Here is a 72,089-nt window from a genome sequence, read left to right as displayed (position 1 = left end):
AGAAATAGGTAGAAGGTGAAGAAAATTGGGCAGTTTCTAATTTGGAGATAGTGGAAAAATTGTGTTAATGGAAAGCCAAATTTGGAGTGTAATTATTCGTAGAATGCAAAGACATTATTTGTATGCAGATCTCTAAATGATTTGATCCCCTACATTTTCCAAACATTAAAAACTGAGTAAGTTCAAGAAGGTGGAAAAAGGTAGTTTTTTAATGTTCTTTATGAGACTTGTCTCATTGAGCCAGAGGTTTCAATGGTCCCTCTCTTTCAATAGGATTTTTTCATGTTTTTATGTATATTTTGGTGACTTTTTAAAGCCAGCTGTCCATTATTGGGCCTATACATGCAACAGCCTGCAGGTAGCAGTTGGAGGCTGACTGATTTAAAAATACTATTTTCTGCACAGGCTGGGGAATGTCCAGGCCTGCTTTGTGGCTCTTTTGAAAGGCTTCACAACCCTTTCGGCCAAATATCTGGGACTCCTATACATAACAATATAAAGGGCATCATACATTTTACAGGCCATCCAAGTTTGGGGATATTCCCAAAAGCACCTAGTAACATTTTGTTTAGTTTTCTTGATTCTTGAACATTTAGCTATGCATGTCTTGAATTCAATTTCTTTCGGTTAGGCGCTTGGTATCATTGTAATTCATGTTTAGATTTAATTTTTGTGACTTTCCTGAAGCTTTAGTATTGAATAATTGATCTTTTCTGGCTTTTCTGACCCAGATAATCTATTTCTGCCATCATTTGGAGTCCGAGGTTGTGATATTTTAATGTTACAGTCGACCCCCGAAATGTTGCGATTCAGAGTTCGTGGCCTCAGTCGCACACAGATTTTTCCTTAGAACCTAACTAATAATTGTTCACGGAACCTGCAAATATCCTTCGCAATTTTTTATGGCTTTTTCTGTGGCAATCAGGCACAGATTAATGTACAGGCTGGCCTAGACTGCAGCCTAGGGGCCCCATGTGTGCAGAGGCCTGGGATTGGCCAAATTATTTTTAACTATTTTTTTAACTTACTAAAAGAAAACCGCCTCCCTGATGCCCATTGGCCAATAAGAAACATTTTAAATTTAAACAGCTGATTGGGTAGATGTGACCCGGTTAAAGTTAATTTTGTTTTGTGTTCAAACCACACCACTGTGTTATTCTGGGTAAATGGACAGCATATCGGCAAAATGCCCGAAAGAAAATATGAAAGAGGAGCACAAAGCGAAAAGCACAATGACTGAAAGGACAGTGTAACCAAGAACTGCTAAAGAAAATCCCTAAATTGACCGGATATTTCAAGGCTGTCGAATCTTCATCCAGTCAGCAACAAAATTCTGATTCACAGGATAAAGGCTTTGAAAGGCTTTTCAGACACTAGATGGTTGGCACACGCACTAGCAATAAAAGCATTGCATCTGAACTACACCAGTCACTGTAAAAGTGACCCAAACCAAACCCTTTCTGCTAGGGGTTAAGCCAGGGCACTCTACGCAAAGATGAAAAAAACTAGAGATTTCCTTTTTGTGTAACCGCATACTGCAACGCTTTTACAAGACTAGCACTGCTCTGCAGGCAGTTGGTTTGAATTTATGTAACACTATCAATCTCATTAGTTGATTGAGGAATTATGTAGCCAAACTAAGAGATGATTTTGACAACTTTGAGAGTGGTGCAAAGAACATGTCACCAACTGTGTTCCAGCACTACAAAGTGGACACACAGAGGCACAGAAAAAGGAAATAGCAAGCAGATGAATCCACTGAATCTGACTGTGAGCGATCAGGCCGAGACAAATTCAAAATAACAGTTTTTATTGCTGTCATAGACTAACTCGTTGCCAAACTGGATCAGAGGTATCACTCCTACAAAGACACTGAGCAGACGTTTGGATTTTTGAACAATATTCCCAACATCTCTGTAGAAGATCTTCCAACTGGAGCGGTTTATCTTCAGAAGAAATATGCTGGTGATCTGGAGGAAGATTTTGTGGATGAAATTGGACAATTCAGAGAATTTATTAAAGAAAACAAGGGCATCTCAGCAAGGCCACTGCTGCAACTTATATGTGGAAGAAATTTATGGTCCGCTTTTCCAAATGTTGATATAGCACTCTGGATATTTATGACTTTGCCTGTAACGAATGCTAGCGTGGAATGTTCATTTTCAAAACTGGGACTAGTTAAACCAGACTGAGATCCACAATGGGCCAAAACAGACTGAATCACCTGTCTCTGATGTCCTTTGAAAATTATATTTTACCAGCCTCATCAAGGACTTCTCTTTTAGGAAAACAAGGAAGAAAATCTTCTAAAGGTAGAAAAATGTATATTTACTGTGTGATTGTGATGCTGTTGTGCTATTACTTTGTGTTAATGTATTGTAGTTTTATGGGTCTTGTTTTACTTGATATGTGTGATTTTGCCTCAGTAATATAGTGTGGCCTGCATATTACTGTCATTATTGCACTTGTTGGTTTGGAAAGCTAAATTATTAAGAACAATATAATTTACTAATTTTGTAACATAAATATTAATGTAAATTCAGCTAAATTTCCATATAAAATATAATACTGTAGACATTTTTTAGTACTATAGAGAGAACACAAAGTAACCATAGAGGAAAACACGGCTTGGGATGGTGAAAGTAAGTGATGTTTGAAAGTAGCCAATCCAAGAGCGTTAGTCATTTTTCCTTGTTGCTATTGGCTGCTGCCCTGTGACGTATCTCCAGCAGATGCAGCCCAGCATTCCTGCATCATAACAGTTTACCGCATGTAGCTATCTCGAGTATTTCGCTGAGTGTTCTCGTGTTTTTCATTTTGTTCTTCTTAAAGCCCTAAGATGCCGCCCAAACGTCCTGCACCTTCTAAGGCTTCTGGCAATGAACCTAAGCATGGGATTCCCATATGGTTTGGGCTTTCAAAGTTAATAATGGCACCGATGCTACCATTCACACATACCGTATAAAACCTTCCTCACCACCATGAAGAAACAACGACAGCAACTTCCCATCACAATGGGAGCACAAAGCCAGCACAAAACCGCACCAGAAGAAGACCCACCAGAAGATGCGACTCCTCCTGAAGCGCATGAAGAAGTGGTGCCACCCGAGGAGTTGTAAATCCTCTGCTTTGCTGTGCAGAAATTATCTTCATTACATACCTTTATCGTACTGCACAGCTAATTCATCATCATCATCATCTTCAATCAATATCATTCATTATTGGTGAGTACCCATACATTTTAGTCTATTTTTATTAAATTAAATTATTACTGTATTTACCCTACTTATAGCAAAGAAAATGACAGCACATACCAAAGAAAACATGCTTGCATGAATTACATTATATATAGGGGTAACATCAGTATTTTACATTCTAGCACTGCAGGAGACATAGCAGTACAGTACTGTACAGTATGCGGGTTTACCTTTACATTCTTTTTTTTAGGGTAATGTATTAAGCTGAGTTTGAAATGAAAGTAAAGGGTTTTGGGGACATATTTAGGGTTTAAACCATAAAAATAGGCATTTTTCGACCACGTCCAAAATTTGCAGTTTTTCACAATTCACGTTTTGCTCTAGGAACGTAACCCCCACAAATTTCAGGGGTCAGCTGTATTTTTGATGCCGTATTTGTTTTTCCAATGGGTGCCGCCATTTTGACAGTTTTGTGATGCTCCTTACCATGATGACACATCCCACATTGCATTGGGATGGTGTGATGATGTCATCCTCAGTGCGACTATATAAAGGTCACCTCTTGAAGCTCTAGTTCATCCGAGACTGAATTCATTTGTGAACTACGTGTTTTCTTTTGTGAAATTTTTGGAGTAGATTTTTGCGCTGTACTTTGACATTCATTTTGGCTTAGCATTTCAGGTTTTGTTGTTTCTCTCTGTGAACTCTGGTTTTGATCATTGTTATGCTTTTCTTTGTCTTATCTCTTCTCCTGATCCTTCCTCATGAATTTTCTGTCATTCAATTTTGAAGCCAGAACAAGTATATTCGGTCTCATTTAGAAACATTTTTAGGAATAGTTATTGACCACACGTTCCTACATGGCATTGTGTCACCTTGTGTATGGTTTACAAGTTTTGCTCCATGTTTGAATTATTTTCATCTCCCCATTCTTAAATCTTGAAATCTTACCTGTCATCTTGAGTCACTACACCAAGGTACATTTTTTTCCTTTAACAGACTAGAGTTCTTCTCTGCTGCCACCTCTTGTTGTGCACATTGAGAATTTTTTTCTATAAAAGTATTAAAAGAACCAAAATGATTCAGCCAAGAGGCAGTGATTTAAGGAGTGTTACAGAAAGAGAGTCATACATTGCAATGGTCATTAGAATATAAGTCAGAAGATTGATTTGTCACAGTTCACTAAATTTAAATACATTTTATTTATTTTAACACATTCTGGTTTATCAAGCTGGAGAGTGACAACATGTTGTATGCTGGCCAGACAGGCATGCAAGTAAAACACTGACTGTACTCAGTTGTATTGAGTACAATTGTATTGACTGTATAATTGCATGTGACAATTATAATATACCATCAGTGGTCCCCACTTGGAGGTGATGTGAGCAAACAGTAAAGGCACAGGACTGTAAAACACGAGGCCATTGGCCTAATAAATTCCTGTGTGACCCTGAGTCACGATGTCGGCTATGGCTGCTATTGTAAAAGTACAAAAGCAATTAGAAAGTCTCTTTAGTTAATTAATTGGTAGTCGAAAAAGAAACTAAAGTCTCTAAGTTAGAATGCTGCCTAAAACATGCCACATTATATATCATCAAGTCATGAGTCATACCACACCTAGCAATGACATATTATCACAGCGGCCAGGCACACAAAGAAACCAGCAGCAAAAAACAGCAGCACCTACACAAGCAACAACAATAAATGGAAGCCCTTAAGGAAACCTAATGTTATAAAAGTGTGCCAATGATGACGACAGCATTATAACAGTAAAAGTGTAAGCAAGCAGTAAAACAAAAAATGAAAGATTATCAGCATGTTCCTGGCATAAGTATAGTAGACATGTGACCTGCAGGGTTATATACTGTGCCTTCAGACCTTATTCAGACCCTTTCACTTTTTCACATTTTTTTATGTTGCAGCCTTGTTTTAAAATCATTTCAATTCTTTTTTCCCCACATCAAACAACACTCAGTTCCCAGAATGACAAAATTAAACCAGGATTTGGTGAATTTTTGCCATTTCGCTAAACATAAGAAACTAAAATATCACATTGATGCAAGCATTCAGATCCGTTGTGATGACACTTCATTCCAGTGCATCCCATTGTATTGATCATCATTGAGATGTTTCTACACCTTGTTTGGCTTTGGATTGACCTAAAAACAGCTCTACACTGAGGATCTACATCCAACCTGACAGAGCTTGAGGAGATCTGCAGAGAAGAATGGCAGAAAATCCCCAAATTCGGGTGTGTGAAGCATGGCGTGTCATATTCAAGAAGACGCCAGGGTGTAATCAGTGCCATAGGGGCTTCAAAGAAGTACTGAGTAAAAGGTTTGAATACTTGGGTCAATCCGACATTTTAGTTATTTTATTTTTTATAAATTTGCACCAGTTTCTAAAATCTTGATCTTAACTATGTCATTATGGCGTAGTGTTGTTAGACGTGGGAGAAAAAAAAATGTAAATGATTTTACAATAATGGTCAGTTTATACTTGTACTTCATGCTCAAAACACGTACGCACATGCATCATAGCTGCCACTTGTTTCCAGTATTCTTTTGATGTGTCCTCTGAGCATGTCCACAGAAATTAACACAAGTGCACGAGTTGCAGTACCGACAAAAATATTGGTGGCATGTGTGTGCAAGCTGTGGTACATGACGTCAGCATCGTTGTTTACTATCCAACATGTGACGGCAGGCTTGCAGCTCTGACAGAATCAGTCTGTGTATGTTGATGCTTGATGAATGGTTTGATGTGGTGAAGCAAATCATCAAAATCAAATGCTGACATGCAAATGTCTTCATGGTGCTTTTCTTCCTCCATTTCTCACAAAGGCAATACAAGTGTGGTATATTCCCCATTGTAATGACACGGTACATTTGTTAAAATCAAATAACATTCCATACAAGCAAGTCAAGTTTAACAAAACTAGGTTTGAAACAAATCAACCTGCATCCATGAGAAAGAGAGCTAGGCCAGCAGAATAAAACTTTAATAAAAGTGAAAATATGTGAATAAATAAATGAATAAAATAAAATAAAAAAGATGGGAGAGAATCAAATGCCACGTTACATTTAAGGGTATAACAGACCGTCTTAACATTCGTTGTCGCAGTTGCTGTCTTTTTTTGCAGCTTTACAACAGCATCAGAATGCAAATCATTTTTATTTTTTACATCTTTCTTCCCACAACTGACAATACAGTGAAACTGGATGTTGTTTTCTCTCCATGATGATTTCTCTCACTGACACCTGGTGGAATCCTCCAAATTTGCTTAAAGTACGCATGCAAGTATAGACAGCAGGCCGCTTGCATAGCTGCAGTGTCCTTGAGCTCATCTGTTATGTAGTGTTAAGTATGTCCCTGGTATTAGGCTGCAGCATAACATGTGTAAGAAGTGAAGGGATCTGAATACTTTCTGAAAACATTTGTGAAAACTTTGAGCAACACTTTACAGTAAGTGTCTCTTATTATAATGTAGATAGACTCTCACTACTCTAGTGTAACACTTTACAGTAAGTGTATCTTATTATAATGTATGAGCAACACTTTACAGTAAGTGTCTCTTTTTGTAATGTAGACTCTCACTACTCTAGTGTAACTCAGCATTATTATTGTGTGCTTATTATGTAACTCACATAGCCAGTATTATAGGGAACTACACATTTATCTTACTTTTTCCATACCTCATTCTCTACTTACCTACACCAGTGGTTTGTAAACTTTTTTTCATGACCCATAATCACCACAGAACAGTGGCCAATCTTCATCCCATTCCCCTTGCAAAATAAATGGTGGTCATTGGGGGTGGGATATTATGTGTGCTCCCCTTGGAGAATTGCTGTTGATTGTTGTCCCCAGTGGCTGATTGTTATCCCTCATGGAGCTTCAATCGTCGTCCATTTCAGCATGGAAAATAGATGTTAATCATCATCTGGGAGGATTGTTTCAACTATGCAAGCAATAATCCATCGCAAGGTATTTCACAGACTGTTCAATTGTAATTCACGACTCAGTACAACTAAATTATAGACATCATGTGACAGACAATGGGTTACAACTCATAGTTGAAGAAACATTGTCCTACACCATTTAACAAATTTCACAGTAAGTACACATTTGTGATGTTTACTTAAACTGGTAATTACTCTGTAACTACAATATAATTTGAGACACTTAATTTAGGTGTTACTAAGCTTTATGTGCTATAATTTTCTTTGATCACTGTGCCTATTAGGCAATTTGACCAGCCCATGTTAAACTAACAAAGATGTGTGATTGCCAAATTAAAACCGAAATAGTGTGACTAAATGTGGTTGTGTGTTAGTGTACCTAAATACACTGGCCATCTATCCCAAGATGATTCCCAGCTTTCCATCCAGTGTTTCCAGGATAGGCACTGACTCACTGTGTCACTAAACTAGATATGCTAGTTAGAAAAGGGATGTAAGGATACACTAAGTTCAGCAGCCATCAGGATGCCATCTAACGGTTTGTTGAAAACAGGCATGAATTCTGTCCCATGCATGTTGCCATGACTATTGGTATGAACTGCTACCTGGATATTTGACGTGCTAACCTTCTTGGAACTTCCACTCTGCTTTAGAGAGTCTCAGATGAATTATCTTTTCCTAATCCTTCTTGGATTGCCTATCCAGATGTGCCATTTGGTAAATGTAGATGTTCTGATGTACTGTAGAAGATGCCCAGCTGCTTTGTTTTCAGTTCTATTGGCTTCCAGGCAGCTTGTTAAGCCAAGGTTGCTACAGCGCGCCAAGTGTCCTCAGCACCCTGACATCGCAAATCAATGCCCAAATGTGTTTAGCTGCACCCTCCTGTGAAAACTACTTAAGTTGAAGATTTAAAGTATCTAATATTAAAGGTACTTAAGTATCAAAAGTACATCTTAATGTAGGATCTCTCCCCATTTTAGACATACTATATTTAAATAAATGTTCTTACAAACCTTTGTAAGGTTTGTATTACATTCTCTAAAGTATAGTCCAAGTAACTAGCAACTTGAAGCAACGACATTCAGTATGTGTGGACATCCTAATGATTGTGTCTAAGGCTGTGCTCACGTCCGGTCAGACAGGTTGAAAATATGAATTTACAGATTAGAAATTCCACATGAACAACCTACAAACTCAGAATTATGAGTTGGAAAATTTAGAAAAAATGAAGCTACTCAAATATGTAACATTATCCTGACCTTTCACCTTGGTCAATTGTATAAAATAAAAATCAGCTAGAAATAGCCATTTTTGTGGTTACATTGCATTTACAGTGAATTGATGCATAATTTAAAAAGTTTACTTTGTTCTTTGTTTTCATGAAAAACATGAATTTTATCTTTGTTATTTTTTGTTTACAAACTAACTAGCAAATCCACAGAGACCTTGTGTTTCTCCAAATAGTTTGGCTGTAAATTCATGCAAATACAGTGAAGTGGGAAGGTGAAATTTCACAACTCAGAGCTCCAGCAGAGACGTACAGGTTTCTTTTGCTTTAAAAAGGAGCTAATCTGTTCCTGAAATTCCGTCCATCCATTATCCAACCAGCCATATCCTAACTACAGGGTCACAGCGGTCTGCTGTAGTCAATGCCAGCAAACACAGGGCACAAGGCAGGAAACAATCACCGAAGAGGGCGCCAGCCCACCGCAGGGCACACACACCAAGCACACACTAGGGACAATTTAGAATCACCAACGCACCTAACCTGTACGTCTTTGGACTGTGGGATGAAACCAGAGTACCCGGAGGAAACCTACGCAGACACAGGGAGAACCCGGGTCTCCAAATTGCAAGGCAGCAGCATTACCCACTGCGCCACTGTGCCACCCTGTTCCTGAAATTCCCTTCATAAAATGATTTTTTTTTACCTAATCTACTCTCTCTCTATATATATATATATATAAATAAATTAACTAAATCTTGCAACGTTTTTATGGGTTCACCGACAAAAGCACGATAGACATATGAGTGCCAACAAAACCGCAAAGGACAAATGAGCGCCGACAAACTCACTAACTGGTTTTTGACAAATGCGCGCCAACAAAATTGCCACGACAAAATCGCGAGAGAGGCCAAGAGAGTGGGACGCATACGTGCGCATTATGTACACATTTTGTGCTAGGTTATAACTGTTATAACTGCTGATGGCGTGAACAAATAACTCAGCCGATGGGTGGCTTAACGCATCGTATACAAAGCGGAATTACCAGCAGTCAGGCAGCCAGCAAGTCTAAATACGCTCAACTATCAAGACGCAATTCTTCCTACATATGCAGGGCGTGATCTTAAGGACTATCTGCGTGCCGTGCTGATGGCATGCTGCGTCTCATAATATTGACTTCTAAAATAAACATTATTATATATGCTTTAAACTAGTAATTCATATTTAATGAAACTTTTGCGATTTTGTCGGAGCGATTTTGTCAGTGCGATTTTGACGTCACGTTTTAATGGGTGCTATTTTGGCAGTGTCTGAATATATCAGCTTCAGAATTTGAAATAACAGATTGAGACTGTCCATCACCAACATCCAGTCCTGCCCACATCATCCAGCCCTGCCCCTTTTTGAATGCTGCAGCCAGGAAAGCCACTAAACGCAGTTGTGGGAATAATTGAGACTGGAGATTGCTTGTCAAAAATGTCTGGTCCCAACCTGCATTGTGCTGGCTCCAGAAAAGTGCCATTGCAATAACTGCAAAGGTGATTGGTTGTTAGCACTAGCAGTGCACAAGTAAAACACTCTTACTTATTTGCATAGCCTATTTGTTTTCTCTTATTGCAGTACTGAATGTGTCTAGCAAATTATATCAGAGTAAAATTATCCATTTGCATTTGAAAATATGGTGAAGTTAAACCAAAAGCAGAAAGAAAACTTTATACTTAAAGAAAAACAGAAAATATTCTTAATACATACTCAAGTACAGCGATGAAGTATTTCTACTTCATTATTATAAAAGCCTGATTTAAACTTGTCAGGTCTCATCCAATTTCTGGGACCTACAAAGCGAGGTGATCCTTGGCCACCCCCAAGGAGCCTAAGTAGAGGAGGAAAGTGGAAGGAAAGCCCAAGGGCATCAGCAAATGTGCACAATATGTCTGACAGAGCAGCTGGAAGGTACAAGAGCTCACCATGAGGAGATCAGGGCTTACACAGGTGAGGCAGCACAGGACACTGCCTTCTCTTTTACTAGAACAACAACAGAAAAGCACAGCAGTACTCTACCCAGCATAACCCTGCAGACATGTGCCCCAATCCGCCCACCAAAATGTACACATTCAGTTTATCTAAAAAGTCACAACAGTTTAGACATTTGCTTTATGTTAATGTCTTTGTTTGCTCCACTTTATTCTACACATGGGATCTGAACGTTTTATTAGATTTATTATAAGATAAGATTTATAAGATTTATTTTTCCATTTAACCAAAGAAAGCTACTAATTACTTTTATTCTTGTACAATGGCAGCCATAGCAGGTAATTTGGTTCACTCAGGTTCACACATGCCACTAATTTTTGGTGTTACATTCCAATGTCTTAACTACTGCGCCATGCCACCTGGAAATAGGCACCAGTTCTGCTGCTGGCACACACCAGCTAGTCATTGTGTAGTAAATATAGGTAGTTGCACTTATATAGCCCTTTTTTAGGTAGTCAAAGAGCTTTACGTAGTCTTGCACCAGTATGCTTGCCACACATAAGGTATTAGGTGGTCAAGGAATGAAACAGATAATTGGCTAATTAGAGCTAGGGAATGACTAGGAGGCAAGAATGACCAGGTCATGGTGGGCAACTAGCCAGGACATCAGGAAGCACCCTTCTTTTTACGACGGATGACCAGGGATCTTTTATGACCACCAAAAGTCAAAACCTCAGTTTTACATCTCAGTCAAAACACAGTGCCATTTTTTAAAGAATGGTGTCATTGTCATTGCGCCATTTAAATCTAAACACAGTTACACAGAGGGTAAGTACCCTCTTATGGGCTCACCAACACCTCTTCCAGCAGTAACCCAAGCTTTTTCTAGATGGTCACCTGTCCAAGTTCTCATCAAGCCTGAACATGCTTAGCTTCAGGTGGATTACCTGTTCTGAAGTGTAGGTGGTGTAGTAGTAGCATTGTCGTGTGTGCAGAGACAAGTGAAATTCCAATCTGAATGCCTGACCAACACCATAATAAACAACAATGTGCTGAAATACAGAACATTATTTTATTTAATATAAAATACAAATAAAAGCTGATACCTCAAAGTCCTGGGATCCAGTCACTGTCAATTTAGGGTTTATGGGTTCTTCCCATGTCTGTAGGCACTTTTCTCAGGATATTCTGGGTTTCCTTCCACAAACCAAAGAAATGATGGCGTTGGGGTGTGCGTAAGTGGGCCCTGTGATTCCTGTTTTGTGCTCCCACAATTATACCTGAATATTGTGTGTGGACAAAAAGATATTCATTTCAAGTTAGGTTTTGCAACTATGGTATTCATAACATAACATAACCTAACCTAACCTAACATCTACTTCATGGTCATGGGGAGCAGAGTGTAACCTGAAAGCACAAGGAAGAAGGTGGAAAGAAAGTGCCCTAGATAGAACATCAGACAATCGGAATCAAAATTCATGCACACGGCCGCACGGGCCAGTTTGATATTACCAATTGTTCTAACCTCCTCACAGTGCATGTATTATGAGAACAATAGTACCCAAAAGAAATCCCAAGCAGACATGGAGAGAGCATGCAAACACTCCTTTACTTAACATGAACTACAGTAAGTGTTGGAAGATCATCTTTTCGTTGCTAATTTTGTTAACTTGTCACAGTCTCAATTCTCCTCTTTCCTTTTAACATGACATGTTTTGCTTCTGTATTATGGTCAGGGGCCTCCCCCATGGTTGTCTCCTGTCTTGATAAAGGCTCTGAATTGGACCAAACAAATTCAGAATGTGGATGAATATTTCCTTAACCTTTGAAAATAAATACAAAATATGAATTAAGTCATGATGATCTCAGATAGTCTTTTGCCTATTGGAATGACCACTTCCAATACATATGAGAGACTTATCTGCCCAGAGATTGTAATCACTGCAATTTATGTAAATAACCATTAATGGCCACTGCACTGTGGTGAACTGATTAGCACTGTTGTCATGTTCTACATTCTTATTCTGTACCTAGACATTGTCTTTGAGGAGTGATCACATTCTTCCTGTGTCTGGTGGGCTTTCCTCCGACATCATAAAGATGTGTGCGTCAATGTTGTCCTCATGTTAGTGTGAGTATGCCCTGTGACAACCCCTGGTATCCTGGTGGTCTAATTTACCCCCACTAATGACTCTGAACTGGATTAAACAGGTTTACACATGTAATGTGAAGATTGATTGATTGATTGATCACATCACCCATATGAGTGTGTATGTGATGTACAGTTGCCCACTCCAGGTTTGGACACCACTGATGAGGAATGAAAAGATTCACACAAAATTAAATTTGCAAATATGCAAAACTAATTACATTTCATTTTTAGGGCAATTCATGCCATTGAAACAATGGGAAAGATGTTCACCATTGTCTGGAATCCACAAAAATGCACTGTAACAAAATAAACCACCAAAGAGCACAAGGCAAAAAGGTGCATAAGGCAATGCCTTCAAAACATGTAATCCCAAAAGCAAACACAGCCTCAAAATGAAATCCAAGAGGCAAAGTCAAAAAGAAAAGCTCAAATTCTAAAATGCAGATAATCAAAAAAGCACAAAATAAACTGCAGAGAAAGCTCACCACACCACAAGCTCATTGACAATGAACCGCAAGGGACTGTAGCATGTAGCCTTTATACGGTTGAAGGCAGTCCCATGATGGACCCACAAAACACATGCCACATAATAAAAGATGCTTAAACATGAAGAAACTAAATAATCATCAGTGTTAAAATAAACAATGAACAAAATAAACATAAAAACAGTTTTTAAATCGCTGCCTGGGAGGAACCCTGGCTGAAATGCAACAGAACCATTTTACATGATTTCATTCCGCATGCGTGTGCCTGTCATTTAGTATTAAAAAAAAATATTTAGTTAAAAAAAAATGTATGCACTCATTTCCTATCATGTTAAGACATTCTGTTGAGACACCAGACATGTTTTGATAGTACAATACCGACTTTGCCAATTATGATGACAATCTTTGTGATCGCAATCTTAACAATGCATCACAGACAGAAAAGACACTTAAAGCTTGATAGCATTTGGAGAGTGCAAACCCTCAACCTCTTCTGAAGGAATCAAGAAACAGGAAAGGGTGGTTACAAGGTAACAGCTAGTGACAGCATCCCATGAGTCAACATTTTAAGATGTTGTGTCTTTGTGTGTCTTCATGTGGAAAATATGAAGCATGTTAGGAAAGTTCATTGAACTAAAATCATGTTTTTAAAATCAGCAGCTTTAGCTCGTGCTAGTGACCTCATAAATGGGAGCCAACAGCTCAGCACGCTTGTATAGCTCACAAAACAGCAGAGCTAATTACTCTTTCTGCTTAAACTAATGATCAGATATTCAGGTAATTCTTAATTCAACGCTAAAGCATTAGTGAACAAAAATGCATGTTCAGTAGCCAAGTAAAATGATTGGTTGCTTTAACATGAAAATAAAGCATCTAAAAGCATCTTTGTAAAGGTCAACTTTTAAAACATTATAAGAAAGCCTTGTTTCCAAAAGAGTTCTGCCCATTTTTACAACAGTTTTCTTGACTGATCTTTGGAATCATCAGTGCCTTTCTGATCACATCCACCTCAAAGATAGCATAGAACTTAATTTCTGTACTCATTTTAAATGATAATAGCCAGTATAAAGTCCCTAAAGGAACTGGAGACAGCTGATATCTTCTATCATATATCTTTTCTTGTCAGCCCAAGTCATTCAGATTCTGCTTACAACACAAATGTACGATTATTTTTTCTCAAACGGCCAAATCATTGGCCTGCTAATCATGAAAAAATAAATACATAAATAAATTAGATTTTATGCTCATGACACTTTATTTGCATATTTTATTATACCTACTTAACTTTTATCGACATTTATCTATCACTATATTTATTTTTCTGTGTCAGAATGTAGTTTAAGTTCATTTGTTTTGGGTTCAATGGATGTATTTTTCATATTTTCGATTCTTGTTTTCTTTTTTTCACATCTTCGAGTCCCCTTTTTGTTACTTTGCGCCCCCTAGCGGGGTCAGCCCACAGAACACACGCTGCACTTGTCCTGTCTCTTTTGAAAAACCTGAGGTGAATTTTGAACATCATGTCCTATGACTGGTTAACACTGTGGACACAGGCGCTAGATCTCCATCATATTGACCATTACATAGTTAAGATTAGAGAATCTTTTCCAGTCTCCATTACAAGATCCATAGCACCCACAGGAATTTGGGGAATTAAGTGCAGACCCTTTAGTTGGTCAGAATCATGTGGTTAGCGCCCGGGGCCATATTCTAAAATATCTTAGATTATATGTATTTAGTTAGCATGTCAGCACTGTTCATTTTCAATATAGGTGGTATATTTCCCTGACCAGGGGCTTCTTGTCAAAAGGTTAAAATAAAACAGAGATTCGAGATACTCCTATTGGAACAGTAACATTTTGTTATAGAGTGTAGAGGTTTGTCTTGCATTCTAATTCTTAAAGCTCTATCAAACTATTGTTCATTTCAAAGCAAAATGCCAGCAATCATTTTGTTTATAACTAAATTAAATAAACCTTATAAATAGATCCCGGTGTTTGATAATACTTAACACTAACTGATATCATTAAATGATACTTCTGTGTTTTATTCAGGTTTAATATTTTTAATTTGCCTTTTTAAGTTTTATTTAAAAATGAACTCTTTAAGACACATTCAGACTATTCCAAACTGCGCATGTCAAAAAAGCTTATTATTTATTTCAAATGTTTTTTATACATCATGGCAGTTTTTCAAATTGTAATCACTCCACTTTTTCATGTGGTTATTTACTTCATAATTAACTTTATTTATTTAATTATTTTGGCACAAATGTCCTTATCATCAAGACTACCAGTCTAGTTCATATTCTAAACTCCAATATTTAATGTTCTTCCTGAAACAGGAGGAACACAAGCCTCACTTTTAATGCCAGATAAGGTTCATAACAATAACCGGCTCATGTTAATTAGCCTCATACTAGCAGATGTTAAATAATGTTTTTCCTCAACTCTTTGCAATCGCGTGGAACTGCCTACATAGATGACAGTTTAGCTGATAATATACCGCAGAACACGTAGGTTCTGTTGTAGTGTCTTGATGAGCTTGGGGTGATCCCTTGGTGATCCGGTCTTAAGATGTTTTTTAATCTCCTCTGTCACTTAGTATTTGTAAATTTTAGTTTTTACTGTCTTATCTTTGTGATAGGGGCGAGTCAATGTTTCATTTTGGAATAATAATGTCTAGCTTAAGTCTGCCCTTGGTATGATCCCTGCACAAACCCTGGTCCTCTGACTCGTATTCAAGAAGTTTGCAGACTCTTGGAATCACAATTTAAACTTACATCCCCTTCACACTGAATGCTACTAAAACCAAGGGTGCTTTTTCACAAACAGAGGGAAAAGCTGTTTTCAATGATAGCTGTCCTATGTTACCTGGACTACCTAAAAGAAAGAATAAAACCTCACAGTTTTAGTAAAATTGTAATTCTTGTGCTAACGCCTATAATAAATATGATGTAACTATTCACAAAAACATTTTCCTTCCTAATTGGCCTAACGTGTCCAAAATAAGCCTAATCAGCATCAGCCCTGCAGTGTATAGGCTCCTAGAACCTCCTATAACCGTTCTTATTTTCAGGGGCTCATAACTGCTGTAAAATGGAAGGCTATTACCAAGCATTAACAGAATTTCTAAAACTTTGTATTATACAAAGCCCCCTGAGTACCAAAGTGTTTATAACCTGTTGATGAAAATGCTGTTTTAAATTAAAGCCTGAACAAGATAACTGTTTTCTAATCATCATATAAAATGTTTAGTAAATAAAGAGAGACTAAATACAATTTATAACAAAATGGAACACCGGTGGACGGCTGAATAAACAAGGGAATCTAACTTAGCTTGAAATGCCGCAGAGTGTTTTACAAATAAAACCCTACACAGTGGTTCTCAAACTGGGGCGGACCCCGCTAGGTGGCGCGAAGTAACAAAAAGGGAACTCTAAGATGTTAAAAAAAGAAAACAAGAATCAAAAATATGAAAAATACATCCATTGAACCCAAAACAAATGAACGTAAACTACATTCTGACACAGAAAAATAAATATAGAGATAGATAAATGTCGATAAAAGTTAAGTAGGTCTAATAAAATATGCAAATAAAGCGTCATGAGCATAAAATCTGATTTATTTATGTATTTATTTTTTCATGATTAGCAGGCCAATGATTTGGCCATTTGAGAAAAAATAATCGTACATTTGTGTTGTAAGCAGAATCTGAATGACTTGGGCTGGCAAGAAAAGATATATGATAGAAGATATCTGATGTCTCCAGTTCCTTTAGGGACTTTATACTGGCTATTATCATTTAAAATGAGTACAGAAATCAAGTTCTATGCTATCTTTGAGGTGGATGTGATCAGAAAGGCACTGATGATTCCAAAGATCAGTCAAGAAAACTGTTGGAAAAATGGGCAGAACTCTTTTGGAAACAAGGCTTTTTCTTATAATGTTTTTAAAATTGGACCTTTACAAAGATGCTTTTAGATGCTTTATTTTCTAAAGATGCATTATTTTCATGTTAAACCAACCAGTCATTTTATTTGGCTACTGTATGTATTTTTGTTCACTAATGCTTTAGTGTTGAATTAAGAATTACCTGAATATTTGATCATTAGTTTAAGCAGAAAGAGTAATTAGCTCTGCTATTTTGTGAGCTATACAAGTGTGCTGAGCTGTTGGCTCCCATTTATGAGGTCACTAGCACGAGCTAAAGCTGCTGATTTTAAAAACATGATTTTAGTTCAATGAACTTCGGAGGTGCAGAAGAGCACTTCTTACATCCCTTGCCTCTAGTTAAACAAGCACACCTCTCTATAGCCTCCTATGCTTTCTTATACATCTCCGTTTAAATGCACAAGTGTATTTACAGAGTTTTCCTTTGTCAAAAGGCTCCTATGTTATAGAAATGAGTTAAGCAAAAAATTTTAATTTATCACTGACCACAGCAAATCCTAAAACACACATGGAATCTGTCTCTCTTGAGCAGTGTGGTGTTACTTTTAAAAATAACTTCATTATATTATACTTACAAAAAGAGTAACCAAACATGCACGATAATGGGGCTTTTAGAGGCAGGAGTGTTAAAAGAGACACAAAGCGTTTGTAACACGAGACTGCTCCATGTCTTGAAAGGTGATAAATCAAAGTGGGAGGATAGTATATGACCTAAGAGCGATGAACGAGGGAGTACGGTACTGCCCAGCACAGATCCCCAAACCCCAAACATTCATGAGAATACCAGTAGGCGAGCTCACAGGGCCTCACCCAGCGAGAGAGAGAAAGAGAGAGACAGAGCACACAGGCCTGCTTGCAGGGGGTCTGCTAAAAGCTGACTGGGGCTGCCACTTGGTCTTTCTTTCTGGGAAGGCGGCTTGACTTAGATGAAATAAAAACGGATTACAAGTGATAAACCAAAGGTTAGACAGATATTTTAAATAATAGATACAGGGGTTCTTACCCAAAGCAGGAGAGGCTATAAGGTAACTCGGCCCGGCTGGAATGCTGGGACCTCGGTCATAGATTCCATTTCTTGCTCAGAGTCTTTAGAAAATGCTTTGCTTTTTTATACCACATTTTCAGAAGGGAGCACACGTCCTCCGGAGAGAGGACTGGGAAGTATGGGGAGATCAGGTGCTGCCTCACCGGGGCCAAGGCAGGCCCTTCAGGCCGGCAGGATAAGATTAGGAACGTACTCGGACTTGTGCAGGGCCAAGGCAGCAATCTGCCTGGACTTGTCGGGACACACATGTGTCACATCCATCAAACGGCTCTTGACCGTTTGGTGAACCAAACAGGTGGAACGGGGAGTCTGGGTGGGGACAGGGGGCCCTTCACCAATCCGCCGCCCAGGGGGGGTGGTGCCAAAGGGGCGGGGCTAGGTCACGTGAGGGGCTGGAACTTTCCTGTGTGACATCATATGGGGCGATGGGGCGGGACTTCCGGTATTGCGTCATAGGGGCGGCGACTTAAAGGACATTAATCATTTTGATTGACAGTTTGACAGAAGGTGGCAGGCTTATACTACGAAAAATATTATACTTGGTCATTTATTTATTGAGAAAAATGACCGAATATTACATATTTGTGAGTGGCAAAAGTATGTGAACCTCTAGGAATAGCAGTTAGTTTAAAGGGTGAAATTAGAGTCAGGTGTTTTTAATCAATGGGATGACAATCAGGTGTGAGTGGGCACCCTGTGTTATTTAAAGAACAGGGATCTATCAAAGTCTGCTCTTCACAACACATGTTTGTGGAAGTGAATCATGGCACGGACAAAGGAGATTTCTGAGGACCTCAGAAAAAGAGTTGTTGATGCTCATCAGGCTGGAAAAGGTTACAAAACCCTCTATAACGAGTTTGGACTCCACCAATCCACAGTCAGACATTGCATACAAATGAAGGAAATTCAAGACCATTGTTTCCCTCCCCAGGAGCGGTCGACCAACAAAGATCACTCCAAGAACAAGGCGTGTAATAGTTGGCGAGGTCACAAAGGACCCCAGGATAATTTCTAAGCAACTGAAGGCCTCTCTCACATTGGCTAATGTTCATGTTCATGAGTCCACCATCAGGAGAACACTGAACAACAATGGTGTGCATGGCAGGGTTGCAAGGAGAAAGCCACTGCTCTCCAAAAAAAACGTTTCTGCTCGTCTGCAGTTTGCTAAAGATCACGTGGACAAACCAGAAGGCTATTGGAAGAATGTTTTGTGGACGGATGAGACCAAAATAGAACTTTTTGGTTTAGATGAAAAGCGTTCTGTTTGGAGAAAGGAAAACACTGCATTCCAGCAGAAGAACCTTATCCCATCTGTGAAACATGGTGGTGGTAGTATCATGGTTTGGACCTGTTTTGCTGCATCTGGGCCAGGACGGCTTGCCTTCATTGATGGAACAATGAATTCTGAATCATATCAGAGAATTCTAAAGGAAAATGTGAGGACATCTGTCCGTGAATTGAATCTCAAGAGAAGGTGAGTCATGCAGCAAGACAACAACCCTAAGCACACAAGTCGTTCTACCAAAGAATAGTTAAAGAAGAATAAAGTTAATGTTTTGGAATGGCCAAGTCAAAGTCCTGACTTTAATCCAAATGAAATGTAGTGGAAGGACCTGAAGCGACCAGTTAATGTGAGGAAACCCACCAACATCCCAGAGTTGAAGCTTTTCTGTATGGAGGAATGGGCTAAAATTCCTCCAAGCCGATGTTCAGGAATGATCAAAAGTTATCGGAAACGTTTAGTTGCAGTTATTGCTGCAAAAGGGGGTACACCAGATACTGAAAGCAAAGGTTCATAAACTTTTGCCACTCACAAATATGTAATATTCAATCATTTTCCTTAATAAATAAATGACAAAGTATAATATTTTTGTCTCATTTGTTTAACTGGTTTCTCTTTATCTACTTTTAGGACTCGAGTGAAAATCTGATGATGTTTTAGGTCATATTTATGCAGAAATATAGAAAATTCTAAAGGGTTCACAAACTTTCGGGCACAACTGTACATAGGCCCACCCATGACAAATTTAGGCCCATCACTGGGGACCCGAGTGGCTGGACCAGGCCAAGGGATCACTCACGTATCACCTGGCTGCGACAGATAGAGGGTCATTTCCGGAAGGTGGGACTGAACCATGTGTCTGCCTGGGGGTTGCCAACAGGGATCCCGAGCTGTTTCGTCACATGGTGGGTGCAGCAACACACTGTACCAGTGCATGCTTCCCAACTCGACTTGACTTGAGTAATATGAAATCCTGTTGCCAGTACCATTTTAAAACCTCCACAACTCTCTTTTTATTGAGTTTCATATTTTGCATTTGCAAAATCGCCTGTTAAATGTATTGTAGTGTGAATTTCACAAAACCGTATTCACTCATCACTGTGTTCCATTATACACCTGATACTGTAGAGACAGATGCTGAAATACAAGAGCAGGATTCACAATGAGAGCCTGCTTTGATACATTTGATTCCCCGATGCCAGAGTCGTCAGGGGTTTTGTTGAAAACATGGATCAATGATGAGTGCCAACAGGTCTCACCAGCCATATTCTGACCTTTGTTATTAAAGACTTAATGATGTTGCAATGGACAAATAAGACACTGGGTAAAGTGAACCGGAGCTTAGTTAGCTGTACTCCCTAATTTACTTCTCTGTGACAAGTCCAAGCATTGTTACTGTAGTCGTGATGTGTACGTCACTTTCGATATTTGGTTCTTTCCATTTTTAGATCCTAATAATTTGATAACATGAAGGAGCTGGGGTCCTCCCTGCGTGGAGATTGCATGTTCTCCCCGTGTCTGCGTGGGTTTCCTCCGGGCGCTCCGGTTTCCTCCCACAATCCAAAGACACGCAGGTTAGGTAGATTGGTGATTCTAAATTGACCCTAGTGTGTGCTTGGTGTGTGGGTGTGTTTGTGTGTGTCCTGCGGTGGGTTGGCACCCTGCCCAGGATTGGTTCCTGCCTTGTGCCCTGTGTTGGCTGGGATTGGCTCCAGCAGACCCCCGTGACCCTGTATTCGGATTCAGCGGGTTAGAAAATGGATGGATGGATGAAGGAGCTGCAGCCGGTTATACAAAACAAGACATCACTCCCTGTAAGACTGGACACAAACTGGGGAACCAAGCCAATCCATCCCAGAGCACTCATATGCAACATTGGCCAATAACCCTAACACACGTGTCCTTTGAGATGTGGACAGACATGGGGTGAACGTTTAGACTCCACACGAAGAGGGTCCAGGCTGGAGTTTGAACTCAGGTCTCTGGGTCTGTGCAGCATCACCATTAACCACTGTGCTGCACTGCTGCGTGATGCAGTCATCTAAACTGAATGGACCCAAACTGAACTTAATTTTCTTGCACATAAGGAAGGCTGACTGAATATCTTGTACTTTTTTTTTCTTGTATGTGAAAAAATGATTTACACCAAAAATTCCTTTGCATCTTGCACTGTGCGCAGGGCAGACTGTTTCAGTTTTTCCATTCCGTCAGCAAAACAGAAAACGTCATGCCACCAAGTGAGCCAGACAAAAGGAGCCTGTCCCGCCCCAGAAGTATAAAGGAGTTATTAGTTTTGGCTTCTTTGTTGTATTTTCTCAGCATGCAACACAACAGTGCACTTTATTTGATTATCGAATTGAACATTGGCCAGTGGCGGCTCTGCTTATCACTGCTGTTTGCTTAGGATTTGCTTCCTCAATTTAAGCAACAGCTGTGAAGTGGGAATCAGCGTCACAATTGCTCCTTCTTACATGGAGGCAAACAGATGACAGCGCGGAAGAAAACTCCACCCAGAGAGCCAACATCATGAAATTCCGTCTGCTGGAATGGCCTGCGTAGACCCCAAGCTTCAGAACGGATGAATGAATGAATGAACAAAGTTTGAGGGAAGCTTAAATCTGCCCAGAAGGATAATCTGTGCTTTGAAAAAAACCATGGATGACTAACTGCTGGGCCATCTTAATGCATGAGCACGACTGGGCAGTTGCCTGGGGGCCCTACGAGCATAGGGGCCCCATGCTAATCTATGTATATTGTGACTTGCTGAGTGGTTGTGTAGGTAGGGGCCAAAGTGCACTGCCTAAAATGCTGTTAAGATGACCATGACTAGCAATACTACCTGTCTAAGATAAGTTAAAAGCTAAGTAGACCACACCTTGAATGTTTGCAGTGCACCATGCAATGCATACATCTCTGTTATATGCCATTTGGTATGGGATTCATAAAAGCAGTGTTAATGTTTGTGATACACCATCTGTTGGAATGATAGAGACATAGCACAGAGGATGGACACACAGAGATATACAAGGTTATATATTATCAAGGTGGGTGATAGTATTTAACGTTTATATAGATGGCTGAGTACAGCAACCATTTATGCAAATCATTTCAATTGTATTTATTTTTGCAGAGTTCTCTTCATTGAGTGCAGGCTCAGAGTACTGTAATAAGATCACATGCAGATACAAATGCAAGCTTCACAAACTACTAATTACTTAATGCGCATGCACTTAAACATACTGATTTGTTTAAATTCACAGAAAGATGAAACACTTCCACTTCCACTGATTAACATGAATGGACCCTAACAATACCTATCCATTAATGTTATTGTTAAAACCAAAACCTCATGTCAGCAATATTTATTGTAAAATATAAACCTCTAGAGGGCTCCATGGTTGGGTGCAACAGACAAAAAGTCTGTCAGGCACAGTCACATCCCTAGAGACCTCCTGCAACTGGCTGCCCACCCACTCCTACACTACAGAATCTTCTCATCCTTGGATTCCAACGCCATTTCTGTTTCTGAAGAATTTATGACTGAATAGCATAATGGATCTGATATGTCATCCATGTGAGGCTAACACTAAACTTATGATACAAAATTGAAGTCCGGGCCTAGCTGGTTTTGTCTCCTGTTCTGGATCAGCCTGAAACTGGACAACAGGACAGTAACAATTGTCAGTCAGTCATTTTCCAACCCGCTATATTCTAGCACAGGGGTCTGCTGAAGCCGATCCCAGCCAGCACAGGGCGCAAGTCAGGAACAAACTCCAGGCAGGGCGCCAGCCCACCGCAGGGCACACACACACACCCACACACCCAGCACAAACTAGGGACAATTTAGGATCGCCAATGCATCTAAACCTGCATGTCTGTGGACTGTGGGAGGAAATCGGAGCACCCGGAGAACATGCAAACTCCATGCAGGGAGGACCCAGGAAGCGAACCCAGGTCTCCTTACTGCGAGGCAGCAGCGCAACCACTGCGCCACCATGCCACCCGCAACAATTGTCCGTTTTGGAGAAATCTGCATGTATTCATGTTTGACTGGACTGAATTTGCATTTGGAATGACTGTTATTCAGACTGGTTCCACCTCCTGTTCTACAATTTGGGAAATGAGACACTTCATTCACAAACTGGGCTGCAAGACTAAAATTGCATTCAGAGTTGACAATGGTACAAATCTGCATCTGTTCGGAACAATACAATACAGTTTATTTTTGTATAGCCCAAAATGACACAGGAAGTGCCGCAATGGGCTTTAACAGGCCCTGCCTCTTGACAGCCCCCCAGCCTTGACTCTCTGAGAAGACAAGGAAAAACTCCCAAAAACCTTGTAGGGAAAAATGGAAGAAACCTCGGGAAAGGCAGTTCAAAGAGAGACCCCTTTCCAGGTAGGTTGGGCGTGCAGTGGGTGTCAAAAGAAGGGGGTCAATACAATACAATATACAGAACAGAAAAAATCCTTAATACAGCATAATAATACAAATTTTAGAAGCACGGAACAGAATTTAACTGTAGATGATATCCCATAATAAGATTTAGATATTTTTAGAGTCCTGGAGACCTCATCCATCAAGCTGCCTCCCCATTTGGCCATTCCACGGCTGAAACGTTGCTCGGCCAGCCAATACGATGAAAAGACCAATTTTTCCCATGATTCCTGTGATCCTCCATCAGGGATGACTTTACCATAGGCAGGCAAACAACTTGGCAGGTGGGCCGTGGCACCAATTGCCACATTTGAGTACCGAGAACAGAAACAGAATAGGTGAGGGTTAGTAACAAATTATAACAATCATGTTTTAGTGCTAATGACTAACAACAGAGATGCAGTCTGCACAGTTAATCTGCAGCTCTAGTCAGAATATGCTAAACTGAAGTAGTGAGTCTTCAGCCGAGATTGAAAGGCTGAGACCGAGGGGGCATCTCTTATAGAAGCAGGAAGACCATTCCACAGTTAAGGGGCCCTGTAACTAAAAGCTCGACCTCTCACTGTTATTTTATTAATCCTTGGAATCATAAGCAGACCGGCATCTTGAGATATTAATGTACATTCTGGTTTGTAAGTCATGATAAGTTCAGACAAGTAAGCCGGACCTTGGCCATTTAATGCTTTATATGTTAAAAGGAGGATTTTGAAATTTGCCCTAAACTTAACCGAGAGCCAAGGAACAATGAGTTATTGTTCATTAAACTGGACAATGGGGCAAAAGCTTTGTACAGTTTCAAACAATGAGACTGCAATTTCATTTACAGTGGACAATTAGACCGAATTGGAGCTCAATTTTGAGTAATAAGGCTGGTTCTGTATTAAGAGTGAATGCAGAAAATAGTTCAGATCACGGATGGCAACAATGCTGCAATTTCATTTAGAGTAGACAATGGGAGAAAACCATGTCCACTTTAAGCAATGAAGCTGAAATTGAAATTAGGACAGACAATAAAAGTAAAAATGTGTCCGGCTTTGAGCAATGAGAGTAAATGTGCTTAAGTGTGGACAACAGGACAGAAGTCAAGTCCAATTCCTAGCAATGAGGCTATAATTTCATAGTGGGCAATGAGATACAATTGTGTTCAGTTCCCAGGAGATTTGTATTAAAAGCGGACAATAGGAGAGAGGGTGAGTGCTATTCCTGGCAATGGGTGTATTAAAACTGGACAATGAAGCAGAAACTGAGTCCAGTCTTGGACAGTGAGTCATTCTTCATTCAGATTTGGCAAAGAGACTGAAGTTATGTCCAGTTGTAAACAATGATACTGAAATTTAATTTAGAATGGACAATGGGAGAGAAACTCTGTCTGTTTTTGAGCAATGAAACTGAACCTGCAGTACAAGTGGACAGTGGGACAGGAGCTGAGTCCAGTCTTCTAGCAATGAGCCTGAAATTGAATTTAGAGTAGACAGTGGTACAAAACCATGTCCACTTTGGGTAATGAAGATGAAATTGCATTTAGAATGGACAAAGAAGCTGAAACTGTGTCCGGTTTTGCGCATTTACAGATAGAATTGGTGTCCAGTTCTGGGCTGAAACAACAGCTCTTAATGGGAATGGCAGCTCAATGCAACGCTGGACCCACATCCTGTTTTATGTGATGATGAAATGCAATTATTATTAACACAGGGGAAAAACTGTGCAGCACAATCAGTCACCTAGACATGCTTGGAGCTTGACACACAGAAATGAGGATGGGCTTCCACTCTGTACTTGCTCAAGTTTGGCTCTGTTTAATCAGATCTGTCTGTTTACATTCATACAAGTTTCTCGACAGCCAGGAGTGGAAAGCCAAAGGGAAATGATGACAAACTTTTGCTTTGCTGTTTGAGTGGGCAAGTCCATGTCGGGCTGATAGCTCAGTCGTGCCTGCGTGCTGGAAGGCGCTCCTTCGTTGGCCATATGGCTAACCTGCCACCCTGCCTACCTGCTGTGCACATGGGAGAGGCGTGGATGTGCTCACCTCCACTGGCCCAGCTAATACGGTGTCCTGCAATGGCCTCCTAGCTTGGCACAATCTGCACATGATTTACAGGCAGATCTTTGCAAGTGGTGGCCATTTGGCCTGTGTCTGTTGCTCACTATGAGCACATCATACTAGGATCTCTCTGAAATGGCCACACAGTACATACTGGCATGGTACCTTATAAACTTCACTTTTAAAAACGGTTGAATAAGCAGGCAGTTCCATTATTTCACTCTGCTTACTGCTGGGGCCAAAAACTCAGTAACATCCCTCACTATGCTGCAGCACGGTCACTGTCATAAGAACATTGTCAAAGCAGAGGAGGATATCAAGCCTCTGGATTATTCAGCAAGTGCCTTATGTGAGTAGTGCCATCTGAGGAAGATAGTGGAGAATTTCTTCCTCCAAATCCAGCTTTTCAACTGGAAGACAACTCTGGCAGGTGCTGTACACAGTGTTCTTCAATGACAATGTCGCAGATTCACTGAATATAACATCTGCAAGATCAGACCGTATCTGGCTTTGGTCTTGTCATTTCTGGACTACTGCAACTCTCTACTGGCAGGAATACCAGCATGTGTCACCAAGCAGATGATTCAAAATGTAGCAGCATGTCTGGTGTTCAACCAGCCAAGGTGGGCATATGTTACTCCTCTTTTCATTGGCATTGGCATGCTGTAGCAGCACATATTAAGTTCAAACCCTTGATGTTTGCATACAGAGTAGACAATGGGTCAGCCCCTACATGTATGGAGACACTTGTGAGGACCAATGCTATCATTTGACCACTCAAAACTGCTGAGGAACAGCATCTGGTGGCATCAAATCTCAATTCAGACTCTGTTCATGTATAACTTCTAGCTGGAGAAATGAACTGCCCATCCCCATTCGCAATTCTGACTCCATAAATGTGTTTAAGAAGCGATTGAAGACTCCCGTGTTTGGTGAATTTCTGCCTAACTGATGGTCTTGTAACCTAGGAATCGCTCTAACTTGTATTTTGTTCTGAGCTCATCACTTGTGGCAATCAATTATAGTTTTCTGTAACACTTGTTCCCAAACAGCAACTAATGTTCACTCAGTTATGTTGGCCTGTTTTGTAAGTCACTTTGGATTAAAGTGTCTGCTAAGCAAATACATATAAATGTAAAGTGATTTGGCATTACAATATCAGATCCTCACATGAACACAAAATAAAGACCAGCCAGACACAACCTGAGAGAAGTGTCCAGTGAGGAACTGCACATGGGGAAAGCAGAAAGGACAAGACTGATATGTGCAGAAGGGGGAACCCTTTAGTCCGTACCTTGAAGAGCACCCATCACCTTTGTGCCTTAGGGTTTGCTCATTAGATGTGCCCAAATGAAAAGATGCCGGCAGAGGAAGCCTGCCAAGATCAGAAGGCGCGTGTTTGCTCCTGTCATTTTCGTTCAGCTTGGGTGATAAATGACAACAACAAAACGAATGAAACAAAAGGCTGCAAGCAAAGGGTGGCAAGTGCCGTTTGCTTTGCTGTAGGGGCTGATGTTCCTGCTGCTTTCGCCGTTGACATCCTGAGCAGAACCCCGGGAGGGAATTTAAATGTTGCAGGGTTGAAACAGGCCACCGCTTGCCTCATGCTGTGCCGTGGTTGACTTCAGTTAGACACAGAGTGAAGCAAATAGAGATCAGAGAAAAAACAGGAGAGCCTGCAGGTGTGCCAGTGGCGGGATATCCATGACTGAATAGCAGGATCACTCAGAGCGAAGAAGAAAAAAAAAAGTTACCATGCTACTCTCTACAATTTAGTTTGTAAGCCAGCAGGACCCATGATTAAGTTCTGTGTGCACCACCAGAGCAGGAGAATTCAAATTTATAACACTGGCCATAAAACAATGCCTTATCTATAACACAATTTCATCCTCTTATTCAATAAGGCAGCATGTCAGCATGGCAAACAGACAGCCAGCACACCAAGGCGCTTTATGACTACTATAGAGCTGCAGTCCAGCTAGCTTTGCGTGAAATTGATATTTTTTAAACTTCAACTGGAAAGGGCAAACCTGTCAGTGGGCTAACCCTGCTTTATTAATATGTTGGGGTAGTCAGCTGCAGAGGATGACTCTGGGGTTGTGGGGTAATGGTGACGGTAGATGGTTTTCAGGGTGTTGGAGGCTGATCGTTTGTAACATATATTTTTTGGGGCAATGAAAATCGCTTGCAGTGCATGGTTTCTGGGATTGGAGGCTGGCATTCCCCTCAACTGGGATGAATGGGCCCTTCATTTAGTTTGGGAACAGGGCAAGCATCCATCTGCCCCGATGTTGGTTCCGTCACTGTCAAGAAGGACAAGTGACTCGTTCAGAATGTCACAGTGAACCAGCATGTTCAATCACAACAATACAGTTCTGCTTTAAAGTCCAACATAAGAGTGTACATGACCTGCATACCGTTATCAAAATTCTGTTTAGACCTACGTCAGAATCCTGTTTATATACCAGTTCGGCATTCAATACCATCATCCCTCATAACCTGTTAAGAAAGCTGAGGTGGCTGATTTTCAGTTCTTCCCTTTGTAACTGAATTTTGGATTTCCTTATAGAAAGACCACAGAGGGTCCGCATTGGCAATAACATCTCTTACATCATAACATTGAGCATTGGAGCCCCGCAGGGAAGTGTGCTCAGCCCATTTCTGTTTACCTTGCTAACTCATGACCGTACTGCAATGTACAGTTTTAACAGCATCATCAAGTTTGGTGATGACATGACAGTAGGGGGTCTCATCAGCAATGATGATGAGACAAAGCAAAGAATGAAAGCAGAGAAGCTGGTAGACTGGTGCAAGTGCAACAACCTGTCTCTCAATGTAGATGAAACTAAAGAGACTATGGAGGACTTCTGGAAGACTCACCCTGCCCACAAACTATTCTACGTCAAAACAATTTGTGGTAGAGAGAGAGAAAAGCACAAATTTCCTTGGCATGCACTTGGCAGAGGATCTAATGTGGTATCTCAATACCTCCACCTTGACCAAAAAAGCACAGCAGTAATTTCACTTTCTGCACTGGCCAAAAAGAGAAAATCTTCCACAATATATCCTCCCCACATTCTGTACAGGCACTGCGGAAGGTGTCATAACCAGCTGCATCACCATCTGGTATGGAAACTGATTGCCAGTCCATACAAACAATAGTGCTTCTCTCTTTTCCATCATTGTCAAAGTGCTGAATACATTAGAGCTCCAGAATTGTGGGGGATTCCTCCCACTACTCCCATAAACTCTCTTCCCTGCCTCCACCTGGCAGAGGGTGCTGGAGTCTACAGTCCAACACTGCTAGGCCAAACAACAGCTTCTCCCCTAAGGTGGCCAAGCTTCTGAACACAATATTCCCTCTGGCCACTGTATGTGTCATAGGCTCATGTCTAATTACCCTTTTGTTTTGCGTTCCTTGTCCATTGCACATCTCCTATCTTCACTGATAGTTGCTTGTCAATATGATGTCGATTTGACTGGATGTTGTTCCTTGTTCTACTTTCCCTTATATAAAATTAACCCATTCTGTATTGTCTTAATATTGCACTGTGGCCTGTAATTTCCTGCTACTGTGTAATGTACCAAGGTATCTGTATAGATGGTATGACAATAAATGCCCACTTGCCTTGACACAACCACTTTTTATAGTTCCTTTCTATGGTATGGGACTACAGACATTAATCTTTTTTTTCACTGTGGTATGCTGGGGAGACAACATGAAGGTAGCAGGCATTAAGCGGCTTAACAAATTGATTCAGGGGGCTGGCTCTGTGGTAGGAGAGAAGCTGAACAACTTGGAAACTGTGGCAGATCAGAGAATGTGGTCCAAACTAAATGAAGATCACCCACTTCGTAGTGTTGGGGTTGGACAGGAGAGCGTTAATTAGCAGTAGACTCACTAGCATAAAGTGCTCCACTGAATGTCACAGACTATCCTTCCTCCACAAGGCCATCAGACTCTATAACTCGTCTTCTACTCACTCATCCAGACAATAATCTGTTCCCTCCTTCCTTAATGGAGATCTCAGAAGACTTTTTCAACCACTTAACAATATATGTGCAATAACTTTAGGACTGTTTTAAACAGCTCAAACTCTGTCAGGTTAAGTAAGAAGCTGAGGGTCACACAGTGCATTGTTGCAGGAATTTAACTGGCAGTCTTCTAGCTACTAACATGCTGTATGTTGGTTGGACATACTGCTGCTACTACTCAAGTGCTACTACCACTACACCACAATAAGGAGGGGCTTCAATGAAGGAGATCTTAGGCATTTGCCTTCTTTGGTATACACCTTTCCTGACCACAGAGGACAGCCTGTCAGTGATCAAGGCTAACTGACATACTTGTGTCCAAGGTGCTAATGGTCTTAGAGGATTTATTGTAAGAAGAAAAATGGGCACAGATAGGGCCTTTCTAGTGAGGTTTAAGGGCAAGTTCCCACTTCTACATTTCCAGTCGCATAGGGCTTCATTCACACACCTGCACATGCAGGAATAACATGCGCACAGTTTCCATGTATTTTGTTGTGAATTTTTAACATGTGCCAACTCACATAGGTTTATGTGCTTTCATATGCTAAATCTGCATGTGTTTAACTGTCATTTCACCTTTCCTCCTGGACTTAACTTGTAACAAAACAAGGGCTGATTGCCCTTTCATTTTAATGAATTTTAAAGCTTTTCAGGTTTTATTTGGTGGATATTTCTTAAGACATGATGTGATGGCTCAGTGGTTAGTGATGCTGTTTTACTTGGCATGTCATCCCAGTGTCTGCAGGGTAGAAAGTATGTGACTGTTTCTCTTCCGTTACGCACTCAGTGAGTATAGCTATCTTGCAATGCTTCCCATTGTACATGTTAAGTTTATTAGTGACCCACTTGGAGTGAGTTTAGATGTAAACACAAATGTGCCCTACAATGGACCACTGCCATGTCAAGGGTTGGTTCCCACCAATGCTGCCAAGACTGACTGCAGCTCCCTAAAACTTTAAACTGGATATGCAGATCAGAAAATGGCTGGGTAGACCTATTAAAGGAGAGCAGACAGGGCCACCCACACCACCAAGGAGTTGAACCTCAAACTGATTCAAAGCCGAAGTGCCATTCAAGGCTTTAAAGTGTTCTCATGTGCTTTTATGGTGCTTTGATGTCTCTTTTACTATTGTGTCAGTGTGAATGACAGTTGGGCTGGGGACACATTTCATGATCTGACTTGTTCCCATTGCCCCCCACATGTAGTAAACTTCAGTTGATTTAGATTATTCAGGGTGAGGAAGTGGATGAACAGATGAATAGATGAAATATCAGACAAAGATAAAGGTAGAATCAGTGCATCTCTATGACAGATTAATCCCCTTCAGTGAGATCAACAGTCTGGCATTGTTTCCCCCACATCAGACTAAACTGCCATTTAAAGTCAAGACATTTTCATCACATTATTACATATGCTATTATATTTCAGACCCATGAAGTTTCCATGTTCTGTCGGTTTCCTCCAACAGTCCAAAAACATGCAGTTATGACGATATACGTGTTGTAGATGCCCTATAGAACAAGTGGACATCCTAGGACAGAGGTGAATTCCTTACCTATGGCTGTGATGCCATAACAGAAGGATGGAATAAATGGGTGCAATACTCATTTGGGACACCTTACGATTCCTGTCCCGACTGAGATCCCCAAAGATGTCAGGAATCAGCAGGGGAGCAATTCGGCCCTCTCCATTCTAGGTGGCGGTGTCCCACATGTAGGGTTCCCATTCTGGATAACCGCAGGGATGCATGGAAGTTGGAGTCCAGAACTGCATCCCTGTAGGGTTTCTGGGGGCTGTAGAGGGGGAGGATCTCCCTGGCTTGCTTGTAGCCTGGAAGTGCTTCCAACTAGCCATGTAACGTCACTGGAAGCACACCCAGGTTCACCTTAAAAGGAGCCCGCTTCCATAGCTCTTCGAGTCAGAGTCAGGAGGAAGTGGGCAAAACTCAGCTGGAGGACGGAAGGAGGAAAGATTCATGGATTTATTGCATTTGTAATTGTATTTGTGGCTTGTTACTAGAAGGAGAGTTGGTAATAGGCTTGGGAATCCTTTATTTACATCAATAAATATGTGGTGCATTACGGTGTCTGTTGTTTGGGGGCTCTCTCGGCGTCCCCTTGTGGTCACAGTATGTAGACTGGACTTCTGAGTGTGCTTTTTTAATAGACTGATATTCATTGCTGTTTTACAATACATATACTTACAATATATAGACACACATTGTCCATGTTGCAGATAAAAAAAAATCTATTTCTCTAGAAAAGCACAATATGTATAATACACACTAAGTAACCACTTTATTAGGAATGCCTGCTTGTTAACATAAGCTTCAAACAGCCAACCATTTGGCTGCAACTCAACGTATGTAAAAGTAAATGTGTTCAGGAGGTTCAGCTGTTGTTTGACCGAACATTAAAATGAGCAAGACGTATGATCTAAGAGGCATATAATTATTGCTGCCAAACAGTAATGAGTGAAATGATTTGTGTGTAATTGAATTCCCAGCAAAAAATCTGCAAATTCAACAACAAACAAACTGCATTCCCTTTCTTAGGACGTTTATGCCACTGGCTCAAGAAGAAATGTGTTTAGTCCTGCTTGGCAGCATAACTCATTAATTCTGCATGCACTCATCTGCCATTTACTATTCAAATAAAGATGTCTAGTGAAAAAAAATCACCAGACTCATTTCCTGTCACATGTAGCCAGGCATTCTCTGATAGTATAATTGCCAGTTATCCCAGATAAATGGGGAGGGTTATGTCAGGAAGGGCAACCGGTGTAAAATATTGCCAAATCAATATGCAGACAAGATGATCCGCTGTGGTGACTCCTAATGGGAGCAGAAAGAGATAAGAAGAAGAAGAAGAAGAAGAAGAAGAATGAGAATTTTGCTGATCACAATCCTAAAGATGTATCGGAGACAGAAAAGAAACTTGTAGGTCACGGAGTGTGCATAACCTCTTCTGCAGAGCATCAAGAAACAGGAAAGGGCAGTTGGTTAAGTATTTCCAATGCTTAACGTTTCCATGTAGTGAGATTTTTCCCATGAAGAATGTGCAGTGTTGTGCATGATGGTCTGCTTCAGTGTGTCTTCATATGGAAAGTATATAGCCAGTGCCGGTGCTAGGTTGTTTTGCACTCTAGGCTAAGCTCATTAGTGTGCCAACTGACTGTTTGGTACCTAACCCGTGCAGCTGGGTATTCCCTCCCCACCCACCCCTTATGATTTGCACCCAGCCCTGTATAAAGCATGTCACATTTTTAAAAAAACGCATTGCAAGGCATAAACAGAATTGATTTGATGTGGCATGTTACAGATTACACGCATTACGCAGCTGCAGAAGAAAAACACAAGTAAACGTGGAAGTGTAAAGGAGATTTTAATGAGGAGTATTCCTCAAAATAATCTTTAAACCTCAAAAAAAAACTCTTTTTAGTAAGTTTTTGCAAACTTACTTTAACGTCAGTTTCGCAAATCAAATTTCTGTTTTTCACTAATCACTAGTGCTAGCATGTGAGCTGATTTCCACACGCTACAGTCTCCAGAGTTTAAAGAGAATGATGTATTGAAACAAAGTGCCGCAGTAAGCGGCACCTCCCTGGACAAAAACACACAATGGTAGCACTCAGGAGATCATGGGTTTGCGTCCCGGGCACCAAGCATTTTGAGTAGTGAGAAAAGCGCTATATAAAATGTAAAGAATTATCATTATTAAAATGACTTTTGAATGACAAAGGTCAGAGGAGATTGGCCAGGATCTTTCAAGCTAACTGAAAGACCACAAATACTCAACAATTCTTTTACAGCAGTAATGTGCAGCAGGGCATTTCTGATCTCACAGTGTAAAAGGCCTTGAAGCAGATGGACTATGGTAGTAGAAGATTATAACTTGTCACACTTCTGTCCACAAACAACACAAAGATGAGGTTCAGAATATGGTGTGACCAGCATGAATCCATCCATCTACCCCACCTTGTATCAATGGAAGATTCAGGTGGTGGTAGTGCAACGGTGAGTGAACTGTTTGCTTTGCACACTTTAGGCCTCTTGAGATTAGTTGAGGGTCATAGATATGCTACCACATATCTACAAGCATACTGTGTGCACCCTTGATGTCACTTTTTCAAATAAGATAATGCGCCATATCACAAATAATGTTTCATCTCAAGCTGGCTTCATGAACATGACAGGGACTTTAGTTTACTCCAATGAGCTGCACAGTCTGCACATCTCAATTTTATAAAGAACCTTTGGGGTGGAATGGGATCTTCACATAATGATAATAGCTTGTAGGAACTGTGTGATTCTATTGAGTTATCACGGACCAAAATCCCTGAAGAATGTTGAATCCATGAGTCGATTAAATTAGAGTGTTCTGCAGGCAAAAGGGAATACTGCCCAGTGGAAGATAAGTGAACCTAACAAAATGGCTGCTGTATGATTTTACTGGGGTATATTGTCACTCCCCATTAAGTTTGGTGCCCACTCTGATACCAAGGCTGACTCCCAATAACACTGGTTTAGGTAAGAAATAAGCCGCTAGAAAATGCACATATAGTATGTATGCACATATGTACATTCATGGTACATAAGTGAGCTTTACACTGGCACTTTGGTTAACACTGCTGACTGACAGTTGCAGGGACCCAAGTTCAGTTCCAAAATATGCATGCAGCTTGCAACTTAACCAGTGTTCATAGGAGATTTTTACAGGTATAACCTGGTTTCCTCCTGCATTCCAGTACTGTGCCTGGCAGGGTTGTTGGTGTATAAACTGGCCCAGTAAGGCTGATTGTGTGCACCTTCATGGTTGTGCCCTCTAATGAAATGATGATTTGACCAGCACTGGGATAGGCCCAAGCTTTTAAGCCAGTACTGGGTGAAATGGGTTCAGAAAGTGGTTGGGTGGTGTGACCCGTTGGGGACAACAACAATATTTATTTATTTAGCACATTTTCATACAATGTAACTCAAAGAGAAAGTTAAAATTTTCTGAGCAACATTGAGCCCCCAAACCCTCCAACACACCAACACCAACATAATTCCCAATTCAAATAAACTTATTATAACAAATACCTTGACAGGTAATGCACAAACACAGCACAGACACAATTCCTACTATTCTTTCTTTCTTTCTTTCTTTCTTTCTTTCTTTCTTTCTCTTCTTCCGCTCCTCCAGGTGAGTGCTATCCAGCTCCTCTCCCGACTCCAACTCACCTGGTTGAAGTTGAGTGACTTCCTTTTTGCCAGACCTGAGAGTATTTCCGGTGTTAGCACACTACAGGCTGAAAGCACTTCTAGCACAGCTTCCTTAAAGCGAGGTCGATCCCTCCCTGCAGCACCCCCTGGCGGCACCCATGGAACACAGCAGAGCTGTCTAATAGAACTGCAAATCCCAGCCTGCCCTGCAGGTGTCCATGCAGGCACTGCAGATAGATGGATAGATAGATACTTTATTAATCCCAAGGGGAAATTCACATACTCCAGCAGCAGCATACTGATACAAAAAACAATAGTAAATTAATGAGAAATAAAAATGCAGGTAAAAACAGGCAATAACTTTGAATAATGTTAGCATTTACTCCCACGGGTGGAACTGAAGAGTTGCATAGTGTGGGGGAGGAACGATCTCCTCAGTCTGTCAGTGGAGCAGGACAGTGAAGGCAGTCTGTCTCTGAAGCTGCTTCTCTGTCTGGAGATGATCCTGTTCAGTGGTTGCAGTGAATTCTCCATGATTGACAGGAGCCTGCTCAGCACCCGTCACTCTGCCATGGATGTTAAACTGTCCAGCTTCATTCCTACAATAGAGCCTGCCTTCCTCACTAGTTTGTCCAGGTGTGAAGCGTCCTTCTTCTTTATGCTGCCTCCCCAGCCCACCACTGCGTAGAAGAGGGCACTAGCCACAACCATCTGGTAGAACATCTGCAGCATCTTATTGCAGATGTTCAAGGATGCCATCCTTCTAAGGAAGTACAGTCGGCTCTGTCCTTTCTTACACAGAGCATCAGTATTTGCAGACCAGTTCAATTTATCATCCACCTGCACTTCCAGGTATTTATAGGTCTGCACCCTCTGCACACAGCCACCTCTGATGATCACGGGGTCCATGAGGGGCCTGGGCCTCCTAAAATCCACCACCAGTTCCTTGGTCTTGCTGGTGTTCAGGTGTAAGTGGTTTGAGTCGCACCACTTAACAAAGTCCTTGATTAGGTTCCTATACTCCTCCTTTTGCCCACTCCTGATGCAGCCCACAATAGCAGTGTCGTCAACGAAAATTTGCATGTGGCCTATACAAACTGTAGCCCAGGAAGACTGCCATGTGTTGTATTGGGAGAGCAAAACTCCATGCGAGTGGTCTCCATCTGTACTTCCATCAATCTGGCCTCCAGGCCAGGGAAAGAAACCTTCAACTATCCTGGCCAGAACATCACACCATGGCTGGTGTCCATGACAGTTGACTGGCAAGATAATGCATAGGATAAAAGCTGAGAGGCATATGACGAAGCAGGAGAGTGAAGAGCAGCCTAGGAAAGTCCTGCTATTGAGGACAACATTTGAACTGTCTGCTTTTGGTGACCCTTAGTTGGCCACTGTGCCCACCTCCACCCACCTTCTTTGCACTCTGTGAGACAAACGCTCCAGGCATTGAGGTTTTTCAATAATTTACTCCTTTCTTCAGCATGTCATTTCAGAAGCTCCGCAGTTATTTTTTTGGCACTGCACATCCTAGCAGGAGTCGGCTGATCCATTAGGGCTGGGCCAGAAAACCCCTGCTTTGTTTAGTGTAATTAAAATGGATAATATTACCAAAACAGTGTGACTCGGAATGGAAACGATCCAAACACAGATGATGGCTGTTAGTTACAGTAAAAGAATTTTAATGTTTTTTTTTCTTTTTTCCTTCATAAGTGCCATGTCAGTCACAAAGAAAAGGTCAGTGAACATGATACTTTTCACAGGGAAGAAGAAAAATGCATGATGATGCCAACAGGCTGGCACAAAACTACTATGCCGATGCCTCTGCATCTCAACGTGGAGGAAGCAGCTGAACTTTAGAAATGTGACAAGGAGGTTCAGGACCCACTCCTGAAAAGGTCTGATGTGCTGCAGGCCAGACAGGACAGATGGCATTGAAAAACAATGTTCACAAACCTTCACAGATGAGGAAACTTCAAAATTAGTTGGTCTTGTTTGGAATGCCTGTTCTTGGAATTTGTTTATAAACGCCATCCTTAATTTATAAGAATTTCAGAAATACAAGTTTTTGAAAAAGTTCGGACAGCTCAGAGCAAGCAAGCGTGATTCTGGATGATTCTGGAAAGGAGATAGAGCTTGGTGAAGTATTGAATTGGTTGCCCATGGGTAAATGGTAGAAAGAACCTCTGGTCAAATGACACCTGAAACAAGGCAGTGACAAAACTGAGTCAGATTCTAGTGGGAAAATTTTACTTTAATAAAGTCAGAAATGAGAAGGGTGGCAGTGGGGACAAAGGAAAACACATATTTAGGGGCATGACACTTGGCACAGTTTAGAGCTAGGACTGCTGAAGATGCCATTGAATAGAATGTACGACACTTGGCAAAAAGTAGAATCTGTGCTGGGGAACTTGTCATTGAGCACACAGTTGGGCTAGAAATGAAGGAGATGCCAGTAGGAACAACGTATGACACGAAGCACAAGACAAAACAAGTAGATTGTGGCATAACACCAGGCACACCGTAGAGCCACAGATGAAGGAGATACCATTAGGAACAATGTATGACACCAAGCATAAGGCAAACCAGTGCTGTGTGGCATGACACTGGGTGCAATGTAGAATCAGAAATGAAGCAGATGCCACTGGACACAATGTTTGACACCATATACAACATGGAATTAGCATTGGATTACATGATACTGGGCACACTATAAAGTCAGAGATGAAGGAGATGCCACTGGGCACAATGTATGACACCATGTACAACATGGAACTAGCATTGGATTACATGATACTGGGCACACTGTAAAGTCAGAAATGAAGGAGATGCCACTGGACACAATGTTTGACACCATAAACAACATGGAACTAGCATTGGATTACATGATACTGGGCACACTGTAAAGTCAGAAATGAAGCACATGCCTCTGGGCACAATGCAAAATCAGCACTGAGAACTGTGACACTGGCTACTCTTGTGAAATGAAGTTACAAACCTGAAGACATTGGCCCGCTTTTCTGGCTTTTTTGTGGAGGCCTCACACCTCATTCTGCTATGTTTGTAGCTCCATGTCACAACAGAATGCACCACTCACAAACGAAAAGACATTTTTCAAAATTAGCACAATGTTTTACAAGACTCGCTGGATGTAGATGATGTCGTTTTTCACAAGTAATATTCTGCTCTGAAAGGGAGATTACCTCCCTATATTGCTTTGTCTTTGTATAATAAAAGATTACAAAACATTTCTAGGAAGCTTTCCCAAGCAGACACCTGTGTCTCAAGTGTTTTTGACACCGAGGAGGAGGAGGAGGAGAGCCTTTGGGAAATTGAAAACCCGTTTGCATTAAATCATAATAATATTGATATGCTGTTGGCTCAATATCAGCCCACTGGAAAGTGTCTATTCAAAAATCACACAATAGGAAATGTTCATCTAAGTCTGCTGCTGCAACATTCAGGTCTTCTTCTACCGTTGCACCTACATTTCCAGTTTGTGCTCATGTTTTTTTGAGCCAACTACTACACTCTTTTCCTCTGCAACTTTTGACTTACCTTCTGTTGTGCATGCTACCGTTTTTATTGAACCTCCTACCCCTCCATGTGCTGCCGTGTTTATGATGAAGCCCACTCTAGTGTCAGTTTTTTTTCTGAAGAAGGGCTCCTTTAATATCTGTCCTGCTAGTGTCATCCACTCAGCATCTCCTATTGTGACCACAATTTTTTTTAATCCATCCATTCCCACCCAGCTACTGTTACTGTGGATTTTTTGCATCCAGTTCTTTAATTTGCTACGTTGTCTGCGCTAGCCAACCTACAACTGTCTCCAGTAATTTGTTCTACCTCACCTCCATGCTGGGGCCTGATGCTCCTGTTTTGGGTGTTTTGTCCAAGTCTGCTGTATCCCATAGAGGGATGCTGCCAGGAGGTCATTGTCGCCCAACTGCTGCCTGCTGCACTGCCTGAGATCCTCAAGCTGTCCTTTTTACTTATGAACCCTAAGACTCTGGAGGTGAGTATGCCAACTACATTCTCACCTTTTAGTTGTTATCTTTCACATTATCTGCCCTGACAGGTCTTCTTACCATCCAGTCATACCAGCCAAGAGGTGATCTTCTCATCTCATCATCCCTGCCAGGCAAACGTCTTCATAGCATAAAAGAGAATGTTTTTGCTATGGACTCTTTGTGTTTATTGTTGAGGTTTTGTTTAATGTTTGTGTTGCGGTGTCTGAAGGGGGTTATGTTATTTATCAACTTCAGTTTATGTGTTTTATGCTTTCTTGCTGCTTTTGTTAAATCAGAATTACTTTCCATGTATTTTGTGCTTACTGTTGGTTATTATGCACTGTCCCTTTAAATGTGTGTCCAGTCCTTGTGTTCTGTGGGTTGTACCCTCCAAGGGGCGGAGCCACACTGACATCTCCACTCCTGAGATGTCCCGCTAGCTATTTAAGTCAAGGAAGACAGGATATCCGGGGTGGTGCATTGCAATTTTGTGGAGTCTTTTATAAGTACTGTTTGCATTTACGGTACTTTGTTTTCTGTTTTTCTCTCTTTCTTGGATTGTATTTTGGGACTTCTTTGCTTGATACTGCTTTTAGGCAACTCTTACTTGCCTTATTTTTATATTTTTAATAATAATTCTGCATTGTTTTGGTTTGTTTCTATAAGCAGGAGTTTTCATGGTTTCTCACTCTTGTGTAGAATTTTAATGATTCAGGACTTCATGGTATATTTTGAACACTGAAAGCTAGTTTCTCCATTTTGGGTCATTTGGCTGGGCTGGGGTGAACTTCTTCCAGGCTGGTAAATGAAGGCCCTGGCCTGCTTTTTGTGTTACTTTTGGAGGCCTCACACCCATTTTGTCATGTTTGTGACTCGTCTTTACAACAGGTACTCTGTAGATCCAGAAATGACAGTGGATGGGGCACCACCAGCACAAACATTCAAGTACAAAAATATCTTCATGCTACTGAGGTATGAGCAGCATGAAACACCAAAGCCCTGTGGGTATAAACGGAGCTGGGAGCTGCCATTGTCTGTTGAGTGTCAAGATCCTCTGCCTATACTTTTAAAATTTGGTGTACCAGAAGGCATCACATGTGAAGCTAATCTCCTGTTGCTCTCCTCCACTCTGAATGTTGTGGCAAAAATCCAATGCATCCTACTCACCCATGGGAAGGAGTTTAAGGGATGGTCAGGGGGCCTAACTGTTGTGCTAGGTTACTAAAATAATTCTCAGATAAAGGTTATTTATTTACACAGGAGTTTTTTTAAAGCCACAGCTAATGTAAATCTGTTGATAATCAAACAATACAATAATGAAATCCTTCTTGCCCTGAACAGCTTTCTGTTGGATGTTACCTACTCTTAAACTGGTTATTCTTTGTGGGCCTTTGAGAGCCATGGGCATACCAGATGCCTGGACTTGTCCATTAATGATTTGCTATGGGAAAAAAAAAATATATATATATATATATATATATATATATATTGGGGTGTCCATTTCTGAGTTTGGAGAGCCACAGTGTCTACAGGTAGACTAGTTTCCGCCACTAATTAACTTAATTTATTTTTTTTAAGCTATTTAAGGCTCAGATTCTTTAAATCAGGGCTCAGCAACATTGGTCCCGTAGGGCCTCAGTGGCTTCAGGTTTTCGTTCCAACCCAGTTGCTTCAGGAGAAATCATTCATTGCTGATGGAGAACTTATTGCTCAAGTGACATTATTCTGATTTAATGTTATGATTGTTACGATTTTGAACCCTTAATTGCTTATTTTACTCTTAAACATCAGTATTCATTGTTTTAGCTGCTCCTTCTTTAACTAACAGACTGAGGAGATCGTTCCTCCCCCACACTATGCGACTCTTCAATTCCACCCCGGGGGGTAAACGCTAACATTATTCAAAGTTATTGTCTGTTTTTACATGCATTTTTATTACTCTTTAATTTAACATTAAATAAATAAGATCTGTTACTTGTTAGGATTGGCTTCTAATTAAGCAACTGGGTTGGAAGAAAAACCTGCAGCCACTGTGGCTCTCCAAGATTGGAGTTTGTCACCCTGATATATTGTATATACTTGAATAGTCCAGAAAAGAATTCCAGGGTGACGCCATTAACCCAAGTTCCGCTTTCCATAGAATCAAAGAGGACAATCCGGTGGACCTCTGATGTCACTTCTGCCTGGGGCCGTGGTCTGTTCTCACATTTCACGCTCACCTGCAGCCGCTGTATGACCTCACCTACTGCTTTCGCTCCACTACAAAAGGCCACTGACTGCTTTGAAGACCTCATCATTCCCAATCTAAGCATCATCACGTCTAGATCATACAGAAACTACCTGATAATACTTCTGTGTGGTGCAGATAATGGCTATTTACCGCCTTGGTTTCTCTTTACGTCAAACTCGACTAGGACATTAAACGGCTACCCAGTAGTACCCGAACACTTCAACTTGTTCTTTTTTGATTTATTTACATACTGTATACTTGTGAATTCACTAAAAATTAATCAAGATTTGTTTTTATTTTGCTTGATAGGAGCCTTTCTGAAAACTGTTTCTTACCCAGATTCAATATGCAGTGCTGGTAGTAACTCAGGGTTACATTCGACGAGAGCTTGTGCCCAGGAGCAGTCATTAATGTAGGTTGTTAGTAATTACACAGACAGCAGAAAGCATCATTTTTTTAAAAATACAATAGCAGCTGTGCAAAATCACTGCCACAACTCTTATTACAGACAAGATAGGATAGTTAGGATAAGATAGGACTTTGCTTCCCAATCCATTATTGTAGCAGAAGACCCCTACGCTGATAGCGACAGAATGCTGCTAAGAGGTTGGAACAGGGCTTTGACTGTTCTTAGCCAAGAAGGAGACAGCAAGCAGAGACCAACTAATTCAGAAGTGCTAAGTTTGCTCGCCATTAATGACATGGGATCAGACAATCCTGAATGATGCTGCGATTTATCCTTTTCATGTCTGTGTATTTCCGCCTTCTGCACTTGCCATTATGTTTGTAGTACTTGTACTGTACTTAAAAAATGTTTAATAAACCCAAATGAGATATCTGTCTCTTTGGCAACTTAAATAAATACAAAAATTAAAATGTTCTAACTTTGAAATCAGTTTGGAGAATCCCAAAAACACCTGAATGTTACTCCATTCAAACATTTTCTAACTTGTTAAAGTATAAGAAAGGGCTAATTTTACCATAATTATTAAAAGTAAACAAACTAAAAAAAGGAAAGTTTTCTGTCATTTAAATATTGATCTGCCTTGGACCACCACTATTTTGCTTTCTTATAGTTTCGAATTTTAAATATCTGTATACACACAATCAGATATCTTGGGAATGGACTTCAGATCATGATGTCAATCCAAAATGGCGACATACAACGCAAACTTTAGTGAACACTGTAGTATTATACTGTTTATTAGCACTTCTGTCTGTTTGTGTCTCATTAAATCGGTCGTACACACAGTACTGTCCCAATTCTATCTGCCCTCGACATGTTGCTGTGGTGTTTGGATACTCAAAATATAGTGTAATGTGTTGTTACTAACTGCTGTTGATTCTGATGAAGCAAACACAACAAAGGGTTTTTTCAGGAGACATCCATATTATTTTTCCAAATGTTTTTACTGGAATGTGGTAACTCGGGTGTGGCATCATTCCCAGCTCTGAAGCAGCACGTGTTTCTTCTAAGCTGTGCTGTGCAGCACTTTTGAATCGGGCTACTAACTCGTCCTCCTGCACAGCAGTTTGGAAGTGCTAAATTTGTAAATGTGTTTATGTTGTTACTTTATATTATGAAAAATGTATCATATAAGACATTGGGACATGATGTGAAAATGTAGTAGTATGGCTGTAAGTCATGCAGTTACTTTTATGGTTAATCTGAAAGCCCCACTTCCCCTCAACCTAAACGTCAAACTCCATTTATGGATAAACCTCCGTTCCTCTGTTCTGCCCTTGCTATTTTTAGGCTCCATGTCCAACATTTCACAGGGTGAGAAGTCGACAGTCCAAGTAGGACCAGGACAGCAATCACCGCATACAGTGACCGCAGTCTATCACCCAAAATAGACAGCAGATGAAGAGACAGCCTCTCCCCTGCACACCCAGCATGCAAATAACCGGGGCCCTGCGACAACCGCCTGCAGGGAAGACACTGCTAGGGTGTGACAAGTGAGAAAGATGGGCTGAGGACGGCCGTCACTGCCAAGCTGCTCACCTGACGTTCATAGAAAACCTTCTTTCGTATTGTTTTTTCTTTGTGACAAGGTGTTAAGAAAGATTTCTCAAAGCCTGATGCTTTTCTATGTCGTTTACAAACTGCACATCACTCAGTGCTGTTTTTCTCTTATGTAATTACTTCTTTTATCTACTGTCAATGTTTACTTAGCTTTAAAAAAAAAAGTTTTAATTTCCCACTTTGCAGCTGAATAGTTTTCCAGGCAGGGCCTGACCGCTTTGTTTGAACAGTGTCACTGTGAGCAAAAAAAGAGTCACATCAGTGCTGAGAGAGCTGCGGTAACAAAACTCAAAAGGACGACTGACAGAACAAAAACTAAAATAGACAGGCAGGGAGGAGAGGGGGCTAAACGCAAAAATATTATATATTGTGCTCGTACAAAACAAGGGAACCTCAAAACCATGTAATCCATATCAGGGTAACAGAGCCAGCACAAGGCTGGAAATAGCCCTGGACAGGCCCACTCACACACCGACGGTCAGTTTAACTTGACCAGCTAACCTGATCTACTGTACATATCTTTAGGAATGTGGACATCACTGCTGTAACTGGGTCCCTAAACAGAAGAATCTTCTTGGAATGTATCCTCTATATTAGTATTTCTAAAAATAGCATTATTTTGAATAATAAATTTATAAATAAATACCAAATAAACAAAATAAGCACACATCACAAACTTAACTATAACTTTTAACATCAAATATAAATACTTTTTGTTTACATAATCAAAACCTGAAAGTGAATGTTTAGGCGTTTCTGCAGTTTCTTTGTCTACATCATCTGAAGGCAAAGTCTCTATGAGGTGCTTACACCACAGCTTCTGTGCAATGTCTGAGTTAGTGCTGATGATCACCAACCTGCTTTTACGTTGTTGTGCCATGGATGATTTCAAGTATGTCGTGATGAGCTGAGCACTCAGCAGATTCAACTGTAACTGGGGGGGTTGCTGCAATCCAGAAGGCAATCCATAGAATTTGAATTAAATAGTACTAGCCAACCCGCGGCGTACCATACGCCGCATAATCAGGCCGGTTTTTTAATAATTTTTAAGCACAGGGAGAAAATTTTACATTTGCAAAATTGGTAATGTAATAAATCAGCAAGGAGCATCTAAGAAGACGCATGTTTGTCGCGGATGTGAATTGCTGTATGTAGCGTGTACAACACTTTGCTCGTTTTTTAAAGACTGCTCACTTCATTGTGTTTTAACCTCAGTTGTAAAGGAATGTTTTAATGATACCATGGGATACCCCTCACAAACAGCTTTACACGCTGCATATGGCGATTCACCTCCGCGAGAAACATGCCTCTATTAACAGTCAACGTGTGGGAGGGGGGTGTGTACAACGGGTAGGGACGAAAACAGTGGGAGCGTATGAGTCGCACTTAGTGGCAATTCCACAGTTTGCAGCCCGAATGGGGTTCAACGGCTTACCCATGCCTAGACACACGTTCAATCTCATGCATAATTATTTATTGAATGGTAAACACTTCTGGAAAGACACGGTTGTCTAAAACAGGTTAGTGTGAGAATACAACAGTAAGTGAATGAAAAGATGGAACTCTGGAGAGAGCAAAATACAACACAATAGTGAACCCGCGGCATAACAAACGCCGCATAATTATCTATTGATGGTTGAACACTTCTGGAAAGACACAGGGACATCCCTCGCAAACTGTTCTACACGCCGCATACAGCGATTCACATCTGCGACAAACAAACTGTTTTACACACTGCATACAGCGAATCACATCCGTGGCAAATATGATTCTTCTTAGATGGTGCTGTCACATCCACCCACGCTCTCGAAGCACACACACTGCCTGGTCATGTGACCGCTCGCAAGAGCAACTAACAGAGACTCTCCCACCAACTGTAAGACCATGGGATACCCCTCGCAAACTGCTCTACACGCCGCATACAGCGATTCACATCTGCAAACAAACAAACTGTTTTACACACTGCATATAGCGAATCACATCCGCAAAATGGTTTTTCCTAGATGGTCCTGTCGCGTCCACCCTCGCACTCAAAGCATACACAATGCCTGCTCATGTGCCCGGTCGCAAGCCGCATCCAGCCTCGTTCTCAAAGCATACACACCGCCTGGTCATGTGTCCGCTCGCAAGAGAAACTCACGGAGAGCCACCCACCAGCTGCCTGTGTGTGTGCCTCTGTCTGTCTCTGGCGCGGCTTTCTCTTGCGCTGCCTCTGTGTGAACCGGTCCTGCACAGAGAAGGTCAGCTGCTGACAGAGCGTCTCGACTGTTGCAGGGCCTGCATTGGTGAAGCAGGTGAGACGGTAATGAAACAGAGGCACAGGGCTTATTGGTTTTTAAAGACTGATTCCTTCATTGTGCTTTAACCTCAGTTTTAAAGGATTGTTTTAAGGTTCCCATGGGATACCCCTCGCAAACCGTTTCACACGCTGCATATAGCGATTCACCTCCGCGAGAAACATGCCTCTATGAACAGTTAATGTAGCTCGGAGGTACATGACATTAACCTGACCTGCACTGCATGTGGCCTCTACGACAGATGAACATAAATGACGCCATTTTTTCTGTGTCATCGCGTCCGAGTTGGTGGGCGTTGGCCCTGCGAGTTGTCGTCGTATCCAATGGTCTTGGAGTTGGTGGGCGTGGCTCCTTCTTGTGTGCGCCATAGGTGTCTCACTTGTCGGCTTAGTGAATCCACGCCCCTTCCGGCGTGCTTTTCATGGTTGTCTTGACTTAGTGAATTATATATATAGATTTAATGGCAATGATATAACAATTGAGTAGTTTCCATTATAAATGATGGCCTAATTAGTAATAAGAAGAAGAAGAAGAAGAAGAATGATTCAGGGTGTCAAAGTACTTTTACCCTTTGTTACTTGATATAGCCAATAGTGTCACAGCACAAACAATAATTTTAATACTACTACTACTATGTGAAAGCTGGCCCCGGCACAGACAGACGGACAACATTGTTTCACCACACACCATTTATTTTCACCAATATTATTTACAGTTCGTGCTCACGTGCACCCCCAGTGCCTTCTCACGAATTCCCCAAAGTCCAGGCCCACAGTCTCTTGTGCCTTCCTGGCCGCCTCCCGTCCTCTCTCTCCAGTTCCGTCTACTTCCTCCCGACTTCCACCCATGACTGGAGGGAGGCGGCCCCTTAAATAAGGCTCCCGGATGAGCCCCAGGTGTTCCGTCTCTAGCCACGCCCAAGCGTGGCGGAAGTGTCGGCTGTCTTCCTGGCAGCTCTCCGGGTGCCACACAAAGTCTTCCCCCCGGCACTTCCTGGTGTGGCGGAAGTGCCGGGCTCCCGGGATAATTAGGCACCGGGGCGCCGCCTGGCGGTGGCCACGGGTCCCTACAGGGCTGGGCTTCAAAGCCCTGTACCCGAGGCCCCTCGCCTAACCAGGACGGACGCCCCACTCTGTCTGGAGGAGGCACTCGCCCTCCTCCGGTCCTCAAGCGTCCGGCCGGGCTCCTGCCCGACCGGCAACCGCACGGGATAAACCGGCATCGGGGCGCCGCCTGGCGGTGACCACGGGCCCCTACAGGGAAGGGCTTCCATGCCCTCAACCCATGGCCCCCAACAGAACCAGGACGGACGCCCCCTCGCGGTCTGGAGGAGGCACAAGCCCTCCTCACGTCCTCCTGGGCGTCCCGGCCGGGCTCCAGCCCCGGCCGGGGGCCACAACTACTACAACTAATAATAGTAATAATAATAAATACTAATACTAGTTAGATAAATTTAGATTTCTATCACACTGCAAGTGCAGCACAATTTGTTTCTTCATACTCCCATTTTTTTCTTTTCTGTGCTCCTGACTGGTATTGACTTTGTAATAGCCAAACCCTTACCCAGCCGGCAGCCACACTACTAGAACCTGTGGCCAGGATAAACTGTTGAGAAGAACCTACCTATACCAAGCCATACCTCTGACATATAATATTTTCCCTCCTCCCCAACTGACAGTTTAAAGACTAGCAAACAAAAAAAAAACAGATATGTAAAAATAAGTGTAGAAATATCTATATATATATATATAATTCACTAAGTCCATGGCAAGCAAGACACGCAAGACAGAGCCACGCCCACCAACTCACAGAGCCACGCCCACTAACAATTCATTAAGCGGCCGACTATGGCACGCAAGACAGACCATGGGATACGCACGACAGAGCCCCGTCCACCAACAATTCGAGCGAGAGCAAAAGCATTTGCCAAGAATGTTTTCACTAATCAAGAACGAAAGTCGGAGGTTAGAAGACAATCAGATACAGTTATAGCTCCGACCATAAACGATGCCGACTGGCGATCCAGCGGCATTATTCCCATGACCCGCCGGGCAGCCAACCGGGAAATCAAAGTCTATGGGTTCCGGGGGGAGTATGATTACAAAGCTGAAACTTAAAGGAATTGACGGAAGGGCACCACCAGGAGTGGAGCCTGCGGCTTAATTTGACTCAACACGGGAAACCTCACCAGGCCCGAACACGGAGAGGATTGACAGATTGATAGCTCTTTCTCGATTCTGTCGGTGGTGGTGCATGGCCGTTCTTAGTTGGTGGAGTGATCACTTACAGTTGTATCCTCAAACCCACCCCGTTTGGACATCTGTGTCTTTCAGGAAGTGTTCACCCATCAGTACATAATTATGCGGCGTACCCGCGGGTTGGCTAGTATCAAATAAAACACAATGACAAATACAATAATACAAATCCCTGATGTAAAATATATCTATATATATACAGTGCATCTGGAAAGTATTCACAGCGCATCACTTTTTCCACATTTTTTATGTTACAACCTTATTCCAAAATGGATTAAATTCATTTTTTTCCTCAGAATTCTACACACAACATCCCATAATGACAATGTGAAAAAAGTTTATTTGAGGTTTTTGCAAATTTATTAAAAATAAAAAACTGAGAAATCACATGTACATAAGTATTCACAGCCTTTGCTCAATACTTTGTCAATGCACCTTTGGCAGAAATTACAGCCTCAAGTCTTTTTGAATATGATGCCACAAGCTTGGCACACCTATCCTTGGCCAGTTTCGCCCATTCCTCTTTGCAGCATCTTTCAAGCTCCATCAGGTTGGATGGGAAGCGTCGGTGCACAGCCATTTTAAGATCACTCCAGAGATGTTCAATCGGATTCAAGTCTGGGCTCTGGCTGGGACACTCAAGGAAATTCACAGAGTTGTCCTGAAGCCACTCCTTTGATATCTTGGCTGTGTGCTTAGGGTCGTTGTCCTGCTGAAAGATGAACCGTCACCCCAGTCTGAGGTCAAGTGCACTCTGGAGCAGGTTTTCATTCTGGATGTCTCTGTACATTGCTGCAGTCATCTTTTGCTTTATCCTGACTAGTCTCACAGTTCCTGCCGCTGAAAAACATCCCCACAGCATGATGCTGCCACCACCATGCTTCACTGTAGGGATGGTATTGGCCTGGTGATGAGCGGTGCCTGGTTTCCTCCAAACGTGACACCTGGCATTCACACCAAAGAGTTCAATCTTTGTCTCATCAGACCAGAGAATTTTGTTTCTCATGGTCTGAGAGTCCTTCAGGTACCTTTTGGAAAACTCCAGGCGGGCTGCCATGTGCCTTTTACTAACGAGTGGCTTCTGTCTGGCCACTCTACCATACAGGCCTGATTAGTGGATTGCTGCAGAGATGGTTGTTCTTCTGGAAGGTTCTCCTCTCTCCACAGTGGACCTCTGGAGCTCTGACAGAGTGACCATCGAGTTCTTGGTCACCTCCTTGACTAAGGCCCTTCTCCCCCGATCGCTCAGTTTAGATGGCAGGTCAGCTCTAGGAAGAGTCCTGGTGGTTTCGAACTTCTTCCACTTACAGATGATGGAGGCCACTGTGCTCATTGGGACTTTCAAAGCAGCAGAAATGTTTCTGTAACCTTCCCCAGATTTGTGCTTTGAGACAATCCTGTCTTGGAGGTCTACAGACAATTCCTTTGACTTCATGCTTGGTTTGTGCTCTGACATGAACTGTCAACTGTGGGACCTTATATAGACAGGTGTGTGCCTTACAAATCATGTCCAATCAATTGAATTTACCACAGGTGGACTCCAATTAAGCTGCAGAAACATCTCAAGGATGATCAGGGGAAACAGGATGCACCTGAGCTCAGTTTTGAGCTTCATGGCAAAGGCTGTGAATACTTATGTACATGTGCTTTCTCAATTTTTTTATTTTTAATAAATTTGCAGAAACCTCAAGTAAACTTTTTTCATGTTGTCATTATGGGGTGTTGTGTGTAGAATTCTGAGGAAAAAAATGAATTTAATCCATTTTGGAATAAGGCTGTAACATAACAAAATGTGGAAAAAGTGATGCGCTGAATTTACTTTCTGGATACACTGTATATATCCAAACAAACAAAGTGAAAACACCACATACACAATAACAAAACCTCCCTTGCCCCTGCAAACGTATAACAACACAAAACACAAATAATATCAATGGATGATAACTGAATGTCAATGACGTGAAATTGAGTCTGGGAAAATCACTGCCCAGAATACTGATGGCTGATCAAAAATGGATGTGTTTGAATCTCCCGAATAAAACAGAACAATCTCACCGTGCTTCCTCGGCAAATGGTGGATAATAATGTCCAACCCTGGGGTTTCTGCCGATGATTGGGCTGTGGTGATTCCGGCGGAATAAGAAGCAAACTGGAACAAGGCGTGATGTAAATAATGGCAGAAAAATGATGATCAGTTGTTGAAATCTCCATCTCTCTCCTTCCTCCCGCTTCTGTCCCTCCTGATTGCTTAAATAATGATGACCCAGAAGTAACTGGCAAAACTTCGGTACTGACGTGTTCAGGGGTCGCTGCCTCCCTGTAACATCCTTCCCCACTTCTCATTACAGGGATGACATTTAAACAGACACATATTAGTTTAGGCGGGGTGCTGTGATGAGACGTGACTGGGTGCAAACACTATAAACAACAATACCCATGTGGCCCCGCTACAACTTGAAGCTATCTCTCTACATGTCAATGGAAAATGATCACAGCAGGTGACTGTCAATGACATTAATCTGACAATTCATGAAACAGCAATAATCCCAAGGCTGCAGATCTCCAGAGCTCTGCTTCATTGAGAAGGTTGTTGCTGTACATTGTATATCAGTGATGTAATGTGATATGCCCAGTTACACTATGGTTTAATATTAGGGTTGTATGAGAAATTATCTGATTCAGGTCAAGTAAACCAAGTAACAAAAAGTGACAATCCAATTGGCTGTCCTGTGAAGCCCCTGAATCAATCAGCCCTTCAATCATGGGCCCCACACACAGTGCGTGATGTGCGTATTTGAAAGGGCAGCACAGATGGACATGCAAATTCCATATATGCTAAAAATATCATAAATATTGATTCCCGGTCACTAGCCAATCCACTATAAGATTACTGGCCATACTGTTTTTGTTCCACCATCAATCTATTGTGTAATTGTACTCACAGAAAAAGGTCTTTGTCCTTTCCTTCCCTCAGTCTGGTGCTTGTCATTGCTTTAAAAAAATAAATAGAAAAATCACCAGAGATGGTTGATGAATCACAAACTTGAGGCACAGTTCTGTTCCACTTTTGCCTATTTTTAGTTAATAGTTCTAAGGAATAATTTAAACAAACGTTAACAAACATCTGCTGCTCTTTATGTTCTCGAATGCCAGCCATCAAATTCTACCACTTACCTGTGCTTGATCCGGAGGTTGCTTTAGCTCACGTTCCTGCACTTCCGTAAGTGTAAAGCAATTTAATCTTACCTCTTATATTGTTTCTGCTAATATTTTCCTGGACCATGCTTCTACCTCTGTGCAATTTGTACATAAAACCATGGTGTGGCATCAGCATGTTGTCACAGAACAGAATATTTCAGTTTTAGTTAGTTTTAATCTCATTAGCCATATATTAGATAATATTTATCCATTCATTATCCAACCCGCTATATCCTATCTACAGGGTCATGGGAGTCTGCTGGAGCCAATCCCAGCCAACACAGGGCGCAAGGCAGAAGACAAACCCTGGGTAGGGCACCAGCCCACCGCAGGGTGCACACACACAAACACAATAGGGACAATTTAGGATTGCCAATGCACCTAACCTTCATGTCTTTGGACTGTGGGAGGAAACCGAAGTACCCAGAGGAAACCCACGCAGACATGGGGAGAACATGCAAACTCCACGCAGGGAGGACCCAGGTCTCCTATCTGCGAGGCAGCAGTGCTACCCACTGTGCCACCATGCCGCCCTAGATAGAAAAATAATTTACATACGTAGAACTACAAACATCTGAATTTCTCTAAACAATTAGCATCTCACCACTACAAAGTTCATGTTGAAACTGCAATGTTTGGGAGCATGTGCTGATAGCGCCTTGCCACACCCACCACACAACAAACAACCTGGATTGTTTGATTGCAATAAATTGTGCAAGATATAACAGTCAAGTTATCACGCAGCTGGCATAAACAAAGAAGATTAAGATTAAGATCATTTTGACCATTTTACTCACTAAGCAATTACCTTTTGCATTTCCCATCTCTTGTTCCATTTGTTTATTTATTTTCAATTCTGCAATATCCTTATGGCAGTACAATCACACATTGTGTTACGTGTTGTATCCAAGTTTTTATAAAACAATTTACCTTGAGTGCCATTTATTGTGAATAATTTTGATTACGGAATCCTACCATTAGTTCTGCCATTTTGTACTTTAGCCTGCCCTTCTGATTATTGATGTTTAATTATCATTTTGGGTTAGACGTTATTACTATTCCAAATCCTTTTAAAGATCTCTGTATGCCTTTTTAATTCCTCATGGTTATTCCTCTTTTCTTTTTTTTAAGTGTGCACTTTTTCCGCCAGCATATACCTGAGCATTTTGGACTGCAGTCTCCTGAATGGACTATAAAAGACTCCAGTTTGCCACAACTCCTTCTGCCTCCTTCCTTATAGATTTTCTTTCTTTGTTTGTAAGATGTCTTGTGAGACTATTACTATTTCGTAATAATTACTTGATTATGCCTCCTTGGAAATTTCAATACACTCATTTCTTGACGTTTACTTTCCTTTGGATTTTGGCATAAACAGACATTTTTGAGGTGTTAGCTTGTTTAATTTTATATAAATGCAGTATCATTTTTTTTGGTCTTGTTAACTGTTTATGGCATTTTTGAATTGTGAGAAGCATATTTTTACTTTTCCTCTGCATGGTTAAATGTTTTGTTCTTAACAGTGCCACTTTGTTTCTCATGGTTACCATCATTCTGAGTTTCTACTGCTGTGATGCAATGGTTGGTTGCTAGGGGGCGTGTCCCAGAGGTCACATCATGTGACATCATCACCATGACAACATTAAGGCAGGCGTCATACTCCAGTCAGGTCCAAATTAAAAGTATTCTCATTGCTAAATTACAATTAGATTCTGGGAGACATAGGGTTTGAATCTTTTTTATCGGTTTTTTTTTACTACAAGTTTTGTTTAACTTTTTGGACCTTGTTGTGTTGGTATTTTCTTCTTTCTTTTTTGTCCTTGGCCTTTTTCTGAGTAAGACTGCACTTTGATTTGTCCCTACTTTTTTGACTTTTATCTTGACTTTGTTATATCTGGATTCTTCTTTACGTTTCTGTGCACTTTTCTGGAGTGGTCATGGTCTTCTACAATAACAATAATAATAAGTCATTACATTTATATAGTGCTTTTTCTCACGGTGTCATATCTGGGGTTTTCAGACCCACAGAATCCATTTCTACAGTTTGTTTTTCTGAAGGCTTTAGTAAAAATGTCATCATTTTTTTTCATTGTTTTACACTATTTTGTTTATACAACAAGCACTGCAATTCATTTCCCACAATTCCCTGGGACAGTACAACAATGCTGTCATTAATGTAACTATTTAAGAGATGCCTTTTTAGTTCTAATTTATCTGAGATTGGGTTAAAACCCATGAACTCTTTCTCAGTCATTTCTTTTTTTTTTCTGGCTTTAAATGGCCTCTCTGACTAACATAGACGTTACAAACTTTGAATTTATTGCTCCTGCCTTCTCCTGGATGTTCAAAATGTTTGCTCTGTCTTTCTTTTTATTTGAGGCATAATAGATTTTGCATTAGACTCTTATTAAATTGGTCATGTTCTTAGTTTTGTATTATTGATGTCTTTCTTGTTTTCCCAGTTCCATCCTGGAGTTTATTGCTAAAGTTGTTCCCCGTATTGTCTTTCATAACATTTTAGTTTTTTTTTCTTAAATTGAATAAGCTAATTATTTAATTATTTTCTTTAAAATACCATTAAAATATTAATAGTTTGTTTTCTAACTTTTTTTTAAATTTGGTGTCCCCTTTTGGGAAATATCATGGACTGGGAGGTCCAAAGCACATAAGTCTCAAAAGCACTTTCTAAAAGGCCCAATTAGACATAATAGGGACTCTTTGTAAACTAAGAGATTAATTCTTTGCAAAAAATGTTTTCCAACACAATAAAGTTCACAAAGCCAAAATGGAATTGATTTCAATAGAAAGGTCTAAACAGGGAGCAGAAGGTCGAAAATCTAGAGATCTAATAATTCACAGAGAAACAATTAACACAAATAAACTCACCGACACCCAAACACATTCACAATAATCCCCCAGGAGTTGTGGGAGACCCTCTGGATTTATAGGGTGGAGGGAAGTTCCTGGTGGTGATTGTTAGGTGGCCCTGTCTCTTGGGGTACCACCCATAACACATGGAAATGTAAAGAATACTGCAAATCATAAATGAAAGAAATAGTAACAGATACAAATAAAACTAATATATAAAACAAAAACACCAAACAAGCATTTGAACCCGAACCAGGGCAAGAAACATGGCAGAGATATGACAGAAGAATCAGAACATTCAGTAGCATTAAGATTAGATGCCATCCAAAGGGCCACATTAGACATAATTTTAAACATCAATAGGTTCAAATTTGTAAACATATCCAAAATGTTTACTTGAATACATTTTTAAAATTGTGTGTGGTTAGGTTTGGTTAGAGGGCTTATTGAGATCTCCAAAAAATGGTTAGTGGTAAAGCATTACCATTAAATCTTCATATTTAGAAAGGAAGCAAAGAATGGTGATGAGATTTGTGAGGTCTCCAGGCTGAGCACAGAAATCTTTATTGGGCTGACTGTAGTGATGGAATGAAATGTGGTCTGCAGGCCTCACCCAATTCACGTAAGTCAAGTTCTTTTGTTACACGTGCGACCAGAGAACAGACACTACACTAGACGGAGAGATTTTGTGAGACTTAGGATCTGACATTAAAGCAGATGAATAATTGCAACCTAGGCCAGCTATTGAGAAAGCAAACTTCTCACCTTTCACCACACTGCTTATTCTTCACAAAGCAGCCACCACCAGTGCAAAGGATAGTAGTGGAGACCACAGACTGTCCTGTTTCAACTGACTGGCAGCAAAAATATGGAATTCAAAAATAATTTGTCAAGGCAGCCTGTAGCACACCCATTCATTAGTTCTGCACACCTTTTCAAAGGAAGGCTTGTCTTTAGCCATTGTTTTCTTCTTCATCTTAGAAGAAATGAGAGAAGGAGAGGTTGGAACCATGCACTGATACAGCACACTGCCACATGACAAACCACCTCAGGATCCCAATTTAGGACCAGAGTGCAGCTCTCAACCCCATACTAATTTGACTGGATGAACAGTGCAAGTTTTCTTTACAGTGGCTGCAGTGCCAATCCTACCACCAATGCATGAGTTTTCCATGCAAGTTGGAGGACCTGCTTGCAGGGCTGGATGCAGGTTAACGTCATACCCAGGATGAAGCAATTGCAGGTTAAGGGCCTTGCTCGAGTACAGCAAAATTCTTACTTGCATATCCAAACAAAATGAAGCATGTCACCACTCTCTATCATAATGACAAACAAGAATGTATTTGTCAATCCTTTAATGGGCATCTGGACAAGGCTACCTTCAGCGTCAGTATGCTACTGTAAGTTTTAGACATCCCATATGATTTGCTTCCAGCTAATTCGATCTTGTGCTATCACCTTGATCTTGGCTGTTAGGTTGAGTTGATATCATTTGAGGTTGTCCTCAATTTGACATGCCCAAGTTTTCGTAGTCGTATTACGTTGTACCTTCCAGGTTGTTGGCTGGTTTCACCATAGCAGTCATTAAGAGAGTTGGCGTTCATCATTTCTGCACACATGGCCAAACCAATGTAGTCTTCTTTTCCAAATTTCTTCAGCTATATTGGGCTGTTTGAGTGAGATTCTGAGAATTTTCTGCAGACATCACATCTGGAATGTTTCTAGCTTGTTGAGGTCTGTCTGCAAAAGCGTTGAGATCTCTGAGCCATAAAGGAGGACTGGGATGATGAGTGCTTAGAAGTGTTACATCTTGTTATATTGTTTTTTCGCCAAAGGCACCAGTTTTGTAATCAAGAAGCAGCAATGGCTTGGCCAATTTGGCTGAGATCCTCAGAGGTAGAGGCTATTTTTGTCTTCTGTATGACTGAATGGATTAAAATGCATAGATAATTTAATTTAATAGAAGACCAGCTTTCCTGGTGTACCTCTTACCTGTTTCCATACTCCTGATTCAGATATGTGTCTAGTTCCTGAGATCTGGTGGAAAACAACTCTGAAAAAAACTCCACATTATATTGAATAAGGAAAGCAAGATTCTGCATGAAAATACTCATGTCTTACAAGAAAATCCTGACAACAACCAAAACTGAAAAACTACTTGAACCTTTTTACTGTTGCTCTGGTCCCTCATTTGCTGTGCACAGAACTGGTCTTTATGTCACACATGCAGAATGCCCAGATTATGTCTGGATGGCGTTTTGGCTCTGTTTTGATTCCTTGTATTTTTGTTTATTTTTTCCCATAGAGGATCAATTTTTCTTTATGATCTTGTATTTTTTCCTGAGATATTATTTCATGTTGATTTTGTTTTCTTTCATTTTGTCCTTTTGTTTTCTATTTAGACTTTTAATTTTGTATCATTATTGTTTGGTACCATTCTCAAGCAAAATAATTTTCAGTATTGTTTTCCAAGGCAGTTGCATCCCTCTGAGTGATGTGTGCAGAAGTTTTAGAGGGCAGCAGCTCAGAAAATGGTGAAGGGGGAGTATAAGCAACAGGACTTGTTAAAAATTAGTGTTCACTTTTACTTCTGTGTTTTTAATTTCAGTGGACATCCAGATGTAACTTCAGGGGCATTATAATACACACAAAATAGCAAAATATAATTGTGATTGCTGGTTATGTTAGATTATTAAAAAGGCCCTGACAGCCGTCTACTATGCATAAACAATTAATCCCCAACATTTGCACCTTTAATTTTCTCAGTTTCAAGCATTCACACGATTTTATTTGTAACCTCATTGTTATTTTCATGCTGGCATATGCGCACATTAACAGGAATCATGGCTATGAGCAGAAGAGAAATAAATTGAAAGGAGCGATGTGCACAAGCATGAGAGTAGCATTTCATTGGTCTAGTTCATCCTACTGCTGTGGAATGAAGTGCTCCCCTTGTATTCGTGTTGTCTTACAATATTCCGCCGCTTTGGATGATGTCACTTCCGGTTCCGGCCACGATGACGTCACTTCCTCTCCGGTCCTTTAAAACCAACATCTTACCTCCAGTCTGGCAGTTCTGTTTGTACTCCGTCTTGTTAATATCTCTGTTCAATTATTTTCAAACTTTTGCAGCCAGGATATAATATAAGGGTGGCTGCCCCAAACTTTTATAATGTCTGGAGAGTATTTCTTCTCACATTGGTGTAGTCGGCAGGATTTTGGTTCCTTGCAGAAACCAGGACAGGGCCAAAGAATTAACCAGGTAAGAAAGTACTGGGGCCGAGTTTCTGGGTGGGGAGCTCATCCAGAGGTCAGGAGTAACTTGGCGCAGGCTCCACTTCCTAAATATGAAACTGGGCTAGTATTTTCTCAAAGAAAGAATATGGATGAGCAAAAGAGAAAAAAATTGAGAGGAAGGATGTGCACAAGCAATGAGAGTGGCATTTCATTGGTCTAGTTCACCATAATGCTGTGGAGTGAAGCGCTCCCCTTGTATTCATGTTGTCTTACAATCGTGCCACCAGAAGCGTGCAACTCCTTCACACTCTAAACCCAAGTATGCAAAGTCTGTGCTGATATGTTGTACTGGAATATCAGCAGCCACTGTTGGCTAGGAACATCATGGCTGCGAATCCCATCATTGGTCATAGCCTCAAGGTTAAACATCAACCTATGTTACCATACTCAGAGACCCTTAAGCAGCGCACAATACAGACGTCACTGATGTATTATTTCAAGGCAGAGTGTCCTTCACAATCTGCAACACCATCTGCCAGCTGTGAAGGATATAGAGTGTCACCAGTGTAGGCATCTTCTGGCAACAGCAACTAAAGTTTTTTTTTTCCATAGGCATGTTAGCAAAAAACGTTACATAATTTGACTATCGAGAAAAATATTTTGCATGTTAGCAATAATATTTTGTGTTCTATGGGTTATTTTTTGGTTATTGTGTGATGAAAAGTGCATATTAAAAAGAATCCTTTGCAGAAAAGTTAATTTTGAACAATACAGTAAAAGATTTCAGTTTCTGGTGGTCACGGGAACCTAACCCCCTATTTCCCATAGGTTCAGTGTACTAACATACAAGTCTTTGACATTCACACAAAAGTTTAGGATTGACTATACTTTTTTTTTTTTTTAATGTAGCACTTTTAAACAATGTGAAAGAGCAAAAAAAAAGCAATTCCCTTTTTATTATATGAAATACAAAAAGCAGTTGCATTCCATCTTAAAAGCAAGAGCGCACATCATATTACGTCAAATCGATTTTTCCCCTCAGTAAAGTGTCTGCTGCGGGTCAGATTTTCATGAGGCCACTAGAACTCATCATTTGGCGCCTCAGATCACCATTCTTTTCTGTACATTAAAATTTCAACAAGGAAAAGTGAAATTATTATGATTCAGAACACTGAAGTGCAATTTTGAATGATTTTATGTACTGTGTGTATTAAGATCTATAAGTCATAAAAAGAAGGCAAAAATGCAGCGAAACACCAGTTATCTGAGGTAATCTGGACCAATGATACTTGGAATAGCTGAAAACCCAGACAAAATGGATGGCCGTTGTTGTGGCGATGCTGCGCACACAAGGTGGGGGCTGACACAGTGAGAGATCAGTTGACATCACCAGGGAAGTGCACGACTCACAGTGGTCAGAGGTGGGCTCTGTGCGGATGACGGATGGAGGTCTCCATTTAGTTCACACTGCAAAGTGTTCACCTCTGAGCCTGAGACCACTGGTTCACAGCTCACCACTGTGTAAATCCTCGAGCTGAGATGCTTCAATTGATGATAAGGGCAGTATTTGCACTGTGGACAGGTGGAATGTAGTGGTGACACTGCACATAGAAGGTGAGGGTTGACACAGAAGGCGATCAGCTGATGTCACCAGAGAAGCACACCGTTCACAGTTGTCAGAAGTGGGCTCTGTGTGGCTGTCGGATGGAGGTCTCTATTTAGCTCATACCACAAAGCACTTACCTTTGAGCCAGAGAACATGGGTTTGTAATTCCCACTGGCGGTTCACCACCATGCTTTGAAAAGTAGAGTAGAGCAGTAGAGCATCTGTACACAGTCAACGCAGATGACACACTGACAATAGTCAAGGAGTGCAGTGGTGGAGGAGTGAGTGAGTGAGTGAGTAATGACTAATATAACTTCTCCTGATCCCTTCCTCTGACTATCTGAATCTGCTGAAAAGGCTCTTGAGTTGGAGATCATGCACTCAGAGTGAACTTTCTGGAAGTTTTGTGCTTTCACTTTATTTGATTATACTTCTGGATTGTGGATTGGACTTGATTGTCATTTAGGCAAATTCTTTCTTTCCCCTTTCCTACTGAGTGTAATATTTTGTCCTAATTTACCAATTTTTGTTGTTGTTGTTGTTAGTAAATCCTTATTAATAAACACTCTTTGTTTTCCCTTTTTATACAAGCCAAGGGTGTACAGTCACCCCTACTCTTGTAGGGCTTTTGTTACATTTTTGGAAGTTTGGGCCTACAAAGCCAGAGGCACACTACTGGAGTTGAGTTTAAACTCACTGGGGTGAGACCTTTTCCAGGTAGGCAAAGGAGGTCTGGCCTGGCCACTGAAGCCACGTGGAAGACTCCATTTCATGACAAAATAATAACTCAAATGTAACAAAAACTAACAATACAAAAAAAAAACCTACACATTAATTCACACTGTTACATAGTATACAACATCTAAAATCTAAAACGGTTTTGAGAATTGAATGTTAGACTTTTGGTTGGCTAGGACGTTTTTTTTCCCTGACTATCATTATTGATTTCCTAGTTTTGACAAGTGCGTCACTTCTGACTTATCTCTGTTATAATTCCTGTTTGCATTTCATTTCTCTCAGGCTTTACTGAAGATATAACAAAATAACTCATACATGCTTTCTGGCCCAGATATTTGTTTGCTGGCTTCCATTTTTTGTTAAGAGCGATTACTTTCAAGTTTGCAATTTTATCCCATCTTTTCAATGCCATTATGTTTCTCTTCCAGGTGTTGTCATGTTAAGGTTCACACATTTCCTGTCGTTATGGGAATCCTTCCCACAATGCACTGGGGTTACGCAACAGTGACATAATTGGTGCAACTGCATAAGGCAGCGGTTCCCAAACTGTGGTACGTGAGCCTTTTCAGGTGGTACGCATCACGGTCCCTGAAAGTTAATTTATCTGTGCAAAACCCTTTATGACAAGCCTGTTGTGCCTGTTGTGAGGAAAAACCAATGAAACTGTTTAAATACAATAATATGTGGATTACCACATTTAGTGTGGTGTGAAATTTCGTCATCTGAATAAATAAAACCTATTATTCGATTCAGTATTTAGTTCATTTAACGCTACCATAATTCCGTTTCGTGGAAGTCAACTTCTGCTTCTTCACTGTTTGAGTTTTTGGTCACTAGATGAAAGCACAACGCCGACACTATTTAGTCTTCGGTAACTCTGCCTCACAGAAACCACTCACGTTTGTTGTTATACGTGCACTGCCGCTGTATCGCATCGTATTCACTAGATCTAAGCACAAAGCCGATACCATTTCGTCTTCGGTAACTGTGTCACATACAGGCTGAAGGCAGGATTTAGTTTCGGGGCGGAATTTATCAATTTATGTACATGCACAAATTTTTTCATTCATTTTATGCATAATTTCTTCCAATTCTTTAACTTTTATTCAGATTTCGGGGCGGTTTAGACCCGAACTCCCCCCCCTCACAGCTCTCCCTCCCTTTCAACAAGGTGCGGGTGGTACGCAACACAACTCACTTAACCTCAGGTGGTACATGACATCCAAAAGTTTGGGAACCCCTGGCATAAGTATCACCTGACACAGCCTCACATCCTCTAAAATTAGGTTCTCTGTTTGTGAATTACCTGTACTGCTATGTTTTTAGAATACATTTTGTGGGAATGACTTTTGTTCTGTATGTACACTTTGATTTTGAGTTGTCGTTTCTCTCTGTGATCTCCAGTTTTGACCATTTTCTGACTTTGTCTTATAATTTTTTTGTGACCTCTCGTTGAAGTCAGAAGAGTTTCATTTCCTTGTCCCTTTTTCTTATTCTCGCGGCTGCCCATGATCTTCCAACATTGGCAGAGCTTGCTCTGTCCCTAACCCTTCTAATAACAGAAGTTATGAGGAAAGATTAAAAGAACAGAGCCTTTTCAGTTTAAGCAAAAGATGATTAAGAGGTGACATGATTGAAATGTTTACAATTATGAGTTAGTACAGTAGATTGAGACAATTATTTAAACGTGAATTCATCAAGAACACAGGGACACACTTGAAAACTTGTTAAGGGTAAATTTCGGAAAACAAACATTAGGAAGTTTTCTTTACACAAAGAACCATAGACACGTGGAATAGGGTACCAAGTAGTGTGGACTTTAGGAACTTTTAAAATTCGTCCTGATGTTTTATCAGAAGAATTGAGTGGACAGGACTGGCGAGCTTTGTTGGGCTGAATGGCCTGTACTCATCTAGATTGGTCTAATATATCTAACATCCTTTGTTCCCATTGGTCCCTCCAATTACAATGGGTTACCTAACAACAGCAATTATATTACAGTCATTAGATGGGAAGAAGAAGTGGAAGTACGCATGCAAAGCAAAAAAAGGAACCAATGACCCATCCTGACAGGTAACTGATACACAATTTAAAAGATCAAAAAGTGTGAGATCTGTAAGGATCTGTACAGCAACATCTACAGCACTGCACTGGAAATTCAAAGAGTTTGACATTTCCTATGGTGGTAAACAAAATAAAATCTTATGACAGGCACACCAGGACGTTTTTAGAATTTTTATATTCTAAAAGCTGTTTTATTGAAATGAGTTTGAAGGTGATATCTGAACACAGGTGGCGCATTGGTAGGGCTGCAGCTTTGTAGTAAGGAGATTGTGGGTTTGCTTTCTGGGTCCTCCCTGCGTGGAGAGCACTTTGAGTAGTGAGAAAAGCACTATATAAATGTAAAGAATTATTATTATGAAATGCTTTAACTGAATTAACATAAATATAAAGAGGAATTGAAATAGAGAAATGAAATGACAGTAATGAGGATTTACACATTACATCTCTGATATCCTTACAAATAACTGGAGACAATGGTACAATGACAGCCAATCCCAGTTTGCTCTGCAGTGGTAAGACATCTCGGTCAAAAAACATGTGAAGATTGAGCAACAGGCTCAGAAGCCAAAGCCTGGCATTGGAGACTGAAACACATCAGAGCCAGGATGGAAAACATGGCAGAAGTCACTGAGCTGTCAAAATGAGAGAAATAACACAGGCAGTGAGACATGCAGCTGCGATGTGCAAATCTACAGTACGACAACATAAAGGTTGTTAGAAGAGTCACCATAGGAGCTGAGAAAATGAGGACATGTACACTTTTAACTTTTAATTATTTATGTTTTAATTCTTTTTGTAATTATGAGGGATATTATACTTTTCGCAGCATACACAACGATGACTGTGAACAGCATAGCACAGACTTTGTAGCATCCTTCAACCCTAAATAACACCAAGAACACTAAAGTTATCCATCCATCCATTATCCAATCCGCTATATCCTAACTACAGGGTTGCGGGGGTCTGCTAGAGCCAATCCTAGCCAACACAGGGCGCAAGGCAGGAAACAAACCCCGGGCAGGGTGCCAGCCCACCGCAGTACACACACACACACAGAACACACTAGGGACAATTTAGAATCGCCAATGCACCTAACCTGCATAAAATGGAAATTTTAATATGTCCTGGGACAGGTGAACAAAGTGAAAAATTATAGAACAAAACAATTAAAAGAGAACACGGAACCCTAGAGCTCTTTTAGTCAACTCCATGGGTCTTGGAGCCCGGCTCCCAGGTGCGGCGACTATAAAGTGCCAATAAGTTGCTCCCTCTACTTATTTCAATCTTTCTTGTCCTCCAGCCAGTCAAGTGTCTTGATCCACCTACTTCATTCTAGGAGCACATCTGCCTGAGAGGTGGCTTTATACCCCATTACAGAATAACTTCCATAACTAATGTAAGTACCAGATTAGCGCTCCACCTGGTGTTATATTGGGTTCCTGCACCTCTAACACTTCTATGGGAGCTTAAAGGGACAGTTTTACCATACCAGCCCTGCAGTTGTCTGTCCTGTAAAAGGGGTCAATGTGGTTCCTTTAACCTGTCAGATGAACTTTCTCTTATGTCACAGGTGCCCCTGCTTCTTACTCTTCCAGGGAAGCCATTATATGGCATGCATCATCCCAACCAATTTCTGCTTAACTGTCCTTTTTATTGTGCTGCCAATGTTCTATGACACGTTTTCATTATTGCATGGCACATGTTCACTGTGCCCTCCCCAGACAATCCTGTTGCAGAATTTAAAGGTAAACATGTACCTTACCCTATCCCATGATTCACCTTCCTCTCTTGATGTGTCTCGTCCACACACTGGGTCACCAAATTAAGTGTAAGCATCTTTCCACTTGGCTCCAATTATGCAGCCAAAGGCTCTACAGATCATCCTGTTTAATTTGGTTAGCTGCTGCTGCTGGAGTTTTGCTTATTTTAAAATGTTCCCCAACTTTTTTTTTTTAAATAGGACAAGATTTTTCTGAACCTCCCTCCATCTTCCAAAGATGTGAATGATGGCATAACTGGCACCTTTCAACTTGTTTAGAATGTACTTGTACAGCCTGGCATGCCATATTGCTTCAAGCAATTAACCACCTGAAGCAAACCCAGAGATGGCATCCTCTACTCAAGGCTCTACCTTGACATGTTCTCAAGTATTTCAGGTCTGACACCACTGTGACTCCAGGGCGATCCTTCTTGCACAGCTACCATCTTTTCATTTTGCAGAAAGCTTCCCCTGCTGTCCCCCCCAAGCCCAACATACAGATGTGTTCTGGCATGATCAGGTGGCCCTGCGGTCACAGGGAGACTTACCTTGGTGCCAGTGTAAGCTCAATTTAACTTTTAACTGTTTTGTGACCAGAAGGCTTTTGCATTCCCTTAACTGACTCAGCAGCAATTCTGCGGAGCACACTTCATGCCGCACCTAAGCCTTGGGCCTGAATGCAGAAAAAGATGAAAGAGTCTGTTGGGCGTTTGGTGTGCAAAGCCGTTGGAAGTCAGATGAAAGTGACAACTTATTTATTAGTCAACTACCAGAGCAGCAGATTTTTTTTTCTCGATGGCAGCAAGTCCATTGAGATTGAGGACTTTTTTTTTTTTAAATAGCAAAGAGACTCTTGTAGAAATGGAGACAAGACCCTGAAGATTTGCTGACAATCCTAAAGAATATGCAGTAAAGTCCATTAAATAATTAATTGATTGACTGGTTTCACATTTGAGTGTCTACATGACATCCATGTCACCTGTCACACTAACTCTTCCATGAATGCAGGGCATATCTCCTGATCACTGAGTTAAGGCCCAGGAAGTATAACCAAGAACATCAGTCATTTAGAAGAGTCATGAGATGGTCACCACTTTGCTGGCTACACCACGTTCATCACTCTCATCAAAACTCCTGACTCAGGTTAAGATTTCATTTAAAAATATTAGGGGGCTTTGCCAATCCCCCGGCCTGCGCTACACACCAGCCACTTCACATCTCTGCCGCTCGTGTATGTGGATTTCACTTTCGCAACACAACAAATCTTTTAATTCTCAAAGATACGCCTCTTCATTGGAAAGAAACGCTACTTTTCCCTGATGGCAACATGAATCAGATGATCTACAAGTCTCCGACTTAAATATGACTTAAATATGAACAATATATTTGATCTTTTTTTGCTGTTCCGTTATTTCACTGAGTAATAATTTCATTTTTTACTATCCTTTTTATAAGATTTTTGAATTTTCGTACTTCCATTATCTCTAACCTGCTCTGCATGTGTACCTCGCCATTTTTGGAATCTTTTAATTCTCATGGATACGCCTCTTCATTGGGAAAAAACACTACTTATCACTGATGGCAACACGAATTAGACGATCTACTGTACAAGTCTCCAACTTAAAGTATAAACCCGAACAATATATTCGAATTCTTTTCACTGTTCTGTTATTTCACTGAGTAATTATAATAAGTTTGTTTGCGGTAATGTGATCTTTACTACTGTAGTAGTTTTTTGAGACTTTCGAATTTTAGTACTTTCATTATCTCTAACCTGATTTGCATGTGTATCGCGCCAACGATTTTGAATTTTTTACAACGTTCTACTTTGCCATCTACTCTTTGTCTTTTATTTCCAGCCTCGGGTGTGGTTACATCTCTTGGCACAAAGTCTTGTCTCACGGGATGTGAAAGTATCTCTCTGAAAAAGTTATGTCTCTTCCCAGGATTTTTTTTCATTATAATAGAGAGATTTAAACAGTAAAGAGCCATCTGTCACTGAAAGAGGGTGACTGGCTGTCTGTGCTCTGAAAAACTGTCCAACCTGGCAGATGGAATTAGATTCATTAAATGTGGGTTCCAAAACTTGAAGGACAGATGCATATTTTGACTTTAGGGAAAACAAAGAAATAAAATTCTAGCCCCAATGATGACCAAGGGTGCAAAGCAAAAACCATTTCCTGCATTTTATTTTTTTATTTATTTTTTTTAACATTTTATTAATTTTATTAAAATCAAATAGCATTCCATACAAGCAAGTCAAGTTCAACAAAACTAGGTTTGAAACAAGTCAACCCCCACCCATGAGAAAGAGAGCTCACCCATCAGAGTAAAACTTTAATAGTAGTAAAAACATGTAAATAAATACATGAATCAAAATAAATAGGATAAAAAAGAGGGAAGAGAATCTGCTTCCTCAATTTAAATGCTTATTTTAAAAGGTTATTGATTAGGTCCTGCCAAGTCTTGAAAAAGTTTTGTACAGATCCTCTAAGTGCAAATTTGATTTTTTTCAATTTTAGATAATATATGACATGAGTTACCCACTGACTTAAAAGAGGAGAGTTAGGATTCTTCCAGTTGAGCAAGATAAGTCTACGTGCCAATAGTGAAGTAAAGGCGATTACAGTGTGTTTGTCCTTCTCCTCTTTAAGTCCATCTGGAAGAACACCAAACACATCAGTTAATGGATTAGGAGGGATTGTGACATCAAGGCTGTCTGAAAGGCACTTAAAGATTTTGGTCCAAAATTAACTTAATTTGGTACGCACCCAAAACTTGTGGCCCAATGAGGCTGGAACTTGATTGCAATGTTCATAGGTTGAATTTTGCTCTGGCAATATTTTGGACAATTTTAAATGAGCCAGATGTGTTCGATATATAATTTTAAGTTGAATAATTGCATGCTTTCAGCAAATGGAGCTCAAGTGAATTCTGTGCATGGCTGCCTTCCACTCATTTTTGAGATGTTGAGTGAGAGATACTTTTTCTACTGTACTCTAAGAACTTTGAAAGAGAGAGACTTTAAAATGTTTTTATATATTACGGAGATGCTGTCTGAGTCCTCAAGACTGATTGATATTTTTTCCAGAATAGAGGTAGGGTGGGGGGTTGAGGGAAATTGGGCAAGTTTTGTGTAAAAAAGTTTCTAATTTAAATGTAGTGAAAGAAATTTGTTGCTGGAAAGTTACATTTGGAGTGTAATTGTTCGTAGGATGTGAATGTGTTGTCGATGTACAGATCTCTAAGTGATTTAATCCCGACTATTTTATAGACATTAAAAACTATGTACGTTTGAGAGGGTGGAAAAAGGTGGTTCTTGAGCAGAGGTGCCATAGATAAAAGCTTCTCAGTCTTAAAGTCCTTCCTACATTGGTTCCATATCCTGAGTGAGTGAAGCACAATTGGGTTGTTAGTATATTGGCAATGACTTGTATTTATTGGGGTACAAAGCAAGGAATATAAAGAAGCATTGCACGATTTTATTTCTATTCTGGATCAAGCCTGCATCTGTTCATCTGTCCATGTCCAGGTTTTTATAGTTTGTATATTTGCAACCCAGTAATAAAATTGAAAGTGAGATAGAGTTGTGCCACCTTCTGCCTTAGCTCTTTGTAGGGTAGCCCTTTGGATATGTGGATGCTTTGAATTCCAAATAAATGAGGTTATGGTTGAATCTAATTTCTTAAAAAAAGACCTATTGATGTATATTGGAATGTTTTGAAATAAAAAAAGAAATTAGGAAAGATTTTTATCTTGACAATGTTAATTCTTCCAGCTAAAGTGAGATGGATTGTAGACCATCTATGTAAGTCTTGCTTCAGTTTTTTTAAGCAGACAGCAAAATATTGTTGATAAAGAACTTTATGTTTACTTGTGATGTTTACCCCTAGGTATTTAAACTGATCTGCGATAATAAAAGGGAAAGTAAAGTATCCAATCTAATATTGTGTGCTTGAGAATTAACACTTTTATTCAAATTAACTCTGAGACCAGGGATCTTTTGAAATTCTGCTAGTGATGTTAGGACTGCAGGCACAGTATTTTGTGGATCTGCCATATATAGTACCATATCATCTGCACACAGTATAGTGACATTTTCTGTTCAAGTCCTTCTCTGATAATCCCCCATATCTCATAAGCATTTCAACAATGAATTGCCAGGGACTCAATGGCGATTTTCAAAAAGCAGTAGTGACAAGGGGCATCCATGTCTAGTACCACGTTCTAGTCTGAAGTAGTCTGAATTAATGTTTTTAATACAAACTGAAGCTTCTGGACTGGTATATGGTAGTTTGATCCATGCACAAATGTTTGGGCCAAACTCAGATTTTTCCAATATTATGAAAAGGTAGTTCTAGTCAGCCAAATCAAATGCATATCCTGCATTTTAATGTATTCTAGAACCCTGGTGATGGGAAACCAGACTGGCTGTACTCTGTAGACCTTCAAAGTGGTTGTGGCACATCTGACATACAACCAAAGCTTCTGACTGGCATTCAGAAATTCTGTTGATCAAAAATGAATAAAAATGATAAGAGAAGTATATTCCTATGTTGAATTATATTCTGTGTTGCCATCATGCAGCTTATGATCAGTAATTGACATTGTTGCAAAGATTTAAGTAATATAATTGAGTGGCATGGAGGAGTAGCAGCTCTTTTTGCCCCCTCACAGCACACTCTTAAAAACAAAGGCGCCGTAGTAGTTTTTCAGAGTGATGCCATAAGGGAGCCATCAACGTGAAGGTTCCAGAAAAAATCTTTATTAATTTACATTCGTAACAGGCTTCATAAATAATCATGCAGAGATGATAAGAGACTTGTGAAACAGCAGTGGCTCATGATTTTGAAAGGATTCTCACTGCATACGTTGACGCAGGTTAAGTTCAGGTCTTCTTAATCAGTTATTCTGCAAAAAGTTTCAAGCATTTTTCTACATATTAGAAAGTTTTTAAAACACAAAGAACCAACTTCATACTAAAAAAACCCTTGCCAGAATGAAATGCTGCTTTGTCATGCAATGGAGCTATAAGAAACTACACTCTCTATAAACCAGGGGTCTCCAACACATCACTCGCAAGCTACCGGTAGCTCACAGCCCCTTTCCAAGTAGCGCACCAAAAAGTTAATGAATCCTACATAAATTTGAAAACTTGATTAGTAAAATTATGGGTGGGCGATCTTTCCAAAAAATCATATCACGAATCTTTTAACACAAAATCACGATCCACAATCTGAATTCCAATCTATCTTTTCAATATGGCATACACTTAAGAGAATATCCGAACTCAAAATCATCAAGACTTAAGTAACACTTTATTTTAAATATCAGACAAAGTTGAATTCAATTGTTCTCTCGTTCGCTCGCTAAGCAGAGTTAAGGAACACGCCCCGAAGCTGGCGAGTGAGTGAGGAAGGCATCCCCCCTTCGGCCCGTTGTGTGGATCACAGATTCACGCAAATAAATTGGTACTGCAAAAGAACTACGATACATAACGAAATGAGAGAAGTCGAAAAATCAACCGGAATGTTCAAGCAAATTATACAAAAAAAAAAAAATCAATCTAAAGTGGACAGACAGAGAGACATTGGATTTTATATATTATACTGTATATTAGTAAAACTTCCAACATAATGTGCAGTTAAAGTCTCAACAGCATTCTCAGCATTTCTGGAGCTTAGTAGAGCCAAATAACTATAAGAATCTTCACCAAGCAGCTCTGAAAATGTCTGCTTTGTCTGGGTCTCCATACCTCTGTGAGTCTGACATGAATGTAATGAAATCAAAGTTCAGAACAAGACTGACTCCATAAGAGTGAACCTAAGTGGCTACACTCCACCATACATCTGCCTCTCTTGTTGACTCCATGCATTGCCAGTCCTCTGAGCTAACTGATGATAAACACATCACACATGGAACTGGACATGTGAATACTCTTGTGAAGTGAAACAGTGACATTTAACACAATGACAAATGAATAAGTAATATCTGTGTATTTGTAATGGAATTGTTTTATTTTGACATATTTCTTGTTTTAATTCAATAGTGTGAGATACACTAGAAAATGCATACAGACATACAAAATGCAATTTGCAGGTGAATTAAATATTTTTTGCGATGTTTTAATGCAAAATGTGAGTTGTGGACACTGTGACGGCGGCCGGGTACCATCCTTGGCCAGGATGTCCCTTCAACACTGGATCTGGGGGAGCAGCCATGGGATGCACTCTATGCCCCCTGGAATGCTTGGTGGCAGCCCTCCTGGGTTACATTGGGGCCACAGGCATGGGACTTCAGGACTCAGACCTGTTGGGCTCCATGGCCACCACTCGGAGGAGCTGCATGGCTTAACGAGCCTCTGTGGGCTGGAATGCAGCCACACCCGGAAGTGCAGCCTAATTAGGCCAATTACCACCTGGAGCACTTCTGGGAGGGCTACAAAAAGAGCCTGCAGCCGCCACTCAGGAGCCAGAATCAGGAGGAAGAGAAGGAGGTTACCTGAGAGGAGAGGAGAGGAGAGGAGAGGAGAGGAGAGGAGAGGAGAGGAGAGGAGAGGAGAGGAGAGGTGAGGTGAGGTGAGGTGAGGTGGTGGTGCCGTCAGAGGAAGAATTGGTTTTGGGTTGAGTTGAAGTGGTTTGGGACTGTGTTGGGCCTGTGGGACTCGGTGAAGACGTACCCCACGGCTGAAGAGAAAAATAAAACTTTGTATATTGAACACATGCCTCAGTGTGAATCTGTGCCGGGTCGGGCACCTATATAGCGCCTTATTCACAACATCAACATTCTGTAAATGTTCAGGCAAAACAAGCTTATTCAGTTTGTTTGGGTTGAAATAAGCTATGAGGATAAACGTTAGAAAAAAATGAGTAGCTCTTGGCCATTTTCATTTTGTAAAAGTATCTCTTAGGAGAAAAAAGATTGGAGACCCGTGATATAGACTTTCTATAACTATATAGAAACTAAGTAAAGAACCGTATAGTGCCATTAGAGAACCAGTATTTTAAGATTTGAACTATTTGATGCCTCATTTTGACTCTTCTCCCTGTATTTCTGTGGGTTTCCTTTTAGGATACCGGTTTCACTCCAAAGCCCACAGCCTTTTAGTTGAAAACAGCCCCTATCTGGGTGAGAGTGCATTTGCGGTGAGCCGTTCCTCTGACCGATGGCATCAGGTAGGCATGAACAGGAAACAGTGGGATTTTGGAAAAATTGATAGGTGGCTTCAACATTTGATGCCCCACTATAACTGTGTAAAATTATTTTCTAGACAAATCAGACAATGTGTAATAGTTTTGAAAGAAATGCTCCACACAAACATGAGATTGTGTGTATGTTACTTACCACATGAACTTACAGTGATAGTAAATCAGATTGCCTTATTGACTTGAAGACCAGGCATTTTCCCATCACTGACATGAAATGTTTACCTCTGACTCTTTGGGTTTACTGATTATGTGCAGCATGCTGATAATTCCAGAATTATTTATTTAACAATATTTTAGCAAAAATATATTCATTCTGTACTCTCTGAACCAGCAACTGGATAGAAGACAAGTGGATTATGTAACACAATTAACGTGAATTTTGTTTTCTTTTTTCCATGGACATTTTTCACTTTGATCACCATTGGACACAACAGGTACCCATTGAGTTCTGCTAAGTAACAAAGTTCTTTCTCCCCATTCTGCATGAAAACATGAGATTAAAATTTTTTCTCATCCATCACTACAAAGTATATGGAGTAAGTAACACATAAAAAAATAGAATCCCTCTATACAATATCTGCAAGATCAGACCATACCTGACAGAATGTACAGCACAACTCCTGGTCCAGGCTTTGGTCTTGTCACAGCTGGACTACTGTGACTCTCTGCGGGCAGGAGTATCGGCATGTTTCACCAAGTCAATGCAGATGAATCAATGAAGGGACAAATCTGGTGCTCCATCAGCTGAGGTGGACACATGTCACTACTCTTTTCAGATGACTACATTGTGTAGCAGCCTTGGTTCTGTCAAATCAAGGCACAGAGTGTCTCAGAATGGTGCTTTTACTTTATTTACTTCTCAAACGTCATATCTGTTTATTTACATTACATCGTCACAAGTACTTAGAAAACTATAAACATAATATATACATTTTTAATATCTTACACACACATTTTACAGAGACACAGAATAAATAAAACAGTATGTAATCAAATTGGCATATGTTGTGCCGCTTACCAAGGCTGCAAACAAATATAAAGATTTGTCCGTTTCAAATCTTTGCCTTCCCTTATCTCTTCACTTTCACTCAATACAACAAAAAAACAAAATAACAAGTAAACTGACTCGTACATCAAACTAAAAATAGGGAGTTCACAATTGAAGCAAAATACACACTATAGTTGAATAACTTCATTAAACATGTTAATGTTCAAGAGTGTTCAAGGAGAAAGAAAAAGAAAGAAAAAAGTCACTAGCAGTTCCTCCAAACTTCCAGCATCCTATGTCCTTACGTCTCCTATGTGCAGAATGATTTCACGGACATTTCCACTCCCACCGATCATGCTATGAGGAATCGCTGAATGAATATAACACGATTTCTATACAACACTAAATGACTACTCCAAAGCTGCAAGATTAACTTTGGAGGCATGGAATTTGCAGCCCTTTTTTTATTACTAACAAGAAACATGTCTGATGTAAGGAGGCCACCCAGTGATTAAACAGATCACCCACTTTCGAAAAAAAAGTACTAACATCTGAATGGGTTCTTCAATGATCAAACATTTGGATGGTTGATCCTGTGTTTTAGTTGAGGTCCAGTCA

Source organism: Polypterus senegalus, chromosome 3, assembly GCF_016835505.1.
Source record: "Polypterus senegalus isolate Bchr_013 chromosome 3, ASM1683550v1, whole genome shotgun sequence".
NCBI lineage: Eukaryota > Metazoa > Chordata > Cladistia > Polypteriformes > Polypteridae > Polypterus > Polypterus senegalus.
This window is presented reverse-complemented; position numbering follows the sequence as displayed.